This window comes from Argopecten irradians, chromosome 14, assembly GCF_041381155.1.
Source record: "Argopecten irradians isolate NY chromosome 14, Ai_NY, whole genome shotgun sequence".
Taxonomy (NCBI): domain Eukaryota; kingdom Metazoa; phylum Mollusca; class Bivalvia; order Pectinida; family Pectinidae; genus Argopecten; species Argopecten irradians.
In genome coordinates, this window is record NC_091147.1 from 2,060,148 (window position 1) to 2,132,236 (window position 72,089).

Sequence of the window (72,089 nt, forward strand, 5' to 3'; positions counted from 1 at the left end):
TTACTTTGTACCTATCTTTTCCTTTCCTAGAGACTAACTAAACGTAGCATGTGGTCTCGATTTTATTGCCGTACCATCACTTACTTTGTATCTATCTTTTCCTTTCCTGGAGACTAACTAAACGTTACATATGGTTTCAGTTTTATTGCCGTACCATCACTTACTTTGTACCTATCTTTTCCTTTCCTAGAGACTAACTAAACGTAGCATGTGGTCTCGGTTTTATTGCCGTACCATCACTTACTTTGTACCTATCTTTTCCTTTCCTAGAGACTAACTAAACGTAGCATGTGGTCTCGGTTTTATTGTCGTACCATCACCTACTTTGTACCTATCTATTCCTTTCCTAGAGACTAGCTAAACGTTACACATGTCTCTGTTTTATTGTCGTACCATCACTTACATTGTATCTATCTTTTCCTTTCCTGGAGACTAACTAAACGTTACATATGTCTCGGTTTTATTGCCGTACCATCACTTACTTTGTACCTGTCTATTCCTTTCCTAGAAACTAACTACACGTTACATATGGTCTCGGTTTTATTGTCGAACCATCACTTACTTTGTACCTATCTATTCCTTTCCTGGAGACTAGCTAAACGTTACATATGGTCTCGGTTTTATTGTCGTACCATCACTTACTTTGTATCTATCTTTTCCTTTCCTGGAGACTAACTAAACGTTACATATGTCTCGGTTTTATTGTCGTACATACTTACTTTGTATATCTTTCACTTTTACTACAACGTTACATGTCTCGGTTTTATTTCGTCACCTTACCTAGAAACTACTTTAAACGTTACATAGGTCTCGGTTTTATTGCGTACCATCACTTACTTTGTACCTATCTTTTCCTTTCAAAACTTAACGTAATGGTCTCGGTTTTATTGTCGTACCATCACTTACTTTGTATCTATCTTTCCTTTCCTAGAGACTATGTCTCGGTTTTATTGTCGTACCATCACTTACTTTGTACCCGTCTTTTCCTTTCCCGGAGACTAGCTAAACGTTACATATGGTCTCGGTTTTATTGTCGTACCATCACTTACTTTGTATGTATCTTTTTCTTTCCTAGAGACTAACTAAACGTTACATATGTCTCGGTTTTATTGCCGTACCATCACTTACTTTGTACCTATCTTTTCCTTTCCTGGAGACTAACTAAACGTTACATATGTCTCGGTTTTATTGCCGTACCATCACTTACTTTGTACCTATCTTTTCCTTTCCTAGAGACTAACTAAACGTAGCATGTGGTCTCGGTTTTATTGTCGTACCATCACTTACTTTGTACCTATCTATTCCTTTCCTGGAGACTAGCTTAACGTTACATATGGTTTCGGTTTTATTGTCGTACCATCACTTACTTTGTATCTATCTATTCCTTTCCTAGAGACTAGCTAAACGTTACATATGGTCTCGGTTTTATTGTCGTACCATCACTTACTGTGTACCTATCTATTCCTTTCCTAGAGACTAACTAAACGTTTTTTTTGGTACATATGGTTTCGGTTTTATTGTCGTTACATACTGTTTCCTTTTTATTGCCGTACCATCGCTTACTTTGTATAAACCTATTCCTTTTCTAGAGACTTACCAGTGTTAAAGACAACAACTTTAAAGCGTGCTTTATCACGGATCTGGATCCGGAATGGAGTCTGGACCTTAACGAGAAACAGTCACTGATTGACACACATGTAAGTACAATATACATACTTAGAAAACTTTTAATTAGTCTATAATTAGTTATTTGTATGGGATTATTATACTTTATAAAGGCTGTCAGGGGATTGATATGGCCCAGTTTGATTCGTAAACTTGATATACAATATAAGTATTATAATTTTATTCTCAGATCACGATTACCACACGTAAAGGTGAAATTATTCGTGATGTGGAAATTGTGTCTTATTTCGATTTCATATTTTTAAATATTCACGAATATCCATTTTATGTTTAGCCGCATGAATACAACAACAGACACAAAGTTTCATATGTGACTTTTTATATATATTTTGCTTGAATAGTTAACGTCGTACCATTTAAGATATTATATAAATCAAAAAAGAAATCTGCCTTTTAAGTCAGTGCCATGTAAGGTCCCCATGTATGCTGTCTGCCGTGTACATGTACATGCGGTCCGTCTTTTTAGAGACTGTGGCGCAATATTCGGCTCGCCTTTATATGATCTACTTTTATAGGAAAGCTATCGGCGACATTTTTCTTATTCGTGTTATCGTATGTCAAAGTCGAAAACCTAGCAAAAATAATAGTCAATAACCTGTTACAACCAATGTTTCGTTATAATACCTTTCTGAAACGGCTTTTAGAAACTGCGGTACAATATTCGGCAAACCTTTATATGATCTACTGTGATAGGAAAGCTATCTGTGATAATTTTCTTGTTCATTTTATCGTGTGTCAAAACAAAAAACAGCAAGAAATAGTAGTCAATAACCTGTTACAACCAATGTTTCATTATACTACCTTTCTGAAACGGCTTTTGACTTTTGAATTAAGAATGTAAAACGAGACTGATATTTTTGTAGAGTCGCTAAAGATATTAGCTTAACGTTAATACTACATTTACCATCACCTCCTGGATAATTTAATTAAAGACATTAATTGTTTATTATCATATCGCGGATCGCCTTATGTTTTCCAACGTTGTCCTATCACTGCGCCAGACTGCAAAACAGATAAAAACAATCTCCACTGTTAACATACCTTGTGTAGATTACACAGGCTTACCATGATATCCATATTCTGTGTTATTATTTATTTCATAATAAAAACATTTCAGTTTTGTTTTGGAAAAGTAGTGATCTGTACAATACGGATCCCTCACCCAACGTGGGTCTATATTTCCAGTAAGAACTATTTGAAAGTTGTCATCTATCTACAATACTCTGCATTAATTATTCTTGGATATCGACTTAACATCCATTCTCTATGACAATTATAACGAATCACTTCTCGATATTCTTGCATTTTCCAGGAACCTGAAATAGTCAGGAGCCCCCTCCAGTACGAGAACTTGAAGCTACGAACCGGCGACATGATTGCCCTGATGTGTAAGAAGTCTAAGATTTACTGGCTGACAGAGACCCACTCCCAGCCGTTACAGTCCGGCGGCAGGTCTTCAGACCAAAGAGAGCTACCTCCACCCGTTCGCCACCCGATTGCGCCAGCTCATCAACCTCAAGTGCAGCACTTACCACGACCCGTGCATGTCGTGTCCCATACTCCTGCCCATATCCCACATCAGGTCCATGCCCAATCAGTTCCCCAACAGGTGCCTAGTCATATGGGAACTTCGCAGCATGCCCCTGCTCACGTAAGTGCTCCACAACTTGCCCCGGTACATATTGGCACACCACAGCATGTCCCTGCCCGTGTAGAAGTGCCACAGCGTGCTCCAGCACCACAACATGTTCCTCAGGCACAACCTATCCCGGGTCACGCGGCTTTCCACGCTGCTGCTCCTATCCAGGTAGCTGCACCACACCACGCCGAGGAACACATCCCCAAGCCGTTCGGGTTCCGTGATCCTGTCGCTCCAGTTCACCACAAGCCTGAGCCTATGCTTGTTCCACGCCATCTACCCTTTATCAGACCACAGGCCCCCGCTCCAGCCAGAGTTCCAGAGAAACGTCAAAACTCACAGTCCAGCCAGGACCGCCCCATGGCTGTTCCGGAGAGACTGAGCATGGCTCGGCCACAGTTAAAGCCTCACCATTAATGGGTTATAATGGAGACCCGTAAACAACGGAATATATTGTATAGTCCATGTTCTTGTCAAACTAGTTCATATCTCTTATAGGCCTAGAACCGTGTTTGTGCTATCTCACTAAAGTGTCGTGAAATAATATTGGACAAAAACAAAGAACGTGATATCATCTATTTTTGCTATATATTCATACAGAGTGTGTATCCATAACCGTATTTCCACTTTGATTAAGAATTTCCTGAACATAGAAAATTTGTATAGCTCATTGTTTCTAGGGTTCCTGTCTAGATAAAGTCCAGAGATTCTGTTACTTTTTTTCTCAATCAATATAACGTTAGATGTTACTATGAACCATTGATGACTTTCATGTCAATATTACTGTCCACTTCGATAAGGGAGTAATAAAATGTGTGGACGACAAATTGCTTTGTCTTTTTTTTCGCTATCAAAAACAGGAGCAGACGATTTAGTATTTTTCTTCAGTTACAAAAGTTACTTACTTTACACCATTTTCACAATTGAAAAGTTTGAGCTTCTAATTTCACTTCAAGACAAAAATATTGAAAATAATTATTTGCATCCCGAAAAAATGTCTGTTGCACTATGTTCTACATGGAATGAAGTATTGATTGCGCAGGCACCAAAAGCAAAATAAATAATTTCATATTACTTTTTGTATTAATTAGATATATAAACACGATTAATCACCAATTATTGTTAAATTGATGAATATCGTTTATGCTCTGTCGGCTGTGGAGCATCATTAAAGCTCTGAATTAGAATTTGATAAATAATTAATACTAGTAAAAAGCATTGATTAGTATTCTATATTCTATAACGAATCGATGTTGCAATTTTCAAAGCAGTATTATTCGACTCAATACACGGATGAAAGATTAAAAAAATGTGTTTTACAAACCAGACTATTTACAACACATTAAATGAATTTGAGGCATTTTGGTTCGATCATACTACAGATTGTACTGAATATCTTCTCATTATGCAAAATATAAATATATTCAACAAAATTTGCAGTAAGAGTATAGCAGTACTTAAATTCGTGTCGCAAATTTACACAGAAATTCAACTTTGACAGAATAATTGACTTTGAAAAAATAACGTGTTTGAATAACGCGGAAATATCGACATATAGGTTAAATGTACTTCCGAGTCCTAGACGAAACATACATTGTACATTGACCTCCAGCTAACAAGTCCGGGTCCAGTGTTATATAGACGGGATACGTGTCACAGATGGATTGAAATGACGTCATAACAACGCTATAATCTAACGTTATGATTACATACATATAGGGCATCAAATTAGTGTTCATTGTTGAAATGTTATGAAATGAGTAAGAAGTTGTTTTTTGTTTCATGCAATGTACCCTAACATGATTGTTTACGGTAAACACACGTTCCTTTTAAGAAGCATTGAATCATTCGCACAATAATTTGGATTATCTCCCTTCACATTTAGTTCTTTCTATTATCTATTTTTGTGATTAATTTCAGAATAGGAGCGTACATGTATAAGTATGGCATATGAAACGCTGCAATATTGAATTCGTACATTTTATATTTTTGTTCTAAAAATAAATATTTGTTCTTAGAAAAAAAATGTCCAATAACATATTAAATTCATATATTAAAAAAAGTAAAGACGTGTTCACAAATATAATTATATGGTCAAAAAATGAATATATAGTCAAAAAAATTATTTTGTAAAAAGAATAAATATATGATCAAAAAATAAATAAATGGTAAAAAAAATAGAAATCTATATGGTCAAAATATATTTATATATATATATATTCTTAACCTAAACTTAAAATAATATATTATGTATTCATAAAAATGAATGTATGTTCATAAGAAGCAAATATAAAAATGAGTATACTGTAAGTATACCCTTCCTATAACAAATAAACACATTATACCGTGGATGTCCACTGGCAGTGTACGTTTAGATGTGTACTACTATCACCAATATTACATACCGACAGACGGTAATTAAAACCGCCCACTGTTAGTTATAGTCTGTCTATCCATTGATCAATACACACAGTATTGCTAGGCAATTGTCAACAGAACGGGAAAACAAACGACTGTCGTGGGTAAGATTTAAACTCAGCCCTATTAATAATATTCACGACGTACCAGGGTTAATTTACTCTCGATATGTCCGCACCTGGGCTATGTTTTAACAAACCTGAAGGCATATCAGGGAATAAAAAAGATTTCGTATGCAGAGTAACAGACAGCGATACCAACTTCAAAGCAATACAGTGTTCCGGTACGAGATTCTTTTGATATACATCCTAGGACCAAACTACCTATCTCATCTGTTGTTGCTCACTTTGCCTTCGGTTTGGTTATGACATCGACCAGGGGTGGATATAACGACAGTATCGAGGATGATAAGTAAGCTCCGAATGACTATTATCTCAAATGATATGACCGTGTGATTGCGTTGTAGGCCCAGATTGTTTTCCAAATTGCAGTTCTAACATAAAAAGATGTCATTTTGTTTCTTTTTCCACATTTAAAGAGAGAAAGCAACATCTTATGTTTTTAAATTGTTATTTTTCTGTTTGATATATCCAATGACAATCAACATTCTATTATGACAGAGATTTATAGTAAAATTCATTTCAACGAGATATCTTTAATTGTAAAGATCAAGTGTTCGATATCTGAAACATATATTTTCATTGAACGTTGAAAATAATACTGGTTTAAACAATAACTGATATATGTTGTTATGTGTCATGAAAATAAACAATTAAAAGTGATAGGGTAATCTGTACAGTTTAGTTATCTAATCTTTACACAATCCCTTGGAATTTTTAACATTTCTTTTGGAATTTTTTTTATCGAAGAAATCGCTACGATATATTACATATGTAACATCCAACCAGAAGCGACGGTATTCACAGCGACGACCTGGTTATGAGTTGTAATCCAATGGGTATACTGTATATGTAAATAAGCGATTGGTAATGAGGAATTTGTAATTAGCTAGCTACATCTGCTCCTCCATGATTGGGAAATATAGAACATTTGCTTTAGATTTTGTAATATTTTATATATTGATGGATAAGATCAAATAATGTTCTGTTGTCACAAAAGATAACAACGTGGCATCAGTTTTATGACAGGTAAATTTATTTCAGTATATTATGCCTGGAAACAGTGTAAATGTTACATTTGTCATTTTCTACAATAGACTTAAATAAGTCAGGCGTTACCAATTATAAATAAAACTTACGTAAATCGTTACATAACTTCTACAGAAAGACAAAAATATCAAAGAACCACTTATTGTAATTATTGTAAAATTGTAGCATTTTTTTCAGTCGTAGTACGCGGTTCTTCATTTCCAAGGATATTTGGTGTCTGTATGAGGACAACGACAAAACGGCAAGTAAACTGCGTCGGCCGATCTGCTGCATTTGTTTGTTTGTATACCAACGAGGTAAACAAACAACATATACCCCGGTTATAACTCAATGGGACTCATTTACGTACCATGTGATACCCGATAACGTTTGTGCGTGACTATTGTATCTATTGGTGAAGGAATGTCGTCAAATGACGTTATCGCAGGATAACGTCATTTTTCAGCGGGAAGATTACAAAGAGTTACGTTCCATCACCACTTGAGATACTAGTCCTGTACAAATGTTAACGGGTGTCACGTGGTACGTGAATTAGTCCCAATGGTATATATAGCGTACGAGTATCACAGTTTGTTGGAGATGACCAATGAAATCCTTCGTTACATTTTGGTGTATCGTCCTAACTTTGTGCGGCAGTTTGGACAATTGTGGATGACGTCTTTACAGCTGTCCATGAAAAACGGGATTAAGAAGCAACCAAGAACACCACTGAAAAATTAATAAAAAAGAAAACATTATAGCTCAAGCTCTCTGTAACTAATGGTTTTCGTGGAAAATATAAATACTAAGGAATAAGGTTTCTCACATAATCTAAGTGTAAGATTAACGGAGCCCAGTTCCACGAATACTTATAATCTAAGAAATTTTTCCGAAGAATTTTTGTTTTGTTTCAGGAAATATTCTCTATTTCGAATTTTACTTTGATGAACTCTCAACTTGCAAAGGATTGTGCGTATCTCCTCAGTAAGTGAGCAGAGATATAACTTCGTGATGTTGTGGCAATGTCTACAGTGTAGCATGTAGAGTAACATAGATTTGAACTTTCAGTGTACATAAGTCCGTTTCAATACACGTTTTTATCTCCTTTTGATTTCTCTGTCCTCTAAACTTTGAGGAATAAGGAATAAACAGGATTTTGTAAGATGGCATTGGAGAAGCTTAGAAATAATTATAAGTTAACAGTCATTAACTTAAAATTTTCCATAGATAAGCATTACGGAAATTAAGACCATGAAGGAGAATTCCTTTACTTCAGATTTTACCTCAGCTCCTATGTAGGATTTTTAAGTTAAAGAACCCATCAAAGTTGAGGAATAATTGGATGAAATTCTATGAGAGTAGACCAATTATTTCAGACCACCAAGACTAAGAGAAAGTCTTACCCGAGTAAAGCAATAATAAGACAGCAGACCATCGTATTGACACCGGGCACGAATGTCATAACTGTCACGATATCCTGGCTACAGTTTGGGCACTGCATTCTCTGTGGCGTGTCCCGGAAGGACTTGACGATGGGGAGGGACTGTTGGGGTGCGTTCGTTACCACCACCATACCCGGCTGTCCCACCACGTGCTGCTGCTGCATCTGCATACCTGTAACACACATGGCCGACATTTACAAGTATTGTACACGTCCATATCTAAATGGTGATGAATACATGTAAATCTCGATAATACTATGGGTCTAAGAGAAAAACAGTTTTGATTTTTTTTGTTCCAACAAATTATTATTTTACTGTTTATAATGGTGTCTCATCTATATTTCATAATGTTAATACAGGTATATGTGAAAACGTATCACACTATGCGACAATGAGAAAACATCACATTGCACATTCGTGCACATGTGCGATCATGTTACGTCATCAAAGCTAATCAGAATTGTCAAACATTGAAAAGTCTTTGAATTTATTCAAGATGACAGCACAAGTCAGTATTTTCTCTGGGAGCTATCACTTATAGTAAATGTTATATGTGAGAACACTTTAGATAAAAGAAAACTATCTATTATTACAGTGGATTGTCAAAGTATGGTGACAAGAGGCGTAGATTTGTCTAAAACATTACATGTCCATGATTTGTCTAATACATTACACGTAGACAATTGTGTTTGGGTAAGAGAAAACCCGTTACTATATATACACTATACATGTGATGGTTATTGAGAGAAAGACGAGATTTAAAACTATTAAGCTGTGTACCTTATACGACTCTTAACACTTGTGTTCAAACAAAACGTCAACGTGATTGACCTCTTTAAACAAAGTTATTAAAAATATATTTACTGAAGTTAAGTTACTGTCATATTACACGACGTAAAACAAAGTTATTAGATATATATTTACTGAAGATAAGTTACTATCATATCACACGACGTAAAACAAAGTTATTAGATATATATTTACTGAAGTTAAGTTACTGTCATATTACACGACGTAAAACAAAGTTATTAGATATATATTTACTGAAGATAAGTTACTATCATATCACACGACGTAAAACAAAGTTATTAGATATATATTTACTGAAGTTAAGTTACTATCATATCACACGACGTAAAACAAAGTTATTAGATATATATTTACTGAAGTTAAGTTACTATCATATCACACGACGTAAAACAAAGTTATTAGATATATATTTACTGAAGTTAAGTTACCATCATATTACACGAAGTAAAACAAAGTTATGAGATATATATTTACTGAAGTTAAGTTACTATCATATCACACGACGTAAAACAAAGTTATTAGATATATATTTTCTGAAGTTAAGTTACCATCATATTACACGACGTAAAACAAAGTTATTAGATATATATTTACTGAAGTTAAGTTACTATCATATTACATGAAGTAAAACAAAGTTATTAGATATATATTTACTGAAGTTAAGTTACTATCATATCACACGACGTAAAACAAAGTTATTAGATATATATTTACTGAAGTTAAGTAACTATCATATCACACGACGTAAAACAAAGTTATTAGATATATATTTACTGAAGTTAAGTTACTATCATATCACACGACGTAAAACAAAGTTATTAGATATATATTTACTGAAGTTAAGTTACTATCATATTACACGAAGTAAAACAAAGTTATTAGATACATATTTACTGAAGTTAAGATACTATCATATCACACGACGTAAAACAAAGTTATTAGATATATATTTACTGAAGTTAAGTTACTATCATATCACACGAAGTAAAACAAAGTTATTAGATATATATTTACTGAAGTTAAGTTACTATCATATCACACGACGTAAAACAAAGTTATTAGATATATATTTACTGAAGTTAAGTTACTATCATATTACACGACGTAAAACAAAGTTATTAGATATATATTTACTGAAGTTAAGTTACTATCATATCACACGACGTAAAACAAAGTTATTAGATATATATTTACTGAAGTTAAGTTACTATCATATCACACGACGTAAAACAAAGTTATTAGATATATATTTACTGAAGTTAAGTTACTATCATATCACACGACGTAAAACAAAGTTATTAGATATATATTTACTGAAGTTAAGTTACTATCATATCACACGACGTAAAACAAAGTTATTAGATATATATTTACTGAAGTTAAGTTACTATCCTATCACACGACGTAAAACAAAGTTATTAGATATATATATTTACTGAAGTTAAGTTACTATCATATCACACACGACGTAAAACAAAGTTATTAGATATATATTTACTGAAGTTAAGTTACTATCATATCACACGACGTAAAACAAAGTTATTAGATATATATTTACTGAAGTTAAGTTACTGTCATATTACACGACGTAAAACAAAGTTATTAGATATATATTTACTGAAGTTAAGTTACTATCATATCACACGACGTAAAACAAAGTTATTAGGATATATATTTACTGAAGTTAAGTTACTATCATATTACACGATGTAAAACAAAGTTATTAGATATATATATTTACTGAAGTTAAGTTACTATCATATACACGACGTAAAACAAAGTTATTAGATATATATTTACTGAAGTTAAGTTACTATCATATCACACGACGTAAAACAAAGTTATTAGATATATATTTACTGAAGTTAAGTTACTATCATATCACACGACGTAAAACAAAGTTATTAGATATATATTTACTGAAGTTAAGTTACTATCATATCACACGACGTAAAACAAAGTTATTAGATATATATTTACTGAAGTTAAGTTACTATCATATCACACGACTAAAACAAAGTTATTAGATATATATTTACTGAAGTTAAGTTACTATCATATCACACGACGTAAAACAAAGTTATTAGATATATATTTACTAAAGTTAAGTTACTATCATATCACACGACGTAAAACAAAGTTATTAGATATATATTTACTGAAGTTAAGTTACTATCATATTACACGATGTAAAACAAAGTTATTAGATATATATTTACTGAAGTTAAGTTACTATCATATCACACGACGTAAAACAAAGTTATTAGATATATATTTACTGAAGTTAAGTTACTATCATATCACACGACGTAAAACAAAGTTATTAGATATATATTTACTGAAGTTAAGTTACTATCATATTACACGACGTAAAACAAAGTTATTAGATATATATTTACTGAAGTTAAGTTACTATCATATTACACGACGTAAAACAAAGTTATTAGATATATATTTACTGAAGTTAAGTTACTATCATATCACACGACGTAAAACAAAGTTATTAGATATATATTTACTGAAGTTAAGTTACTATCATATTACACGACGTAAAACAAAGTTATTAGATATATATTTACTGAAGTTAAGTTACTATCATATCACACGACGTAAAACAAAGTTATTAGATATATATTTACTGAAGTTAAGTTACTATCATATCACACGACGTAAAACAAAGTTATTAGATATATATTTACTGAAGTTAAGTTACTATCATATCACACGACGTAAAACAAAGTTATTAGATATATATTTACTGAAGTTAAATTACTATCATATCACACGACGTAAAACAAAGTTATTAGATATATATTTACTGAAGTTAAGTTACTATCATATCACACGACGTTAAACAAAGTTATTAGATATATATTTACTAAAGTTAAGTTACTATCATATCACACGACGTAAACAAAGTTATTAGATATATATTTACTGAAGTTAAGTTACTATCATATCACACGACGTTAAAACAATGTTATTAGATATATATTTACGAAGTTAAGTTACTATCATATTACACGACGTAAAACAAAGTTATTAGATATATATTTACTGAAGTTAAGTTACTATCATATCACACGACGTTAAACAAAGTTATTATATATATATTTACTGAAGTTAAGTTACTATCATATCACACGACGTAAAACAAAGTTATTAGATATATATTTACTGAAGTTAAGTTACTATCATATCACACGACGTAAAACAAAGTTATTAGATATATATTTACTAAAGTTAAGTTACTATCATATCACACGACGTAAAACAAAGTTATTAGATATATATTTACTGAAGTTAAGTTACTATCATATCACACGACGTAAAACAAAGTTATTAGATATATATTTACGAAGTTAAGTTACTATCATATCACACGACGTAAAACAAAGTTATTAGATATATATTTACTGAAGTTAAGTTACTATCATATTATACGACGTAAAACAAAGTTATTAGATATATATTTACTGAAGTTAAGTTACTATCATATTACACGACATAAAAACAAAGTTATTAGATATATATTTACTGAAGTTAAGTTATATCATATTACACGACGTAAAAATAGGTTATTAGATATATATTTACTGAAGTTAAGTTACATCATATCACACGACGTAAAAATAGGTTATTAGATATATATTTACTGAAGTTAAGTTACTGTCATATTACACGACGTAAAACAAAGTTATTAGTTTATATATTTACTGAAGTTAAGTTACTATCATATTACACGACGTAAAAAAAAGTTATTAGATATATATTTACTAAAGTTAAGTTACTATCATATCACACGACGTAAAACAAAGTTATTAGATATATATTTACTGAAGTTAAGTTACTATCATATCACACGACGTAAAACAAAGTTATTAGATATATATTTACTGAAGTTAAATTACTATCATATCACACGACGTAAAACAAAGTTATTAGATATATATTTACTGAAGTTAAGTTACTATCATATCACACGACGTTAAACAAAGTTATTAGATATATATTTACTAAAGTTAAGTTACTATCATATCACACGACGTAAAACAAAGTTATTAGATATATATTTACTGAAGTTAAGTTACTATCATATCACACGACGTTAAACAATGTTATTAGATATATATTTACCGAAGTTAAGTTACTATCATATTACACGACGTAAAACAAAGTTATTAGATATATATTTACTGAAGTTAAGTTACTATCATATCACACGACGTTAAACAAAGTTATTATATATATATTTACTGAAGTTAAGTTACTATCATATCACACGACGTTAAACAAAGTTATTAGATATATATTTACTGAAGTTAAGTTACTATCATATCACACGACGTAAAACAAAGTTATTAGATATATATTTACTAAAGTTAAGTTACTATCATATCACACGACGTAAAACAAAGTTATTAGATATATATTTACTGAAGTTAAGTTACTATCATATCACACGACGTTAAACAAAGTTATTAGATATATATTTACCGAAGTTAAGTTACTATCATATCACACGACGTAAAACAAAGTTATTAGATATATATTTACTGAAGTTAAGTTACTATCATATTATACGACGTAAAACAAAGTTATTAGATATATATTTACTGAAGTTAAGTTACTATCATATTACACGACATAAAACAAAGTTATTAGATATATATTTACTGAAGTTAAGTTATTATCATATTACACGACGTAAAAATAGGTTATTAGATATATATTTACTGAAGTTAAGTTACTGTCATATCACACGACGTAAAACAAAGTTATTAGATATACATTTACTGAAGTTAAGTTACTATCATATCACACGACGTAAAACTATTATATGATGTCTGCAGTGCTGGACTATTCATCACGTCTGTCTATTACTTGTTGCTTGGATCAATGGGATTAATGGGAATCACAATCCCGTTATACACTGATTGTGTCGTACACCTGTGGCATGTTATTGTTAAGATTTTTTGTACACGTGTTGTTAATTACGTCACAACATGTTATGTTTGGTGAAATTGATTCCCTATTGAAGGTGTGTGAGGTATGGTGATAGGTATATATGTGTGTCCTAATTATACTGACCACTGTATAACTAGTTTACGTACCATTACTGACCACTGGTTTATACGACCACTGTGTATATGTTATACACTTTACAACTTACAGTAAGCGGATTGTTTACGGCGTAATTTACTATCAATATTATAAACATTTTAGTCAGGCCGATTTTATTTCGAAGTTGACATCGTCGCTCCTGGCAACCGTCAATGCCTTGTATAAATAGATGCAATCGATATTTGATTTCAGGTGGACTAATTGATCTAACGAGCGCCAGCATATATACCAACTATACCCTAGAATCAAAGTTCCCGGACACTGGACATACACCGTCTCTTAAGATTTCACAAAAGTCCACAAAATTCCTAGTTCCTCATTTAACTATAGACTTATTTGTGAATCAAATGGCAATCTTCCAATGATTGTCAGTAACCGATTTGCAAATATACCATTCATGTATCATTATAAATCCACTATTTAATTCTGAATATATGTATGGATATTGTAAAGTACAGGAGAGGGAGTGGGGCCAAATTCTTTGGGGGCTGAGTGTATGCATGTAGCAATGCAGAGTAAAATGGTGAAAACACTTTATTTTTGAAGAACATTCTTAGGATGGGGCGGTGTTTTTACTTGAACCTAAATCAAGATCTGGATCCGTCACAAGAACAAAATTGGCCGAGTATTGACGAAGTTATGGCTTGATGAATCGAGAAATTTACGAAAAATATGCTAGATAGACATTTCCCTGTCCGGTCGAAATGTAGTCTCGGCTCTAATGGGCACCTCAAGAACCCAGCCAAAATCACAAAATCTACGCTTGTGGTGGTAAACAGCACCCATAACTGTGTTCATCCACAATCTCCTTTGGAGTTGTCATGACCCATACTTTGTAGAAACTCCATTTAAATATCGTGTAGCTCACTTACTTAACCGTCACCGCCATGTTCATTTGTTCTTCGGAATGCTTCTCGAGTTTACAAACGAGCACAACATTTCATAATTTGCATAATGTAGTCAAGATATGTAAAGTCGAAAAGCGTTCCGAGAGAAAAATGAACATGGCGGTGACGGTTAAAGTAAGTGAGCTACACGATGTTTAAATGGAGTTTCTACAAAGTACGGGTCATAACACCTCCAAAGGAGATTATGGATGAACACAGTTATGGGTACTGTTTACCACCACAAGCGTAGATTTTGTGATTTTGGCTTGGTTTTTGAGGTACCCAGTAGTGCCGAGACGACATTTCGACCGGACAGAGAAATGTCTACCTAGCATATTTTTCGTAAATTTTCCGATTCATCAAGCCATAACTTCGTCAATACTTGGCCAGTTTTGTTCATCAAACACTCAATGGAAATTAATTCTCTTTAAGGTAAGATATCCGTCAATGTTGTATAGAACCCATTTATTAAAATAATCACGGTTTTCAAAAAATAGGTCCGTTTTTCCCGACCGCCGAGTTCATACCCTTGATACTATAATATATATATATGTATACTAATTAATAGTTCGTGCCAGGTCCCTGTGCGTTTAGTAGGTAGGGAAGTGGTACAATATACTTAATTAGGAGTGGCGATTATCCTAAAGTGTACTAAAATCACTGACTGGGGTTAATTGGATATATTTTTGAATAGCTTTACACTCTCCAAGAAAACAAGTTATGTGTATTTGGAGCTCCGGTTGCGTAAGATTTACAGGACACAGATGTGGACGAACACAAGGTTTAAACACTCTTAGGCGTCGTAAAACCTTAAAATTGTATTACCAATAGCGAATAACAAGTTATAGATGAATGATATCCCCATGACGTTTGTTACCGATAGATCTTTTCACATGTGAAATATTTGTACGATTTTGACAAGTGCGTTAAACTTATGATTTAATCGCGAGTTATTCTGGTTGTGAAACCTTCGTCGTTTTGGAGGAAATAAAGAGAACAATATTTGGTAGTACTTTAACATGGTGTGGTGTTTGTAAGACATTAACTGTGTGAACCGATTAACGTCCAGTCTATTGGGATATTTATAATACACTCGTTTCCATAGCAACCGCCATTACTAGAATAGGATATGAAAGAAACACAATGTAAGCTCTTTACGTACATCTGTTTTAACATTATCAATTTAAAGAAATATAATTACGTTTTGTAACACGAGTTGTATTTTTGAACTGTTTTATAACGCATCAACATTTACTTTAAAAAAAAAAAAAAAAAACTTTTTATTGAAAATACAGTTATCAACTAATTTAATTACACGTTTTGGGTAATACTAAATTATTTGTTCAATATGGAAAATAGATTGATTGATATAAAGCAAGGTTTCTAATTAGCAACTCGTTAATATTAAAAAGCTAGAAAATAGCGCATTTAAACAAATAAAGTGTAGAAAATGCTGTATTTGAGTTGTCCTGTTACTACCACTAAATATTTATTACATTGTAGATTACGTTCTGTTACACATTACACTGTATATTACCATGCACTTTTCTGACGAACCATAATGTTCTAATCGATAAATAATAAATAAACGTTTTTAATTCTAAATTGGCGGAATGCGTATGGAATGAATGAATTAACTAATTAATTTAAATGATGTTAATTAATTACCTGGGTTGTATCCAACCTGTTGTTGCATACCGGGGTAGGGTTGTTGCTGCATGTTTAAATTCCTCGTCACAACCAACGTTCGACTACAACGGTTTTCCAAACTACTGAGTTGGTTTTGAATTATACTCTTAGTTTTATTTTGGTTATGTGTCCGGACTTGACCGCTGTCATTCACGTAAGCTCAATCAAGTTGTGGTCAATACGAGCGATTTGAGACCGTCAGTATTTAATGTGGTCATTGTTCAATAGTCATTTAACCGTGTCCACTGGCCGTTCCGGCCGCCACGTGTTTAGCAGGTTGTTTAGCAACTGTCAACAGTTACTAAGTTTTGACCAGTGCCGGACATAATGATGACCGTTATACGGAAGGCTATACGTGTCGTGTAGTGTTTCGTTATAACGAGGTAAGTTACATGTACCTCAACGTTGCAATATAACGAGACTATATATATATCTCGTTATAACGAGATAGCTATCTTGTCATATCGAGATAGTTATCTTGTTATAACGAGATATATGTAGTTATCGTGTTTTAATTATTATAACGAGATAATTATCTTGATACAGGTTTGTAGCGAACTCGAGATAGCTTATTTATGGTAACGAGATAACGATTAGATCTTGTTATATCGAGATAACTATTAGATCTTGTTATGACGAGATAACGATTAGATCTTGTTATGACGAGATAACGATTAGATCTTGTTATATCGAAATAACGATTTAATCTTGTTATATCGAGATAACTATTATATCTTGTTATTACGAGATAACAATTAGATCTTATTATAATGATATAACGATTAGATCTTGTTATATCGAGATAACTATTATATCTTTTATGACGAGATAACGATTAGATATTGTTAGTACAAGATAATTTTATATTAGATCATGTTATAATGAGATAACACATAGATATTGTTAGTACAAGATAACTATATATTAGATCTCGTTATGACGAGATAGCGATTAGGTCTTGTTATATCGAGATAACTATTGGATCTTGTTATGACGAGATAACTATTAGATCTTGTTATGACGAGATAACTATTAGATCTTGTTATCACGAGATAACTATTAGATCTTGTTACCACGAGATAAATATTAGATCTTGTTATGACGAGATAACTATTAGATCTTGTTATCACGAGATAACTATTAGATCTTATTATGACGAGATAACGATTAGATATTGTTATGACGAGATATTAGATCTTGTTATGACGAGATAACTATTAGATCTTGTTATGACGAGATAGCGATTAGATCCTGTTATGACGAGATAACGCTTAGATATTGTTTGTACAAGATCACTATATATTAGATCTTGTTATGACGAGATCGCGATTAGATATTGTTAGTACAAGATAACTATATATTAGATCTTGTTATGACGAGATCACGCTTAGATATTGTTTGTACAAGATCACTATATATTAGATCTTGTTATGACGAGATAGCGATTAGATCTTGTTATAACGAGATAACTATTAGATCCTGTTATGACGAGATAACTATTAGATCTTGTTATAACGAGATAACTATTAGATCCTGTTATGACGAGATAACTATTAGATCTTGTTATAACGAGATAACTATTAGATCCTGTTATGACGAGATAGCGATTAGATTTTGTTATAGTACAAGATAACTATATATTAGATCCTGTTATGACGTGATAGCGATTAGATCTTGTTATAACGAGATAACTATTAGATCCTGTTATGACGAGATAACTATTAGATCTTGTTATAGTACAAGATAACTATATATTAGATCTTGTTATAATGAGAAAACTTTTGGAACTTGTTATAACAAGATATATAACTATCAGTTATATACAGTATAATTATCAGTTATATACAGTATAACTATCAGTTATATACAGTATAATTATCAGTTATATACAGTATAATTATCAGTTATATACAGTATAATTATCAGTTATATACATTGTAACGGTGTCTTCACGTTCAGACAACATATTGTATCCTAATATTGTAAAATTGACAACAGTAGGGGCTGGTTACATGTAAGTTATAGTTTGTTGTAAAATGATTTTGATATGTACCATAAAGTCACAGTAGATACATACAATTTACTAATACTTTTATTACAAATCAGTACTCTAGTTTGATTATGTAATACTATAATATACTTTCATAATATAAATCTTTTAGAAATAACATTACATTCATGTACATTAAGATCTTTTATACACAAAACATACATGTATTCTAAATCAGAATTTCTTTCTGAATAACTAAGCTAAACCAACAAATAAATTTTGTTTTCAAATATTTTTTTTTATTTTTTTTTTTATTTTCTCGTTCTCTTATATATTAAATAAGTTCTTCTATATGCTCGTATATGTAGGTTTTTTATGTAAATGATACTGAGAAATTGTATGCTAACACTGGTAAAACTATGATTAGAAATATGACTATTAAGTCTGTTACCACGATATGACAGAAATAAATGCCAAGCAGTCAATAAATTTCAAGGGGAACATATATATATGAATATACATTACATATATATAATGTCTAGATTACATTATTTTGGGATAGTTTTATAACAAGTAAAAAACTTACATGTCATAATATACCATTGAAGCTTTACATTTCTTTGTTCTTGAAGTAATACTACAACTAATAATGATTTATTTTACTAGTGCCACTCATTTGTTCATGTAAACACACGGTACACTATATTTTAATGAAAATGTCCAGCCTAAAAGACATACACATGGAGCCGCGCGGGCTCCGTACTTACGAACACACTGTTATAATATAAACATTGGATACAATATAATACATGATATCATTTTAAAAAAATGAACGTCTCTTTTTAAAACACTGGACACAGAACAAGCTAAAATCGGTTGAATTTCACTGTTTGACAACATCTTTTTTTTTTTAATTTTTTATTTTCGAACATTTTACACAGTATATATAAATGGACACTAACACACAAACACTTGCATATGCACTCATTCACAATACTTAAGAACATCAAATTGTACGTTTTGAGACATCCATAAAAACATATATTAACCATTAATAGCAAACCATAACGCACATATATGCATGCACTCACTCCCTCTCTCTCTAACACACATACACACACACACACTCACATACATACAGACAGACAGACAGAGACAGACATACTAAAGAAGAAAGATAAGAAGGAAGAAGAGGGAGGAGGTACCGTTACACATACACTATATTATAGTTTAAATATATTATATTAAATAAAAAAAAAATAATGAAAAATTATTCTGAAGAATCGTTGTGCTGATCAGCTATATAAACCCTAACAAAAGATAAAAAGAAAATTAAAGTAAGTTAGTTGTAGTAAAAGACTAAGAGAAAGACTAGGGTAAAGGTATATACTTAAAGGTCCAATAAAGGTTTCCATTTCCTCCAGCCTATTTCAAATTGCCTTTTAACATGGTCACTTTGACTAAAAAACATATATTTTTGAACTAAAAAAATATCCTTAATTATATTAATAAGAGCATTGATATTTAAGGAGTTGCTAAGACATCTGGTTTTATAAATGTAATGTTTCATTATTATCAAAATTTCATTGTCAACAGAGCTACAATTTTGTAAAACTATTCCAAAAAGAAATGAATCTTTATTATATGCAAAGGGAATAAACAATAAATCTAATATGTGTTTGACAACATCTAATAAAACCTATCATCAGAATTAAGTTCAAAACGTCATTATTTATACTTATATCTCTATCAAAACGTCTTCGGCGTTCTTCATTATATACGTAAAAGGTTCAATCACACAATATAGTGATTAATTTTCTATTTTGTTAAAAATACAATATTTACATAACGGATACCACATAAACATGGAATTCCACAAGGAGTGGTAACATTACATGTTTATATACGTTTCTGGGTATACATGTACTTATCTTCCCACGGCTGACCTTTGGCCAGTATAATGCTTAGTTTTGACCAATATATATATACATTGCGTACAAGTGTTCTTCGATATACCATTTCAGAAATCCTACATAGAATGATAGATAGCTAGCTAAATCAAAATTTCAAATATCAACTAAACACTGAAACATATCATGGCAAGATCATTTCAACATAGAACTTGTCCGTGCAAATCGAATTTAATGAAAACAAACAAACAAAATCTTCAAATGCACGACTTGAGATTAAATAGAAATTTCACAAAACAGTATAAAATTTTCCGATTTGTACACATCGCATGTTTTTATCCATCATAGAAGTAATATAACTGAGGAATATGAAAATTTCGAATTGTCTTTATCATAATTGACGTGTAGATATGACGAATTTAATTAATAATATATTGAACAATCACATATCATATACAGAGGATTGCTGAGGTCATCGATAAACTCATTAAATATTCATCGTCGTCATGGTAGCTATTGTGTAGTAATCTATGGACTGTCAATGTCACTATCAATCACATTTCACAGTATACGTTCCTATGGTAACCAGGGTAAGATTTCTATAGTATACGATACATATTTTGAAATCCTATCATCATAAAGTTAAACTTTGGAATTTTTCATCATCATTGTCAATTTGCGGTCTTTTTATATTGGATCATTGGTGTTTTACGGGAGAAGACGGACCATAAGTGAAAATTCTTAAACTTGTGTCTGATCCCATTATATACGTTAATCCGCTCAGGCTCTGTGTAAGTCTCGACCGTTAGCCGTGAGAAGTATACAATGTACATATTCAGTTATGATCGATGGAGTATTGATAGCAGTATTGACTTATCTCGGAAAACATAAGATGGTTAATGGGTATAAAACACAGACTGTGTCAAACGCATCCTCTATACTCAAGGGGTTATTATCACTGACGTTATATCCACCCCTTTTGATTATATCATAGTAAAACTGGAGGCAGTTCAGGAGAAAAAAATCTGACCAATTAGAGGTCTGCAGATACTTCCTCTGAATATTAAAGAGAGAGCGACGTCCAACTTCACAGCAACAGTCAACCACAGTGTACCGTTATACAACATCAAAGGATCAAATTACTCATGTTTTGAATTGTTTGTTTGTTTGTTTGTTTGATTATTTTAACGTCCTTTTAACAGCCTCCAGTTTTACCAAATGCGATAGTCTAGGGGTTTATATAACACCAGTATGAAAGGGAAATCAAGGACAATGAAATCTGGGTAAGACGATGTTGTGTAAACAGTATCAAGCGATTCTGGGTTTTTGAAACTAGAGTATAGTCCTAACTAAATTTCCAGGATGATGCGATGATGCAACTTTGTGAACTAAAAAAAGGAGAAACCGGAGACACAACAAAGAAATGGAAAAAAAACTCCCGCAAATTGGCAATAAGGAACAGCCCTGGTCGGTGCCCCAAAATCACGTTAACTCCAGATTCAAGCTATACAAACCTAAATTCCTCAATACGAGTACGTTCGGATTGAATATAGTCTTAAGACGGAATTAATCCCCAAGAGGTCACGCATAAATCGATCAACTAACTACTATACAGTGTAGTTATATATAGGTAGTATTTAAGTTATATATACATATAGGTAGATTAAAACCACTAGTACAAACGATACACCTGGGACGTCTGCACGTTAAATTAATATAGAATATAATACATAGTAAGTAAACAAACAATATATGCAGGTCAATATATATGTGTGTGTAAATGCATATTTTTATAACAAGTATTCAGCTCGTATTTATAATAATATATAAATGATTATATATAATAAAACATTATGCTAATTAACTCGCATATGTATTGTTGCTAGAGGTGGAAGTACAGTGTAGTATGAAAGGTGTACATGTGCTTTTTTATTTTAATCAATTTTCTAGTATGAAACCTTAATTTGATATTAAACTATCAACAGGTATATTTAGAAATTTACTGTAGATAAGTTTATAATATACTTATACAAAAAATTGTCTAAATCTAAGTTAATAGTACATAATTTAATAATAATATTATAATGTATACCATTGTAACGGATTCAGGAAAGGATCAATATATGCCTATTTTCCACTCCTTTTGTTGATCAATAAAATATTTTGAATTTAATATATACATCTGTGATTTTATATCGCCCATGGTCATTCAATTTACGGCACTAGTTTTGTAATCTAGGTATAGGATAAACCACGAGTTGGTGTAGAATAGGCTAGAGAAAACACACCTATCGAGGGCCGAAGGTTGTTGCCCGAGGTAGGGTGTTTTCTCTGGCCTATTCTACACCAACTCGTAGTTAATCCAACTTAAAAAATTCTCATCCCCTGCTGAACCCCATCAAACATTGCAACAATTCAACTATCCAACTGTTGGATAATTGAATAGAACTTAATTGATTACACAGGTAAATCATGTTTATTCTATGGTCTATGGTGGCCCGTTAGTGCCATTTACTAATGGAGGGCTGAAGTTGGTTGCGAGTTCCTAGTTCCTAGTTCCGTTTAATAAACGGAACTAGGAACCAGACCCGAGTTCCGTTTAACTTAAACGGAACTAGGAACCAGACCCGAGTTCCGTTTAACTTAAACGGAACTAGGAACCAGACCCGAGTTCCGTTTAAGCTTATACGGAACTAGGAACCAGACCCGAGTTCCGTTTAACAAACATACTGGCCAACGAGCGGAGTTCCGTTTATTAGGATTTCTACCTCTTATAAGATAATAAATTACATATGTTATAAAGGAATCTAGCTCTGAGCTTCAGGAACGATACAACTTATATAATTTATCTCTATAACACAGATTTTCTTAAACGGATCTGATACCTAGACCTCAGTTCCGTTTAACTTAAACGGAACTAGGAACCAGACCCGAGTTCCGTTTAACTTAAACGGAACTAGGAACCAGACCCGAGTTCCGTTTAACAAAAATACTGGTCAACGAGCCGAGTTCCGTTTATTAGGATTTCTACCTCTAATTGCATGTTCAATTACATATTATATATAGGAATTGAACTCTGAGCTTTCAGCAACGATACAACACAGAATTAATCTCTATAACACAGATTTCCTTAAACGGATCTGATACCTAGACCTCAGTTCCGTTTAACTTAAACGGAACTAGGAACCAGACCCGAGTTCCGTTTAAGCTTATACGGAACTAGGAACCAGACCCGAGTTCCGTTTAAGAAAAGTACTGGTCAACGAGCCGAGTTCCGTTTATTAGGATTTCTACCTCTAATTGTATGTTCAATTACATATGATATATAGGAATCGATCTCTGAGCTTTCAGCAACGATACAACACAGAATTAATCTCTATAACACAGATTTCCTTAAACGGATCTGATACCTAGACCTCAGTTCCGTTTAACTTAAACGGAACTAGGAACCAGACCCGAGTTCCGTTTAACTTAAACGGAACTAGGAACCAGACCCGAGTTCCGTTTAAGAAAAGTACTGGTCAACGAGCCGAGTTCCGTTTATTAGGATTTCTACCTCTAATTGTATGTTCAATTACATATGATATATAGGAATCGAACTCTGAGCTTTCAGCAACGATACAACACAGAATTAATCTCTATAACACAGATTTCCTTAAACGGATCTGATACCTAGACCTCAGTTCCGTTTAACTTAAACGGAACTAGGAACCAGACTCGAGTTCCGTTTAACACAAATATATTGGTCAATGAGCCGAGTTCCGTTTAATAGGATTTTTACCTCTTATAAGATATTAAATTACATATGTTATAAAGGAATCTAGCTCTGAGCTTTCAGGAATGATACAACAGAGAATTAATCTCTATAACACAGATTTCCTTAAACATATCTGACACCTAGACCCCAGTTCCGTTTTGCTTAAATGGAACTAGGAACCAGACCTTAGTTCCACTTAACACAAATACTGGTCAACCAGCCGGGTTCCATTTATTAGAATTTCTACCTCTTATAAGATGTTTAATTACCATTGTAATACAGGAATCGAACTTAAAGCTTCCATGAATAATACAACACAGAATCAATATATTTAACACAGAATTTCATCAGCGGGTTTGACACCTAGACCCCGGTTCCGTTTAACTTAAACGGAACTAGGAACCAGACCCGGGTTCTTTTTAAGCTCAAACAGAACTAGGAACCATATTCGACTTCCGTTTATTTGATCGAATCTAGGAACCAGACCCGAGGTCAGTTTAGAGCTGACGCTCGAAAGCTGTTCTGTTCTGTTTAATAGTATACGGATCTAGGAACAAGATCCTAGTTCTGTTTAAGCCGATGTTGGCCTATACATTGCCTTTAAAGACTAATGAATATCCTGATGCTTAATAGGGCCCCGTATCGCAATACGGGTGCCTTATAGTAATCAGGTTGTCGATCTATTTGTCCGTCCGTCTGTACGTCCGTCCGTCCGCCTGTCCTTTTTTAGTTGTTTTTTTTTGTTACCAAGAAGTCTTAAATTGCAGATGTAGGTTACCTTAGTGCCCCTGTTCTGCATATTACATTTTAGGGCCATTCGACATGATGGCCGATAGAGAAACAACTTTGATTTTGGAAGTTGAAGATGTTTATCTCTATTTCTCAGAAAGCACCAAAGGGATCTGTCTGAAATTTCAGAGGTTGGTTTCCCCTAGGTTCCTAGTTCCGTATAATGCATTTTTGAACCGATCTATCAATAAGATAGCCCCAAATGGGCCATACAACTCAATGAAACAAAATCAACAAGATGGCCAAGAGGCAGCCATCTTGGATTTTAATATTTATAGTTTAAAAAGCAGAGAAAATACTCCTCTTTCGTCAGACATACATCATTCTTTCGTAGGCGCCAAGGATCCTCTAAGATCTCTTGTACTATACTGTCATCAAACATTTCGAAATCAGAGCTTCAATTGTACATTTCATTGTCAAGATATTACTTTTTCTAATCGCAAAGCACCTTGAGCGGTTCCTTTTTTGACGTGTCAGTGTTCTAGCATTTTACAGTAATCGTCTTCGGAACCTTTAGGAACATATAGGACAATTTGACGGGTGTTTATCTAACAAGGAAAAGTGGTCAATGACATTCTTATCTTAACTTGAGTTATGAAGAAGAATTTTTCCTCATCTCGCACGCTTAGGTTAGCCCTGTTGCACCTCAGTTTTGGTCAAAGGTTCAAGCCCCTGGTTATGCAATACATGATAGACTGCCGTCCTCTTTGCCAGCTAAGCTTGAGTGTTGAACTCGGGAAACTTGGTCAGGGAACCAGGTAGTGTTCGGCTCCAAGGAGCACCACAAGATGGAGAGGCTGTTGCGTCTCTCCATCCAGAATGTCATATATAAACTTGAATACTTCAGCCCTGAACAGGACATTGAGATCATTGGCTTCTTTGAAGGTGCCATTGCTCGTCAATGTCTTGTTGGCTAGGAGTTTTCTCTGTTTTGAAAACATAGAAAAAAATTCAGAGGTTGGAGGCCATTACCTCACAGAGGTCAGCACCACCAAAGAAGAAGGCTAGAAATTCTGCTCCCACTGTTATATGCGACCGAAGTCAAAGTAATTTCAAGAGTAACATTGGTAAGGGTAGGAAGAGTACAAACCCTCATTGGGACAAGACGAAAAGTTCCTGATTCGTTTCTCCGTCCTTGATCGTTTCATACGAAAGGTTTGTTTCTTGAGAATTCAGCCAGTCTGAGATTCAAGTCCTCCTCTCGTAAATTAGGGTTTGGGTTAGGCAACAATTCTCCATCTGTGGAGGTCTCGATATTCCTCGTTTTCATCTTCCTGTAGGAGATCGTCAGTCCACCTTCTTTCTAGAGTCAATGGAAGAATATCACACAGGACTCTTGAGCCTTTTCTGTAGTGAAGGAGCGGTTTGGCATTCCATACTTGCGGCATCCACACTTTGTGTCAAAGTATGTATTTTTCCCTCCTTCGGGGGATCCGGAGAAGGCAGTTTCCATCCGGGAGGAAGTAAGGACCATGCTTTTAAAGGGCGTGGTCGAGGGGTGCCTATTATGGACTACACACTCGGCTTCTATTCCAGAATATTTCTGATCCGCAAGAGGTTGGGAGCTTGGTGTCCCATCAACTGCTGTTGGTTGTAGTGTGATTTCTGCACTCTAGGGAAGATATGTTCACAACTATGTCGACGAATTGCTAATGGTACATCTAGTTCGGGAATCTGTGGATCGGAACACCCGATCCACAGGGTCTCTGCAGACTTTTTAGAGGATTCTGCATTCCAATGCGGTTTGAATGGCTACGGACAACTCTACAGTGGTCGCTTATCTGGAGAGACAGGGACATCAGCTTACCTCCTTTGTGCCCTCGCTGTCCGTATTTCCGTATTATTCCTATCTATAAGGAAATGCAGTTAACAATTTTAGTCAAGCATTTTCCAGGAAGGGCAAATGCTCTGGCGGATAATCTCCAGGCAGCGCCAGCTGGTTATGACAGAACGGCATCTATATCCCTCGACCTTTTTGCCTCTTTTCTCAATAGTCAGTTGTCAACCTTTGTGTCTCCGTGCCAAACCAAATGGCTTGGGCCGTGGACGCAGGGTTCTACAAAAGTTTCCGGGGTATTATTGCTCCCTCTTTCCGATAGCGCCACTGTTGCCGCGATAACCCTGGTTTTCGGAGCTCTTGTCGTTTCTGGTGGCTCGTCCTCTGGTTCTCCCACCAAAAGCAAATGTCTTTCGCTAGAATCGGCCCCAGACGTTACCTTCACGCTTGGACATGATTTCAGGAGTCCTAGCTCAGACAGGCTTTTCTTCGGATATGTCAGCTCGCATCGCCCGATCAATTAGGTCTTTCTCCTCTGCCGTCTACCAGTCACGCTGGAAGATCTTCTTTGATTGGTGTATCGTCAGGAGGATTGATCCGGTCATGGCCTCTGCCCAGCTGATTGCGAGTTTCATTCTCCTTGTTGTTTAGGGAGCGCAATAATGTACTATTGCAGGCTATCGCACAGCTATTGCCAGTGTATTTACTTTCCGTGGTAGACCAGAGGTATGATCTTCATTTCTTTGTCTGTCTTGATTCGGGGGTTCAATCTGGACAGGCCTAACGTCAGCTCCACAGTGGAACCTAGAACTCGTGTTAAAGTCACAAATGGGGGCTTCGGCTTCTAATGTGCCTTTAGGATCGGTCTCCATAAAGTTTTTAACTTTAAAGACTGTCTTCCTGCTTGCTGTTGCCTCAGGCCACAGGAGAAGTGATATTCATGCAATGTCTTTTCGCTCTTCGCGTATTTCTAGCGACTTCTTTGGCTCTCCGCAATAGGTCCTTGTACCAGGACATGATGTCTTTCTGCCGTTTGGCGTGGTCAGTCTACTTTCACCTCCGGTCTCTGTCCTTCCACTCTGATGGACTGTTTTCCTTGGGCCCAGTTGTGATGATTCAGTCTGTGACTGTTCTTCCTCAGTAGACATTATATACATATATGGTCTTTTAACATTATGCGAGCAGGTTTCACAATGGTGCACCTCTTTCCACGGGGAGGTATATTCGTTTTTTTCCTTTGTTCATTCAACCCTGTTTTATATTCTCTGCCTGGGGCCTGTCCCCTACATTTGCCATTTGACTGGGCTGCCTGGCTTCGGACTCTCCATTACGGTAAGACAAATTTGCGTACTAAAGTTATGGTAGCGTATTACTGAAAAGAAATTGAGGTTTTTCAATGTAAAACCAATTTACATGATGTAAAACTAACAATAACTTTATGGGGTTCCACCCTTCTGTCCTCATTCCCTTTCCTCCTCAGTCATTTGTCCTCGTGGCTACATAGAGGTTTTTAGAAAGGGACACCATTCTATATACTCTCGTCGAGTACGAAATAAAGTACGGTAGGGAGACGGGATTCTCAAATATAATGTTTTCAGGGCTATAAAAATTGGTGTATGTAGTGTATTTGAATTCTAAAGTTATGGTAAGTATTATATCATGAAAAGTGGCTTAACATTGAAAAAACTCTAATTTCCTTATAAAAGACTTCTTCTCTAAAACTTAGCACGATATATAACAAAAAATATTGCAAAGGTAGTATCTGTATGGGATGAGGATACAAAATTATACAAAGGGTGTGGCTTATCCCCTTGGGCCTGAGGGGCGGGGCCAAAAGGGGTCAATGTGTTTTATTTCCATATAAACGACTTTTCTCTGAAATTAAGTATGGGATAGTGCTCATATTGCGATGGTAGCATCCTTAGTGGGAATTCAAAATTGTAATAATACTGGGACTGACTCTCTACCGTACGGCGGCGTATTAGGGCCACTGCAAAATTTGATTTATCTTGTACGTACAAGTTATAATCTTGTACGTACAAGTTAATATCTTGTACGTACAACTTAGTATCTTGTACGTACAAGTTAATATCTTGTACGTACAAGTTACTATCTTGTACGTACAACTTAGTATCTTGTACGTACAAGTTACTATCTTGTACGTACAACCTAGTATCTTGTACGTACAACTTTGTATCTTGTACGTACAAGTTAGTATCTTGTACGTACAAGATACTTCAAGATAGTATCTTGTACGTACAACTTAGTATCTTGTACGTACAAGATAGTATCTTGTACGTACAAGTTAATATCTTGTACGTTCACGTTAGTATCTTGTACGTACAAGTTATTATCTTGTACGTACAAGATAGTATAATGTTGAAACTCTCGGTATTAAAGAATGTGACTGGTTTACTGTCACAATCGAATCGCATGAAGCTATACGTATATTACGTACCCTTTGTTTAAGCCAAATGGGGAAAAAAAAGAATACCTTGCGACATTTTGTGGAGTTGTGATGCTTTGATAAGTTTCCGAACATATACAGGGTGTCCCAAAAAACATGTCCCGACTTTGACGGATAATAAATTTTGCAATACTAAACTTTTTTTGAAAATTCAAAATGATTGGAAAGCAGGAGTATCCAAATTTAACTTAATTGGGTACAAATTTACAGATTACATCGCCATTATGTGTGATGACGTCATAATAGAAATGATGGTATCATCGATTATGTCATATTTTGATGACTTTCTAGCACCATGAAGATTCATGCTGAAGTTATTAAAATCTACAATGCGGTCGGAAAATCCCATACTTACATTAATGAAATTTTATGAAAATGTCACCCAGGTATGCTGTCCATCTGCAGGAAGCAGATTTACAGAATTGTGAGGTGGTGAGGAATTTCTGGGTCAGAATTCATCTTGTTATCGAAAAGAAGGGCGGATACCTCGTGCCCATTCTTTAACTGAAAGTTATTGATTTTCTGAACAAAACGCAAAATTAGCGAAATATGACTTTCTCTCGATTTTCAATATAAGTCTTCACAAAAAGATATTTGTCCGGATTGTTATATATCGTTGTACAGAGCAGATTACTACCTTTCTAATGGTAAATAGATCAAATTCCTCTGTCTACCAAAACCATTTTTATAAAGCGTCAAACTCGGGACATGTTTTTTGGGACACCCTGTACATGTAAATATTTATAACGGAGTAATAAATATGATCATCATTTGGACAATAATTGATGTGTGTATATATGTCTAATAAACACACAAAAAAAAACATATGAAATAATTTGTTTTGCTTTTGTTGTCTGTGCAATCAGTGCAATCAGTAACTCGTTCGAATTAGGGCATAATGCTTAGGATTTTTTTCGGAGGCAGTTAATTATTTTCAATACTAATATTCTGATGTAAAATAAATGCTCCAACATTTCCAATAATGGCACCAGTGTGAAGTATTTAACTTTAATTACTGAAGAAAATTACAAATTTGTTTTCTCCTCTTTTTAATAGATAAAACTTATCATTCATCGGAGATGTATCATATACATTTTATCACTAAATATAACTTATCTATAAAACAAGCGACTATATAATAGGTAATTGAACATGCAGTTAGAGATAGGAATCCTAATAAACGGAACTCCGCTCGTTGGCCAGTATGTTTGTTAAACGGAACTCGAGTCTGGTTCCTAGTTCCGTTTAAGTTAAACGGAACTCGGGTCTGGTTCCTAGTTCCGTTTAAGTTAAACGGAACTGAGGTCTAGGTATCAGATCCGTTTAAGGAAATCTGTGTTATAGATATTAATTCTGTTCTGTATTATTCATGGAAGCTCTAAGTTCGATTCCTGTATATAATAGGTAATTGAACATGCAGTTAGAGATAGGAATCCTAATAAACGGAACTCCGCTCGTTAGCCAGTATGTTTGTTGAACGGAACTCGGGTCTGGTTCCTAGTTCCGTTTAAGTTAAACGGAACTGGAGTCTAGGTGTCAGATCCGTTTAAGGGAATTTGTGTTAATGGGATTAATTCTGTGCTGTATTATTCATGGAAGCTCTAAGTTCGATTCCTGTATATAATAGGTAATTGAACATGCAGTTAGAGATAGGAATCCTAATAAACGGAACTCCGCTCGTTGGCCAGTATGTTTGTTAAACGGAACTCGGGTCTGGTTCCTAGTTCCGTATAAGCTTAAACGGAACTCGGGTCTGGTTCCTAGTTCCGTTTAAGTTAAACGGAACTGAGGTCTAGGTATCAGATCCGTTTAAGGAAATCTGTGTTATAGATATTAATTCTGTTCTGTATTATTCATGGAAGCTCTAAGTTCGATTCCTGTATATAATAGGTAATTGAACATGCAGTTAGAGATAGGAATCCTAATAAACGGAACTCCGCTCGTTAGCCAGTATGTTTGTTGAACGGAACTCGGGTCTGGTTCCTAGTTCCGTTTAAGTTAAACGGAACTCGGGTCTGGTTCCTAGTTCCGTTTAAGTTAAACGGAACTGGAGTCTAGGTGTCAGATCCGTTTAAGGGAATTTGTGTTAATGGGATTAATTCTGTGCTGTATTATTCATGGAAGCTCTAAGTTCGATTCCTGTATATAATAGGTAATTGAACATGCAGTTAGAGATAGGAATCCTAATAAACGGAACTCCGCTCGTTGGCCAGTATGTTTGTTAAACGGAACTCGGGTCTGGTTCCTAGTTCCGTATAAGCTTAAACGGAACTCGGGTCTGGTTCCTAGTTCCGTTAAAGTTAAACGGAACTGAGGTCTAGGTATCAGATCCGTTTAAGGAAATCTGTGTTATAGATATTAATTCTGTTCTGTATTATTCATGGAAGCTCTAAGTTCGATTCCTGTATATAATAGGTAATTGAACATGCAATTAGAGGTAGAAATCCTAATAAACGGAACTCCGCTCGTTGGCCAGTATGTTTGTTAAACGGAACTCGGGTCTGGTTCCTAGTTCCGTATAAGCTTAAACGGAACTCGGGTCTGGTTCCTAGTTCCGTTTAAGTTAAACGGAACTGAGGTCTAGGTATCAGATCCGTTTAAGGAAATCTGTGTTATAGATATTAATTCTGTTCTGTATTATGAATGTAAGCTTTAAGTTCGATTCCCGTATATGATATGTAATTGAACATGCAATTAGAGGTAGAAATCCTAATAAACGGAACTCGGCTCGTTGACCAGTATTTTTGTTAAACGGAACTCGGGTCTGGTTCCTAGTTCCGTATAAGCTTAAACGGAACTCGGGTCTGGTTCCTAGTTCCGTTTAAGTTAAACGGAACTGGAGTCTAGGTGTCAGATCCGTTTAAGGGAATTTGTGTTAATGGGATTAATTCTGTGCTGTATTATTCATGGAAGCTCTAAGTTCGATTCCTGTATATAATAGGTAATTGAACATGCAGTTAGAGATAGGAATCCTAATAAACGGAACTCCGCTCGTTGGCCAGTATGTTTGTTAAACGGAACTCGGGTCTGGTTCCTAGTTCCGTATAAGCTTAAACGGAACTCGGGTCTGGTTCCTAGTTCCGTTTAAGTTAAACGGAACTCGGGTCTGGTTCCTAGTTCCGTTTATTAAACGGAACTAGGAACTAGGAACTCGCAACCAACTTCAGCCCTCCTTTACTAATATCGTAATATCGCCCTGTTAACTTAGGTCGACAACGCGAGATCGCGACAACTCGACGGCGACAACGCGACAACTCGACGGCGACGCTCGACAACTCGACGGCGACGCTCGACAACTCGACGGCGACAGAGCGATATTATCGCCGATATTATCGAGCGTCGCCGTCGAGTTGTCGCGTTGTCGAGCGTCGCGTAAATTCTGGACATGCGTATTGACACACAAACGTTCAGCTTATCTAGTTTCAAACTTCAAATTGAATGAATACATAGTGTAGAGAAATATATTTACAACATTCAACAAATGGATGTCATTGAAATTATTGTGATGGTCGCTTTTGATGCATTTTTTGGTCATTAATGCTACTTATGCCAATGTAAGTGTGTTTTGTGTTTTTATGGACAATCGTTATCTTACTCCACAATACACGACCTTTCGTACATAATTCATGCAATTTAGTCATTATCATATTCTAATTAAACGAATTGGAATATAACGTTACATGTAACTACTTTTGACATGCATATAGAACTTTCTTTGTATATTTTTTATTTAGGATTCACTGTCTCTCTTTCTTCTGAATTGTTAAATTTCCTTGGATTCAGTATCCAGATTTATAATATGTCTTTTTCAAGTAGTTAATCGAAAAGCTTAACACCTGTACCACATTATAATTTATTTACCCTAAAACCTCAAGTATAAGCTTTTTCAATTCATGGCCCATATGAATTCCATAGCTACGACCATTATGACCTAATGTAAATTATGAACTTTTTCAAAAGTCCTCATCTCTTCAAACATTGGATTAGAATCATAAAAATAATTATAAGTATGTTTCAATTCAGTATCCAATAATCATTTAATTTTTGTTGTTGGTATCTGTAATGTATGAAGATCTTAGAGCTTTTCACATACACAGTGTGTGTTGATTTGATATTAACACATCATCCTTCAACTATGGTCTGATGAACACATACAGGTAAGGTTTATATATAGGTACACGTGCATTCCATATGCCATATCACAGCTACACAGTCATCGAATCAGAATGGATTCAACATGCAGTTATAGTGATAATCAATTATAAGTTACACACAACGATCCCAAAACGTTTCTGTGATTTTTTTTCTTGTCGACATCAAATGAAGATTTTAACATAGGAATACCATATTTTCAGCGATATTTACGATAAGGAAACTATAAATTCCAAAGGAGCAAATGTGTTCATGGAATCCAATTCATGATTGGGACCAAAACACAACTTTAAAGAAGAGTTCCAAAAGATAGCTCTAAACTTGAATATAATTCGACACCTTTACAGCCCATGGAGAGGTGAGTTGTCATGCAGACACAAAGGAAATTGTGTAAAGATTCTAAAACCTGGATTATTCTAAATAGAAATCAAGATTACCTTCATATTGAATTAATTCATTCTCCTAACAAAAATGTTTTGGATTTGTACTAAGTGTTCATTGTGCTTGAAGAATCATTTTCTTATCAATTAATTGATTTTATTGAAAAGGCTATTTTTTAACACAATATCTATACGTAAATGTACAAGTATTGTATATTTTATTTACATGGGTACCGCAGTAAAATTAACCCTTGTTTCATATTCTTTTATTGATCTCAATGCTTAAAATTCATACATATTCGTCACTAAATAACCCGGAACTGTTCGATATTTGACTATCCAACGGTAATACTGTAGGATAGTAAACTATTCAACTGACCATCATTGGATAGTGAAACTATATATCTGTTATACACACTGGATGACGTCACAGGATTTAAAAAAAAAACCATAACGCACCTGAACAACCTTCTGTAGAAATATAGTGATGAGGATACGGTGATTAGTATTGTATATACCAGAGCATGTAAATATTACAGTATAACAAATGCTCACGACATAGTCAGTGTGGTACATGTAATTATATAGGGAGAATACGTCACGATATAGTCGGTGTGGTACATGTAATTATATAGGGAGAGTACGTCACGATATAGTCGGTGTGGTACATGTAATTATATAGGGAGAGTACGTCACGATATAGTCTGTGTGGTACATGTAATTATATAGGGAGAGTACGTCACAATATAGTCTGTGTGGTACATGTAATTATATAGGGAGAGTACGTCACGATATAGTCGGTGTGGTACAGGTAATTATATAGGGAGAGTACGTGACGATATAGTCGGTGTGGTACAGGTAATTATATAGGGAGAGTACGTCACAATATAGTCTGTGTGGTACATGTAATTATATAGGGAGAGTACGTCACAATATAGTCTGTGTGGTACATGTAATTATATAGGGAGAGTACGTCACGATATAGTCTGTGTGGTACATGTAATTATATAGGGAGAGTACGTCACGATATAGTCTGTGTGGTACATGTAATTATATAGGGAGAGTACGTCACAATATAGTCTGTTTGGTACATGTAATTATATAGGGAGAGTACGTCACGATATAGTCTGTGTGGTACATGTAATTATATAGGGAGAGTACGTCACGATATAGTCGGTGTGGTATAGGTAATTATATAGGGAGAGTACGTCACGATATAGTCGGTGTGGTACAGGTAATTATATAGGGAGAGTACGTCACGATATAGTCTGTGTAGTACATATGTACATGTAATTATATAGGGAGAGTACGTCACAATATAGTCGGTGTGGTACAGGTAATTATATAGGGAGAGTACGTCACGATATAGTCGGTGTGGTACAGGTAATTATATAGGGAGAGTACGTCACGATATAGTCGGTGTGGTACAGGTAATTATATAGGGAGAGTACGTCACGATATAGTCGGTGTGGTACAGGTTATTATATAGGGAGAGTACGTCACGATATAGTCGGTGTGGTACAGGTTATTATATAGGGAGAGTACGTCACGATATAGTCGGTGTGGTACATGTAATTATATAGGGAGATTAAATCACAATATAGTCAGTGTGGTACATGTAATTATATAGGGAGAGTACGTCACGATATAGTCGGTGTGGTACATGTAATTATATAGGGAGAGTACGTCACGATATAGTCGGTGTGGTACATGTAATTATATAGGGAGAGTACGTCACGATATAGTCTGTGTGGTACATGTAATTATATAGGGAGAGTACGTCACGATATAGTCGGTGTGGTATAGGTAATTATATAGGGAGATTAAATCACAATATAGTCAGTGTGGTACATGTAATTATATAGGGAGAGTACGTCACGATATAGTCGGTGTGGTACATGTAATTATATAGGGAGAGTACGTCACGATATAGTCGGTGTGGTACATGTAATTATATAGGGAGAGTACGTCACGATATAGTCTGTGTGGTACATGTAATTATATAGGGAGAGTACGTCACGATATAGTCGGTGTGGTATAGGTAATTATATAGGGAGAGTACGTCACGATATAGTCGGTGTGGTATAGGTAATTATATAGGGAGAGTACGTCACGATATAGTCGGTGTGGTACATGTATTTATATAGGGAGAGTACGTCACGATATAGTCGGTGTGGTATAGGTAATTATATAGGGAGAGTACGTCACGATATAGTCGGTGTGTTACATGTATTTATATAGGGAGAGTACGTCACGATATAGTTTGCGTGGTACATGTGTTTATATAGGGAGAGTACGTCACGATATAGTCGGTGTGGTACATATAATTATATAGGGAGAGTACGTCACAATATGGTCGGTGTGGTACATATAATTATATAGGGAGAGTACGTCACGATATAGTCGGTGTGGTACAGGTTATTATATAGGGAGAGTACGTCCCGGCTGTAGTCACAAAAGGACTCATACTTTACAATCATACATATCAAGATCTAACTCTAATAGTTATTGTGCCCTATTTCCTTTGCCAGTTATTTTATAAGTCTTTGACAAAAAATGCTTAAAATTCTTGAAGGAAAATTGTTTATAAAAAACCCCTACTAAATGCCTTTCAAGCAGTAAACTTTCATCATGCTAGGTATAAATACAACTTGCCAAACGCTAGCCAAATTGAGTAGAAACCAAACATTGAATTATTAGATATGTTGATTTAAAATCTGTAAAGACCTTATCGATACTGTTATAGAAATACGTGGCTCTGCATGATGACATCCTAGATACTCCAGGTGTTAAGTATCACTAACGGTATATTCACTAACGTCAGTGATAATAACCCCTGGGGTAACGAGGATGCCATGATGGGTATTATTTCCAACATCTTGACACAATGATCAATTATAATCTCTGTTTTCATTTTAAAACTACAGGTAGGCATTTGCCTTTAAAATTGTTTCTCGAATTTTTCAAATGACGTCTTATTGAAATGCTATCAGTGCAAACAAGGCTTCCAGGTCACAAAGAAGCCACACGGGATTCTTGTAGTTGACCACATCCATTGTGATTTTGAACTATAACTGGCGATACTGTTGTTTTTTGCCATATATTAGACACAATACAAATCTGAAACTATTCACGACAGTTAAATGTCAGCGAAAGATAAATCACTGAATAAGAATCCACATAAAGCTGTGGAATACGATCGTACACCATTGACAGGAAAGAAATTTCACAAACAGACAAAGCCATCATGTCTTTTTTATATTCCATTACATACACTATTTAAATACAAATACCTGTTCTACTGGTCAGGATAAATCAAAGAATATAGAAACATGACCTTTAGTTAGTATGTCCCAAAACCGAAATTTTTAGCGCTAGGTTTACACTATGTTCCCGGCCACCACGGTATTAAAGTTGAGCTAGGTCTTGCAAAGCTTTGCCACAGTCTTTTACGGAATACGCGGCGGGCCGTGTATATAGGGGAAATGGCTGTTACCGGAGGTTAAAGGTACACTACGGTTTTTGTACGGTCTACCAAGGATACCACCACGTTCTCTCTAGGCCGTTACGATCTGATAAGGTCTGCTACGTTTTGCAAGTTTTGATCAAGCTCTTATAAATACGTTTTTCACGGTCCGCCAAGGCTTACTAGGAATTAAAGCGGGCTTCGTTGAAGCAGGTGTATGCCCAGAGTATAAAAGTTGAAATGAAATAATCAAAAATGAAACAATATCTATTGCCGAAAATTTCATTTAAAACACATTTTAATGACAAATGTGTTAGAAAAAGAAAATCTTAACTATATTTGGTACATGTATAATTATATGATCATTATAAATTTAATGTATTGTACAGCAGCTTAATAACAGGGGGCAGCAGATATGCAACTGGTCAACAGTTACTATCCGAGTACTCCCCAACATAACTGTTAATGCCTTTCTACTGCTCCAGACTTCTTCAATGAGATTATTGAAATAATTACCCAAGACATCGAGATATAAGAAACAAGGTACTATTCTTCCATCTTGCCTAGACCTGAGCGACCATTGTTTGAGACAATTTACCCTGACATGTTTTCAGTTATCATATTTAAAATTATTTTCTGTTGGGCCTACTTTGTCTGATCCTTAGTTTTGATACACAAAATTATCGAGCAAGTGCATGTAAGGGCCATTTTGTTTCTGCTGATCGATATGGATAGTTCACAATGGTGTTGTTCATTGTTGAAATCTCAACATTGACATCAAGATGGAGAATTGCAATAAAATCGTCACTAAGAATGTTAAACTTTTGATATGGCAAAGTGTTTTTACGCAAATCATTTGTATATACAGGTTCTCACTTAATCGGCTTTGTTTGTAATAATAGCTTTGGTATAATTTGATTGTTAAAATGTGTTTGATAATGACTATTTCTATAATTCATTAATACAAATATTCCATGAAGTATCAAATATGTACCAGGCCAAGCGATGATACTCCATCATATATTGCTGGCAACCGTAATAGGACGCAACACGCCGTAACGCGTCGGGCTTTTAACCGCTACAAGCTTTGATATGCCTTGACATAACGCATCGAAGCGCCTACCATCCACCTTGGCCTGCCGTGAAAATCGTGACAAACCTGGAACATGTTTGCTGCCCCTTCCACCACGGACCTTCTGCAAGTTCTGATACGGCTCCGTACGCATTGTTACGTTTTGTTGCGTCAATTCCCGTTTTATTACGTCATGTTACGTTTAGCATCTGAAACTGTGACTGCCGTGGCAATTTTTGACAGTTTAAAATTATCTGGCCCGGCATCCACGGTAATCACGGCCGCTCACGGTATGTCTATCACACCATCCTCCGTTGTCTCACGTTGTGTCGCGGTCACCACGTTTTGACCACGGTGGCCTGAAACGGGACTGTCGTGGCCGTCGGGAACACAATGTAAACCTAGCATTAGATTTATTTCTAACCTTTCTCATTTGACCCTTATAAAAGACTTCTGTTGATCTAACAAAATAATTTGCCCGAGCTTATTAATTTTTAATAATTCAGATAATATGGTATACCATCTTCTAATAGTATTTTGTTGGTTTTACTGTAGCACGTGTACTTTGCGTCTAAATATCCATGAATGGAAGTCATACTCGGCTGTTAGTGGATGTTGCTATTAATGATGATGCCTCCAGTATCTCGGGTATAGCCGTGGAGTCAGCCAGTGTAATAATCAGTTCTGAATTTAAAGTAATATTTTCCTTTTTCAGGTTTTCTTCTTTGGTTGCAACTTCCTATCAAATGGAAAAAAAAAATTATTTAGCGTAACGCTTTAGAGTAAATACAAACAACTTGTAAATATAATAAGAGGATAATGGTTTGCGCCATGCAAGTTGCATGTACATGCCAAAAATGTTGCCATTTTCACATTGTATTATTAAGTAATCAGCAAGTTCTTTACCATAAGCGACGTTTCGTGTATATGGAATCGCATACATTTGTATATTCAATTATTGATATTATTATTTGAGCAAGGATAAGTTTTAATTGATGAAAAATCATTTTTATACACAGAACACTCCGACATTCATCGAGTTTAACTTTTTAACACAAAGGACAACTCGCCCTTCTTCAAGTCTGTAAACTTTTAACACAGAGGACAACTCGACCTTCATTAAATTTGTAAACTTTTAACACAGAGGACAACTCGCCCTTCATCAAGTCTGTAAACTTTTAACACAAAGGACAACTCGACTTTCATCAAGTCTGTAAACTTTAACACAGAGGACAACTAGACCTTCATTAAGTTTGTAAACTTTTAACACAGAGGACAACTCGACCTCCTTCAAGTCTATAAACTTTTATCCCGGAGGACAACTCGACCTTCATCAAGTCTGTAAATTTTTAACACAGAGGACAACTCTACCTTCATTAAGTCTGTAAACTTTCAACACAGAGGACAACTCGACCTTCATCAAGATTGACATTTAACACGGAGAACACCAACAACAATCCAGCTTTCATCAAAACTAACAACATTAAAGATATATCTTTGATCAAGATACATTGATGTCACCAACTTTTTTAAATTTTCATAAGGATATGGTAATTAGTTTACGAACTAAAAGTTATATGTGCTGTTTCTGGGGCGAATATTTTGACATGTTATTTTTCGTTCATCAATCTATTGAAAACCATAAGGTTTGATAAATTAAGCTGTGGAAATTATTCAAATGACTTCATATGCATAATTAACTTTAGTTACAACACAGAAAGAATGTACAGTACATTTGTTGTTTTTATAACTTATGTATGTTAAGATGGAAACAGACATGCAGAAATCAATGTACAGTACAATTACTAATAACACTGTGCAAATGTGAAATGAAATTGTAGACCACAATTGGGCGTCATTGTCTGACCGTATACAATCAACTTAACTTCACTATAGATATAAATGTAATGTTTTTGGCAGCTCGTCTTCGTACATATAAATTAGAACCTATGCATTGAAAGTACTGTTATTTTCAAAATGTTGGCAACTTTTGGTAATGAATAATATATTAAAAACTTGTCTTGATCCGAGAGTATGAGAAATCCAGCACACATAACTTTAAGAGAGAATCTGCTACGCGGATTTATACAGTTTGCAAACAACTTTTAAAATGTTTAAAGTCTAATACGTATTTAATTAAGTCGTTTTCTATTATAATTAGTATATATGGTGACTTGATGTTAAACTGTCTGTTATATAGGTGTCGGAAGTTTAAATTAGCAAACAGTTTTCTGACATTTTGCTAAACTAACTAATCAGCGTCGTCAGCAACGTACTTCATTAAAAAAAACGTTCGATACAGTTCTATATAAAACGACATATCACTATCTGCGCAACACATTCGTTTTAAGGAAAGATAAAGTTTAAAAAAAATCCATGTAATCGACGTTAGTGAATTAATCACATGTGCTGTTACAAGATAATTCATAGCTATAAATTACATTTTGACATTACTGCTGCTTTGGTATGAGATAAGCATCATAGACGCGTTCTAGATGTTGTATGCCTTACCACTAAACCGGCTGACAAGAGAACCCGTGATGATGACTATAAGGATACCGGTTGATCCCAACCATCTGTAGGACAAAGAATTGGCCCTGCAGGTAGGGCGTAAGAATTGTACCTGCTGCCCCTATTGCATGATCGTAAAAGGCAACTAAATTTAGGATCTTATCTTTTCTCTTCTTCCTAACTGACTTTATCCTTCCTAATGCCTCCCTTGTCACCACCTCACTTTTGGCCTTGAGTTGAGCGTTTGCCCCTGTGAGGAAGGCTCTAGGTTCTGTCCCCTGGCCGAGACACACCAAAGTCTATAAAAGTGGTAGTTTCTGCTCCTGCTTAGCGCTCAGCATACAGGGAGTGGGACGACTGGTTCGCCCGTTGTCAGTATAATGTGACCGGGTGGGGTGTGTTGCTTGGTGTCTTCGGCGGCATGCTTCAGTGATATAGCACTATATAAAGGGCAAAAGTTCCACTATACAAGAAGACACTACATGAATATACCGCAGTCTCCCAAAACACGCACCTCGCACAACATACACGCAACACACAGCATACATGGGAGGCCGTCCTTACATGACCATAGCTGTTAATAGGACGTTAATTAAACAAACAAACAAACAAAAAAGGACAAAGAATACAGGACGTCGAGTCCTTCTCTGTAACAAGAACATAGTGCGGATTCTTCACTAATATTAGAGCCTTGTTTAACCAACAGTGAATGAGAATATCACTACAAGATTAGTCAGGATATTAAGTGTCGGCATATTATAACAAAATATCTCAGATAGAATAGGACATGATAGATTCTATTTAGTCTTCACAACATTAGATACTAGTTGGGGATGTTGTCTCGCTTGGGTTGAGTGATGTATTGGAATGATTTGATATATTTTTATATATACAGTTGAGTGTAAGCTAACATTTATATTCTACATCTTGTGTACTTACGGCCGCGACATGTCGGGGGGCGTCATAGTCGTCGGAATGTCATGGTGGTCTGACGAATACAATTCGGTGGTAATGTTGGTGTACGTTGTATAGTAAGTGTTATTGGCGGCGTTTGTGCCATTACTGACGAAACATCTGTCTGTGGCCGCCGGTGGTAGCTTGGTACTCACCCTCACACCCGACGAGACATACTTCCCAAACGGTATCCATCCGATCATGAGGACACAGAGTGACCCGCCAGTCAACGCTCCCTGTGGTTGGCGAGGGAACATATTACATCATGGAATCACAAATACAACTCTAGACATCGACATAGGTAATATTAGGTGTAAATCTACCCAATACTGTTCTCCGTATTAATAAGGGCGCGAAGGGCACAAAGTGCGAAGCACTTCTAAGGTAACACATATGAAAATATAAGAAAAAAAACACTATTTTTAAGATTCAATCCTACACACTGACAACTTCAGTTTGCGGCCGCCATTTTTTTACCCTATGTATCCGCGTGAATGCGATGCTTTGAAGTAAGCTCATTACAAAATCAAGCGGTCCAAACGCTCTTATGATCCAACGAACGTAATCTTTATCAGACAGAATCTTAGTGCTATTGCTCTTTATTTGCAAGCGCTCAAGTAATTTGGACCAGCTTCCAATATGATCAGCTGACTATAAACGGAATATCTGTTACGGAAATAAAAATTCTTTCTTCTCAAAGGGGGATTTGGGACAAGAATATTGTGTGAATATATGAATAACAAATAAACAGAAATTTCTGCTCCGTTATTTCCATAAATTGCACTTTTTAACATTGCATTATTTATGGTTACTGAAACATCTAGCTGCGCCCTTTAAGGCCTTGCCTTCAATCATATTAACCAGTATTGTATAGGTCACTGTGTTACAGTCCCTTTGTATGTCACATACAGTGTAGGGTTACGCAAGTAGTGTTAATGCGCGTTAGATTTGGCCTATATTGTTTCTGTATTTTTTAATTCTTCTATTAAACAATGTAATGAATATCTTCAATATTTCAGAATATAATATATTTGAGAAATATTGCATCAATGGAATGAACTATATTTTGTGTACTTTCTGAACTTAACCACACTTCCCGCCAATCTGTAGCCAGTTGTTCCGGGATTCCATCAATTGAGCGGCTGTTACATCAATCGTATAACGTTGTAAAAACCAAAGTTTTATTTAATCAGAACATAAAATTTAAAAGAAATAGTCGATTGAAATGTAAATATAAGGAATGATTTTTCATTTGTTGTTGTTTACTGGTGTGTAAATTGCATTTGTTTGACAGATATTTTAACATGACGGGCTTACGCGCTTCATTTAAAATATCTGACCAACAAATGTGGTTTACACACCAGTAAACAAGAAAAAAAATAAAAATCATTCCTTAAATGACGTGTTTTGGACCAGAACATCATATCCAAAACTAGATTGTGCGAATAGTATTCTTTAATTTACATTTAGTTAGCTTGAATGTACGATTTAACTATTTTTGTGTTCACCTGTCCAAAATTAGTAACTGGGATGGTATGATAAAAGGACTGTTTTACAGCGTGTTTATTAGTTATATTGTTTCATTACAGGATATCAATTAATCATTTACCGAACAGCTGTCGGAGAAGACACAGCAACGTAAATCACCAGGGGCAATATAGTCTTAGTTCGTATGTATGATGTAAAACTACGTTATATATAATCGTAATAGTATTTTTCATGTGATTATCAATTATCTTACCAGTTTATTGGCACGTGGGCAGCACCAGCCGAGTAAGAAAATCCCAGTCAATGCTCCATTCAAACACGATCCTGTCGTCATAAGTATCTGCAATATAATTAAACGTAAATAGCAGTCCATAAAAAAGGTAGTCATCTAAAATCATTTATAAACATGAAGTCATTATTTAAATGACAGAACTGCAAAATATATTAAGAGCGCGTTTCAAAACAAAGGCCGCGAGGTTGGTGCCATGCTTATACATCGGTAAAGACTGACAATATCCTGTTAACATGATGTTTTAATGCTATGTGTGCCAGATATTTTGAACTGAAATATAATAGCGCAAACATTTTTTCTGTATGACGTTAAAACATAAATTATCGTACATATGCAAATTCCTCGTTTTGTAACTGTTTTAAAAAACATTTTTGCGCTGAAACTTCATTGCGCTCAATTAAAGACCGTTACAGTAATTAAAAACGTTAAGTTGTTTTTGCAACAATTACCACTTTTCTCTTACACAAATACCCCACCTTTTAATATAAACAATAACACTAACCTGTGATATAGGACCTGTTAAACCGGACACCACGAACGCTATAAAAATACCTATAACTCCAAACGCCAGTACTGAAAACACAAAATCCACGATCCAAGTATGAGTTAACACCCCATGAGTACATGACATGATTTGAAGTCCAATTATCAGAACCATTTAAAATCAAACTATATATATGAAAATCGACATACAACACTACAAGCCACTGATAGTATGTAGAATGTTAATACACGCATACTCTAATTAAACGTACTTATTTTAGCGCAGTCAAATTTTAGTGGAAATGTGACAAAGTGTAAATTAGGATATATAAAGGATATAAATTAAAGTTTATTCGATGGTTCTATACCGTAAATACCTATTTAGAACTCTACATAAATTATCTCTCCAAATTCAGCGCGAACACCGCTAAAATACAACAACCACTAAAATAAAAAAAATGATAAAAAAACAAGGGCCGCGGTGGCCGAGTGGTTAAGACATCCCGACATATTACCACAAGCCCTCCACCTCTGGTATGCAGGTTCGAATCCCAAATGGGGCAGTTGCTAGGTACTGACTGCTGGTCGGTGGGTTTTTTCGCCGGGTACCTCCACCAACGAACCTGGCACGTTACATGACACCTGGCTGTATTTTAGGACGTTAAAACTAATAAAACCGTAATACACTGTACCTGAAATTCTGGTGATGACTGTACCGCCCAAAAACATCGGCTTCGTGTGTGGGGCTTGATAATATCTTCCCAGAATATGACAGACGAGCTGTCCAGTATGGAGGACATCGTAACTTTATAAACAGATTACTCGTATGCTGATTTGTTTGAATGAGTGTATCTTCTTGATTCCTTGATTATATCAGAGTAAAATTATTTTTTATCACTCACAAAATTTGAAAACACTTCAGGAATTAATCCATATTGTCCGGTTTTGTATCAGACTAATACAACATAATGTGAACGTGAACTTGTTCATCTTAAGGATGAGGTTAGATGCTAAAATCTATTTATTTTTTTTCCTGAATGTTTTTTTTACCAAACTATGTAGTTACCTGAGCGATGCACTAAATAGAGCGGCCAGGAATAGACCTGGGAGGCAGGGGACAGCATCGAATATATCAGTCACCATTACGGCAATTAGCTACAAAAACAATGCCAATACATTGTATGAAATCATAATTTCTCAAAACATATCACTCAAGGTTCCTGTATCTGAAGTTGTTGTTCCTGATGTGCATACTGACGTAAATAATACCATCATTGAAAAATCAAACTTATAATGATGTGTCTGGTCTGTTGTGCTTTCCTTGTTGTTATTACAACTGTTGATTAATTATATTTAAAATCAATTAGTCTTCCGCCGTTCATATCCATGTTTTCCCTAGCTTACATTGCGCCTTAGTGAGATGTAAATACTGTATATAAATATTTTTTATGATACTTATCTTAAGTGTTCTACGTTGAGATAGCATGTTGGAAGTATGAAATTTGTTGTGTTATGACTTAGTTAATAAGAATGCCTTTTATGAATGTGTGGGCCTTATTCTCTATTTTATTACTATAGGTTTTTTCATGTAAAATCTAACATGTCAAATTATACTTCACTAAAATTATTACTAAGAGCAGGTGATATCCATACTAACCCTGGACCATAACTACGAGCATCTGTGTATGATTGATTTTTGATCGGTATTAAATTTGTAATGTTAGGTCTCTCGGGCAATAAAACTGACATTATTTCTTCTGAGTTTATCTGAATATGATATTCTGTGTTTTACTGAAACTCATCTGAATCCTGATATTGCTAATAATGATATTGAAATCAGTACACATCCAAATATATACAGACAAGACAGACAGACACACTATGGTGGTGGTATATGCATATATACAAAAAATAACATAATTGTTACTCGTAGAAATGAGTTGGAAACTGAAAATATTGAAGTTATGATTCTTGAACTAAATATTACAAACAAACAAAAAATCTTCTATGCTGTCTTTATAGGCCTCCTATCTCTCTTGTTGACTACTAAAATAAACTAGATAATATATTTGACAACTTATTTAATACCAACTACAAATGTAATAATAACTGGAGATGTTAATTCTGATCTGTTGACACTTACTAAAACCTCTCATTTATCAAGATTGCTAACAAAATATCAACTACATGATGTATTTCAAGCACCAACTCGCATTACTAATACCTCTGCAACTGAAATTGATATATTTCTTACATATAATTCTGATCTTATTACATATAGTCAAGTATTATCTCCCTTATGTAGTGATCATTACCCAATTATAATACATGTTTCTTTCAAAACATTCAAACAAAGATCCTATAAAGGAGTTTATATATGATTTTAGTAAAGCAGAATGGGGATACCATTAACAATGAACTACTAAAAAATATATATTGGGACACCTTATTTATTAATTGCACCAATATAAAAGACACTTACGCTCATCTTATTAACACAATTAATGGAAAACAAACAGGCACATTCCCCATAAATCTGTTACAATTCGTCCAAATGATAAACCCTGGATCACCTCAGATATAAAACTCAAGTTAAGACAAAAAAATAGAATACATAAAAGAGCCAAAACCCTTAATAGGGAACAAGACTGATCAAATGTTCGATCAATCCCTAATGAAACTGTAAGTCTTATTAGGGAAGCTAAAGAAAACTGTATCCAAAAAAATTACAAAATGAACTGTCTGATAAGTCAACTACCCCAAAGAAATGGTGGAATATTGCTAAGTCAATAATTAAAATGAATAAATCTAACACAACCTTTAATCCTCTAAAAGTGAATGGAAAAATACTAACACATCCTCTTGATAAAGCTGAAGCATTTTAACAATTTCTTTACTAACATCTCTTCAGATATCACTGACATTAATCTTCCAAAATTACCTCCATTATGCCCCTATGAACTATCTGAAATAACTATTACTGAACAAGATATCAAAGACCAATTTAACATTTACAAGAATTAATAAGCCTGCTCGGTCCAGACGGCATATTGCCAAGAGTAGTTAAAAACTTGTCGCCATCACTAATCTATCCTTTAAAATTACTATTTAATAATACTTTATCATTGGGTGAAGTTCCAGACATCCTTAAGACAGCTAATGTTAATGCCCTATATAAAGGTAAAGGTGACATAAATGACCTAAATAATTACAGACCAATTGCAATTTACATCTATATTTATAAAAATGTTTAGAAAAAATATTTTTCAATATACTTTTATAATTATATCACTAGTCTTAGATATAACATGTTGAGAATAAAAAAAAATCTGGATTTCAACCCAAAGATTTTACCTCTATCAACTTATTGATATTTTAAATATTATTAGTTTCTAATCTTGATGAGGGAAATGATGTGCGCTTTGTTTTCTGTGATATAAGTAAGGCATTTGACAGAGTTTGGCATTCAGGTCTTTTATATAAATTACAAAAATATGGCATAAAAGGTAAATTACTTGACTGGTTCAAAGCTTACTTATCTGACAGAGAAAACAGAAGTAATCATTAATGACTATAAAATCAAACTTGAAATCATAAATGCATGAGTACCTCAAGGGTCTGTTTCTTGGTCCTTTTCTTTTTTTATTATTCATAAATGACATCACAGATAATATTACATCCAATATAAAACTATGTGCAGATGATACTATCTCTTTATATGTAATTGTTGATGATGATGATGAATGATCTTCGAAACTCCAGCAGACACTCATAATGATGATCTCACTTCTATTTCCTCTTGGGCTGACATCAATGGCAAATTCTTTTTAATCCTAATAAAACTCCCAGTATTACCTTCTCACCGGAAAACAAGCAGAACCTGCATCCCACTCTTATTTTTAATAACCAACCTATATCTCAGCATGACTTTTCACAAACACTTAGGACTAACATTTAACAGAAAAAGAACATGGTGAGAACACATATCAAATATCTGTGAAAAAAGCCATCATCCAGACCCAATATATCAAGAATTCTTAAACAAAAACTAGATAGAAACTCTCTAAAAACACTATATATATCTTATATTAGGCCAATTTTAGAATATGCTGATATTGTTTTGGGATAACTGTACAAAAAATGAGTCTGATCTTTTAGAATCAATTTCAAATAGAAACTATGAAAATTATTACTGGTTTAAGAAGAGGCACTTCTCATCATGTTCTTTACTCTGAAACACAACTTGAAACATTGCAGAATAGACGACATCAACACAAATAACATTACTATAAAAAATCCTAAACAACCTTACTCCTACTTATCTATATGCCAATATACATTCCTACATAGATACTAATAATAATTATGCATTTAGAAATGAAAGGTTCTTTAATTTACCACAATCAAAGACTAACAACTATAATAATAGCTTTTCCCCAGCATCTATAAAACTTCGGAATTCCCTATCAGAGAATCTTCTTCTATTTTCCTCCTTTAAATTAGAATTAAAAACAACTTTTCCATCTATAATACTCAAACATATTTATGAATTGTAAACCAAGAAATTTAAATATTCTTTTATGCCAATTGCGCAATAATGCCAGTGACTTAAAATATGACAGATTCTCTGATCATTTGACAGATGAATGGGTTCATGCTTATGTGGTGTTCCAACTGAAAATTCCGAACATTCATTTTTTGATTGTACTCATTTTTTCTGATTTTAGACATCACATAATCTCTATTTCTAATCTTTTTTGGTTTTTGTTAATATTGAAATTCTGTTGTCTGGGTATATTGATTTTTCTAATGATGCTAATGAAATGATATTACAAGTACTTCATACAAGTAAATAATATTAAAAAAACTAAGAGATTTCAATTGTACAAATAGTTTTTTATGATAATATTAAAAACACATTCATGTATTGATATATTTAACGCCAGTTTGAGAGGGTGTGCATGTGTGTGTGGATGTGATATGTATAACTTAATTTATTTATTTTCTATAAAAAGATATTTTCCTATTTATTACCTAATTCATTTAAATATATATTTTTACTTATTTGTATATCTGTTGTAAATAGTTATTTTCTTTTCTATGGCCCGCTTGGGTATGCTCCTAATACTATACGCTTTTCTTTTCATTTCTATTATATCTAAATATACTGAGACAACACTATCTATAATTATTTATTAAATAATTAAATTAGTTTAGTAAAAACCGATTTCTGGAGAGGACCTATATAGGCTTTGCCTGTTGTCTAATCCATTTATCAATACAATAATATAATATCTTTCTCTGTAATTCCTGTATAACTTGTATTGTTTAATAAAATATTTTTGAAATGCGAAATTGAAAATCGCTGAATAAATACAGAATATGGCTTCTAAGCATATCAACGTTAACAATTAATGTTGGCATTTGTGGTGTTTCACTTGGAGCAAATGAAAATGATGGAAAAAAATTTGTAATTTTAATTGTACGCAATATTTTTTATTTTGTGGAATTTTCTGTTTTCGCTTTCCATTTTAATATTACCTGTTTTTAAATCTCATTTTTAGCCTTGACCAATTTCTGCCATTCATATTAAGCTAAATTTTAAGCACTTTCAAGATAGCGTATACATGATAATAAGGGCGCAGCCCTTCGTGCCCTTCGTGCGAAGCACTTCTAAGGTAACAGGCATACAAAAATATAAGAAAAAACACAATCTTCACAAATTCAATCCTACATACTGACAGCTTCAGTTTGCGGCCGCCATTTTTTTCATACATACGGGGAGGTTGTGGATTGCTCCGGAACTCCTCTCCCCAGTAAATATATATTTAACCAATGCAAATGCATAACAGAATAATTAAACATTTTATTATTTTTTTTTTAAATATAAATAATAACACTTTGAAAATTCAAAGCTATAGAATGCAGTCAATATATCCACCAAGGCGAAAATGAGCACAAGGAATCATGACGTCACATAACGTCAACAAATGGCGCGAAATCATAGGATTCGCATACGCGGCACTCCAGGCCTTGAATGGACACAGAGAAATCCGAATCTTTGAGTTCATTTTTTTGTGTTCATGCTAGACAATTATTACATTATATACTTCTATAGTTTAAAGTGCGTCCTTTTATTTCTAAATTGTGTCTTCTAAATGAAATAGAAAATAAAATAAACAAGTAAAGCTTCGCTCTTCCTATGCCGTGCATGATTCATATCAAAACATCTGGCTGCCCCCTTTAAGGCCTTGCCTTCAGTTCATATATATAAGAGAAAAAAACAATCTTCAAAATTCAATCCTACACACTGACAGCTTTAGTTTGCGGCCACCATTTTAAAAAGGGCAACAGTTCCACTATACAAGAAGACACAACATGAATATACCGCAGTCTCCCAAAACACACACCTCGATACAACATACACGCAACACACCCATACATGGGAGGCCGTCCTTACTTGACCATAGATAGACGTTAATTATGACGTTAATCAAAAACAAACAAACAATTGCGGCACCACTGTTACCCAATGTAAAACATCCCATCAGCGTGAATGCGATGCTTTGAAGTCAGCTCAATATATAATCAAGCGGTTCAAACGCTTTTATATGATCTGACGAACGTAATCTTCGTGCGGTAGAAGCTCAGTGCAATTGCTCTTTTTTTGCAAGCGTTAAAGTGATTCCAATATAATCAGCTGACCCAAAACGGAATATCTGTTACGGAAATAAAAATGTGTGTTCTTTCCTCTTATGTGGATTTCCTTCTCAAATCGGGGATTTGGGACAAGGATTAGAGTGAGATATATGAATAATAAAAAAATTAACAGAAAATTCGGCTCCGTTAGTTTCCATAAATTGAACTTTTTAACATTGCATAAATTAATGGTTACTGAAACATCTTTCTTTGCGCCCTTTAAGGCCTTGTTCTTCAGTCATATTATTCCAATATATTAAGTATAGTACTCTCAGTGCATTTAAGCATTATTGAAATGTGTTGAGACCCCATTTGGCTTCGTGAATTATTCGTGTTATTAGCTAGAATGATATAAATCATAATGTCTTGTTTTGATAATAGTAGTCATCATCAGCTCAATACTAAAATAAAAATACCACAATCTGATATCTATACTGGTGCAACTGCAAATATTACCTGGTTTTGATTTGTAACTTGGTCCGCTACAAACGGATCACATCCTTTAGGCATTGAAGTAGACAAACATGACGGCTCCCTCCACAACGGCAAGGAATGTAACGAACACGAACAAACAATTCGTCATGAAATACATTCTGGAAAAAAACCATATATATAATTATCTTTTCCATTAAAATTTGGTAAAAAAAATATACATTGTAATATTTATTGAATTGAAGTAAACTGCTAATCGACTTACTATCTTTAGAATCTATATTTTAGCCATATTGTTTGACATTTTGAGTTAAATTACAAACTATATGATCGGGAATTTAATTTCAATTGAATATTTCTTATCTTGCATTGTCAAATTTAAATAATTAAACGATGTTTTAGGTTTTAAAAAGCCAATAGTTCACCCTCTTTATTTACAGTTTAATGTTGTACTGCTGGTACCTTCGTGCTGTTTTGACTGTTGGAGTTGCCTTAATCCGCTGAAATACTTTGTTTGCGTAAAAAAGGGAAATCCAATCACCTCGAATGCAGTTCCGAACATCAAACTCCAGAACGAATGACGCAGAGTAGTGTCAGGGTCAAAGCATATTGTAAAAAAGATCATTTTAATTTATTCATAATATTATCTCGCTAACAAGTCTTGTCTAACATGATCTACATTTATCGCTTAAAATCAATGCCATTGAAACATACGTATACTTTAGTAAGACACCACCATAAAAAATATTATAATATTTCAAGGATTCACGACCTATACATACCGTAATCTCCCAAGCTACAACACCAAGCTACAACACCAAGCTACAACACCAAACAACAACACCTTGCTACAACACCAAGCTACACAACACCAAACAACAACGACAAACTACAAACACCAAGCTACAACACCAAGCTACAACACCAAACTACAACACCAAGCTACAAACACCAAACTACAACACCAATCTACAACACCACATTACAACACCAAACTACAACACCAAACTACAAAACCAAGCTACAACACCAAGCTACAACACCAAAACAACAACACCAAGCTACAACACCAAGCTACAACACCAAACTACAACACCAAACTACAACACCAAGCTACAACACCAAGCTACAACAACAATCTACAACACCAAGCTAACAACACCAAATTACAAACCCATCTACAACATTAAGTTACAACACCAAACTACAACACCAAACTACAAGACCAAGCTACAACACCAAACTACAACACCAAGCTACAACAACAAACTACAACACCACGCTACAACAACAAGCTACAACATCAAGCTACAACACCACGCTACAACACCAAGCTACAACACCAAACTACAACACCAAGCTACAACACCAAACTACAACACCAATCTACAACACCACACTACAACACCAAGCTAGAACACCAAACTACAACACCACGCTACAACACCAAGCTACAACACCAAGTTACAACACCAAACTACAACACCAAATTACAAACCAATCTACATTACTAAGCTACAACACCAAACTACAACACAAAGCTACAACAACAAGCTACGACAACAAGCTACAACACCAAGCTACAACACCAAAACTACAACACCAAAGCTACAACACCAAATCTACAACACCAAACTGCAAACACCAAGCATACAACACCAAACTACAAACACCAAACTACAAACACCAAACTACAACACCAAGCTACAACAACAAGCTACTACACCACGCTACAACACCATGCTACAACACCCAACTACAAAACCAGCTACAACACCACGCTACAACACCAAGCTACAACACCCAACTACAACACCAAGCTACAACACCAAACTACAACACCAAGCTACAAAACCAAGCTACAACACCAAATTACAAACCCATCTACAACACTAAGCTCACAACACCAAACTACAACACCAAGCTACAACAACAAGCTACAACACCAAACTACAACACCAAGCTACAACACCAAATTACAAATCCATCTACAAACACTAAGCTACAACACCAAATTGCAACACCAAGCAAACAACACTAAATTACAAACTCATCTATCAACACTAAGCTACAACACCAAGCTACAACACCAATATTACAAACCCATCTACAACACTAAGCTACTACAACATGAAGCTACTAACCAAGCTACAACACCACTATCTACAACACCAAATTACAAACCCATCTACAACACTAAGCTACAACACCAAACTACAACACCAAGCTACAATAACAAGCTACAACAACAAGCTACAACACCAAGCTACAACCACCAAGCTACAACACCAAATTACAAACCCCATTTACAACACTAAGATACAACACCAAGCTACAACACCAAACTACAACACCAAGCTACAACACCAAACTACAACACCACATTACAACACCAAGCTACAACACCAAACTACAATACCAAAGCTACAATACCAAACTACAATACCCCAAACTACAAGACCAAACCACAACACCAACACAACACCGCCTACAACACTAAGCTACAACACCAAACTACAACTACTAACCTACAACACCTAACTACAACACCAAACTACAACACAAAAGTACAACACCAAGCTTCAACACCAAAATTACAAACCCATCTACAACACTACAACACAAACTACAACACCTACAACACCAAACTTCAACACCAAGCTACAAACACCAAGCTACAACACCCAGCTACAACACCAAACTACAACACCAAACTACTACACCAACACAAACACCAAACACAACCCCACGCTACAACCACCAGGCTACAACCACCAAGCTACAACACCCACGCCAACAAAGCTACAACACCAAACTACAAACACCAAGCTACAACACCAAACTTACAACACCAAGCTACAACACCACGCTACCAATATCAAAACTACAACGCTAAACCAAAATCATTCAAGCCTACAAACACCAAGCTACAACACCAAACTACAGTACCACGCTACAACACCAAGCTACAACACCAAACTACAACACCACGCAGCAAACGCTGGCAGGGGCGCTCATCCATTTAAATGGTCTTTAATCTGCTGATAGTGATAGGTAATGTGGTAAACATGGCGTTATCATACAAGCTCTAATAATTATCGTCAGTATAATAACATATGCTTTCAGAAACATACCGCAGAATGTACATGTAATTGAAACATGTGTGTATTTATTAACGGGGTAAGGCGTTAAACGTGCATCAATGTAATCTAAATATAGCAACCAAATGTTTGTGTTATTTATGTATTATGATAGTCAATATGAACACAATATGCATTTCATATGAATATTCATGTTTGTATAATTTATGTATAGTCAATATGCCTTCCCAATGAATATACATATTACCCAAACCCATTCTTTTTGTCTGCGACCCTTAATGCATTTATAGTGACAATAAAAACAAAGCGTCAAACGTTTCAATATTGAATAAATGAATAGCATTTAATATAAATTCTACTCATTCCGTAGTTTGCAGGGAAAAAAAGAAGGAAAAAAAAGAAACAAATTATAAGAAGCAATAATTGTAGCTATTCCACACTATATTCAGTGTATCATTAACAATTTGGTCAAGTCTTAAATTGCTTGATACTTGTCCTTTTAATATTGTACGAAGTAATAGCGGATATTATTTCTCATTTATGCAAATACTATAACCACAACTATTTTATGCATTTTCAGCAAAATTTGTAGCAGGGGCAAAATTTCACTCAGCATTTATTACTTTATGGTTAATCAATGTTTAATACGGTGTGAAAAATTCAAAAAGTATAATTAACCGACATAGAAATTTACATACATATATCTGTACTTACTTTCTAGTATTAGCGTCGGTCATTCTGAAACTGACTGTCTATTTTTACAATACTATTGTACCTATGGGAAAAATGGTTTAAGTATGCATTTGTCTAAAGTTTATTTGATAAAAATACAAAATGAATAATTAGACCGACATAGAAATACATACATATATATTGTATACTGTACTTACTTAAAAATATTAGCTCGGTCATTCTCGTAAACTGAAATCCATGTTTTTACAATTCCTCCGGACTCTATTGTACCCTGGGAAAAATGGGTTTGAAGTATGCATTTGTCTAGTTTATGTTGTGTTGTTAACTTCATGTTGAGTTTGAATTCTTTCCTTTGAACTGATATTGCCTATATTCACCTATATATACGTGTTGCCAATTTTAGCAGATCATTTTCAATTCAAATTCAGTCATTTGAGGTAATACTCTAAAAGAGTATTGCTCCGCTGAAATACTCGTTATTTTAAAAGTTTTATCAAAATTTTCGTTTTTTTTATTTTTCCTTGAGTTATTTTATATTCGTGGTTCCGTAAAAACCACAAAACAACAAAACATTTCTGCTGCACAACGATAATTCTATATTTTACAGTATTTGGTGAGTAATTATATTGTAGTGACACTACCTTGATGATGATAGTAAGCATCCCACCAATCATTAGACCTGCCTGGACTACATCTGTCCACACCACAGCTTTAAAACCGCCCTGGAATCAATCAATTAATGCTTTTCTTTCGTTATCGAAAAAATATATAAAACTCAGCAAAAGTCATGATATTGTTGAATCTGTCATGATATGAAAATACTAAGTTGTTCTAACATTTTTTTCCATGATTGTATTTTTGTGACAACCAAAACCACTGCCATTCGATATACAAACAAATACTTTGTCTCGACAAATTAAGTACAGTTTGGGTTTGTCGGTTCGGGTAATTTTTTCAGAATTCGCGAAATAATCAACTATTTTGAAATAAGAACATGTTTTGGAATCTCATTCGGCATATCAAGTGCCGCATCGTTGTCATCGGGATTTAGCTCTATAACCAGTATTCTGTGTCACAACGACCTCACACTTCTTATGCGCGATATCCGAATGACTTATTTATTTATTTATGTGGTAGCATATTGTATACTTACCAATGTCGTATAGTATACTTACCAATGTCGTATAGTATACTTACCAATGTCGTATAGTATACTTACAAATGTCGTATAGTATACTTACCAATGTCGTATAGTATACTTACCAATGTCGTATAGTATACTTACCAATGTCGTATAGTATACTTACCAATGTCGTATAGTATACTTACCAATGTCGTATAGTATACTTACCAATGTCGTATAGTATACTTACCAATGTCGTATAGTATACTTACCAATGTCGTATAGTATACTTACCAATGTCGTATAGTATACTTACCAATGTCGTATAGTATACTTACCAATGTCGTATAGTATACTTACCAATGTCGTATAGTATACTTACCAATGTCGTATAGTATACTTACCAATGTCGTATAGTATACTTACCAATGTCGTATAGTATACTTACCAATGTCGTATAGATGATGACGATTACCATAAGAACTACTATGGAGACCCACATCGGGATATTGGTAACTGTAAACAGACATCACAGTTTATCTAGTTATGTCTATCTACGGTCATGTTTATGCAACTTGAGGAGATGAAAAAACAGACCACCCAGGGTAAAGGGGGGGGGGGGTGTGATGATGGTTTTACTATACCACAATCACTGTATGGAATCCGCGCCGGTATCCGTATGTTTTACTTTACCACAACCACTGTATGGAATCCGCGCCGGTATCCGTATGTTTTTACTATACCACAATCACTGTATGGAATCCGCGCCGGTATCCGTATGTTTTACTATACCACAATCACTGTATGGAATCCGCGCCGGTATCCGTATGTTTTACTATACCACAATCACTGTATGGAATCCGCGCCGGTATCCGTATGTTTTACTATACCACAATCACTGTATGGAATCCGCGCCGGTATCCGTATGTTTTACTATACCACAACCACTGTATGGAATCCGCGCCGGTATCCGTATGTTTTACTATACCACAACCACTGTATGGAATCCGCGCCGGTATCCGTATGTTTTACTATACCAAAATCACTGTATGGAATCCGCACCGGTATCCGTATGTTTTACTATACCACAATCACTGTATGGAATCCGCGCCGGTATCCGTATGTTTTATTATTATACCTTTGCTTCTTTTTCACTATATAAAGAGTAGAGATATATAAATGCTATTCTTTTAAAACCACTATTTACCGGGTAAATAGTCATTCGAACTATTTACCTGAAAATGAGCTATTTACCTGCATTCAAATTTTCGCAGACTTTTGCTTAATCATGAATTTGATTGGATAACGCATTGGGAGTACTTAATTCGGAACCTCTCTGACTGTATCTCATTCCCAACGAAAAAATCATAAATTAAAGCGTTTATGTGATCTAGATTTGACGCTGCAGACGACAACTTGTTTACAACACGGCCTCCAGATTCGACAAACTATACGAGGAATCTTTCGAAAAATTGTTGACCGATAGGGACAGTGGAAATACACACAGCAAGTTGTTAAAACAGCAGTTAATATTTTAAAGGACTTCGTACGAGAAAAATCACTGGGCACTATCGATGATATGGAATGTGGAACAAGTGAAAATATCAACGGGTTATATGTTATAGCATTTTTCTCAACGGTATAATAAAACACTTATTGAATGGGTTTATTCGAGACACATCACTTTTATTGTCCCCCTTGACACAACTATTTCCCTCGGCTTCGCCTCGGGAAATAGTTTATGTCTCGGGGGACAATAAAAGTGCTATTTCCCTCATACCCATATCCGTATGTTTTACTATACCACAATCACTGTATGGAATCCGCGCCGGTATCCGTATGTTTGGATCGGCTTCCGGTTTCATTTCGAAGCGAGAAGGAGAATGGGGTATGATCAATTAAGTGTGAATTTTTATGAATTGTAATATTTTTTAATATTATTAAAAGGACAAGTTGGTGCAATAATGATTGTAGAGCAAAGTAAAATGACCAGTTGTCGTATAAACATGTTCATTTTCCAAATATTGAAGCACAAACACAAATTTATGTGCCATATAGTCGAATGAGTGGTACTATTGATGTTTTTTATGTATCCTGAGTGGCATCGTGACCCTTCGAATGATGTTTATAAAACTATAGACTATCAACAACATTTTTCGACCATTGTGTTGTGTTAACGATGTGCTAGATAAGTAATATTACTATTTATATTGCTGTTGTTTTTTACATGATGCTCCGGTTTTGGAAATGTGTATATATCCGGTGTGGATAAAAAGTTGCTCAACGTATGAACCGGTTTGGATACCGTTTTAAAAATGTTTAACTTTATTATAGATTCGAAACAGACTTTTTCTTCTACTTCAGGTGCACTGAAGTGATTTGTCGTTGTCACAAATTGTAGAACATCTCCAACAGAGACACATAAACTATTTACTTATTCGAAAACTTTGGAACACAATGTGTTAAGTGAAAGACTACCAATCGAAGTCATTATTTCAATGTAATCCCTTGACTGTTTAGAGAATAAGATCAGAAAGTAATGTATACTGGCGGAGAACTAGAAAATTCAATGATTTACATGTGAAACCAGGCTCCAGGTTCATAAAAACAATATTAGACCTAAGTTTAGAGCAAGCCAAACAAATACAGTATGTATGACGTATTTTTGTAACGTCATTTTTTTGTTTTGCTACATGTCTAAGCACATGGACTCGTTCCTGGTGATGACATATATAAAATGGATCATGGCTATTTTAAATATTGTGTAATCGGTAATGTATGAAAATAGACGTTACCTATCCTACATTTATAAATCTCTCACCACTAGGAAAGAGTCCAAAGAGACTGTTTTAGACTTAAAACTGTATTGTGATCTTTGGACCGGGCGTCTGTTTTACCAAGCTTGATAAGATTCAATGGTAGCCTTAGCTAATCAGACGTGGTATTCCCTTGTATCAAGTCTTTGTATCAAGTTACGCAAAATGCCATCGCTTTTTAGAAATAATTGTAGGGGCTGTATACAGTACAAGTAGGGATTTCCATAACTTCTTACGCTGATCTCTGTAGTCACCTATTTATAATTTTCATATTTGTTCTTTATCGTATAGCTGGTCATTTACTGGTATCAAAATTTTCGCGGAAAAATTAAAGTTTTGCGAAATTTGTTTTGGATCTGGTCTTCAGGGTACTCAATCTCTTTCTTTAGTGCTCGTATCTAATTTTCGTTATCAAATCAATGTCCCGTGAAACCACGAAAATATAAGCCTACTCACGAAAATAAAGGCCTACTCACGAAAATAACCGGCTTTACGGTGCATCTGTATCGATCTACAAATATAATGCCAATAGTGTAAACTTTGACGATATGCTGACAAATGATATTACCCCCGGGTTTAACAAAAAGCGGTGAATTGCAGTGCTAGGACAGACTTACTGCGTTCAGGTTCTGTTCACGACTAACTGAAAGAATGTTTTTGTTAACCAGCATCCATCGCAAGCATTGCCAATTTGTTAAAGTCAAATGTAATAAATGCATGCAAAACGACAACCAGGAAAAAATAATGAGTTGCGTCGAGAAAGTGTATGACAGTGTATGAAATGTTGTCAAAATGGGCCAAACAAATGTAAAGAAAAAATCAAATAGGTTCTAAACATGTTTCTTTACCAAATAACCATGCCTTTTTGTTTACTCAGCGTGCAGGTACCACAAACGTTCAGGGAATACTATGCTACCTTAAATAAGTGCAAACGATACATGTAGCCCGGGAAGGATGCTACTGATGCCAATAACTATCGTCCTATTTCATTGACGAGCTGCGTTTGTAAAACTCTTGAATGTATGATAAATACTAGAATAGTTCTGGAACCAACCAATATTTTAAGTCCTCTGCAAAGCGGCTTTAGAAACCGAAGGGAACGATAGACCACTTAGTTAAGCTAGAAAAATTTATACGAGAAGCCGTATACAAGAACATCTTGAGGCCGTATTATTTGACCTTGAACAGGCATACGACACAATTTGGCAATATGGAATCATGAACGATCTCCATAACATCGGTATACGTGGTGATTTGCCAAAGTTTTTTTCAAACTTTATATCTGACAGGCATTTCAAAGTGCGAACGGGTTCAACTTATTCAGAAACAGAAAAATAGGAAATGGGTGTCCCTCAGGGTGGCATCCTGTCTGTCACACTTTTTTTGGCTTAAAAATTAACATCATACATGTAACCAAATGTCTCGGCCAATCTACCGAAGGTTCTCTATTTGTGGATGATTTCTTGATCTGTTACAAAACAAAGAACATGCACACTATAGAACGACAACTACAACAATGTCAAGGCAAATTAAAAAATTGGGCTGATGAAAATGGCTTTAGATTTTCTAGATAAAAAGTTGTCTGCATGTATTTCTGCTAAAAACGAAAACCACACAACGATCCAGACCCCATATTGAATGGTATTAAAATTCCAGTTGTTGAACAAACTAAATTTCTTGGGCTAATATTTGATTTCAAACTTTCTTTTTTTCCGCATATCAAACATCTGAAGGATAAGTGCTTGAAGGCGCTGAACATTCTACGAGTTCTTTCCCATTCTGATTGGGGTGCAGACCGTTAAATGCTTCTGCGTATCTATCGGGCACTTGTTAGATCAAAACTTGACTACGGCTCTATTGTCTATGGATCGGCTCGCAGCTCCTATCTACAGATGATTGACCCTATACAGAATCAGGGACTGCGTCTCGCACTTGGAGCTTTTCGAACAACACCTGTGAAAAGTCTCCATGTGGAAGCTAATGAGCAATCTCTAGACGATCAAAGAAAGAAAATATCCTTACAGTATGCTGCCCAACTGGAAGTCGTGGTTTTACTGTACCTGTGCTGGAGGTATTGTCGTGGTTATACTGTACTTGTTCTGGAGGTATTGTCGTGGATATACTGTACTTTTGCTGGAGGAATTGTCGTGGTTATACTGTACTTGTGCTGGAGGCATTGTCGTGGTTATACTGTAATTGTGCTGAAGGCATTGTCGTGGTTATACTGTACTTGTGCTGAAGACGTTATCGTGGTTATACTGTACTTGTGCTGGAGGCGTTGTCGTGGTTATACTGTACTTGTGCTGCAGGCGTTGTCGTGGTTATACTGAACTTGTGTTGCAGGCGTTGTCGTGGTTATACTGTACTTGTGCTGGAGGCGTTATCATTGATATACTGTACTTGTGCTGGAGACATTGTCATGGTTATACTGTACTTGTGCTGAAGGCATTGTCGTGGATATACTGTACTTGTGCTGGAGGTATTGTCATGGTTATACTGTACTTGTGCTGGAGACGTTATCGTGGTTATACTGTACTTGTGCTGGAGGCGTTGTCGTGGTTATACTGTACTTGTGCTGAAGGCATTGTCGTGGTTATACTGTACTTGTGCTGGAGGCATTGTCTTGGTTATACTGTGCTTGTGCTGAAGGCATTGTCGTGGTTATACTGTACTTGTGCTGGAGGCGTTGTCGTGGTTTTACTGTACTTGTGCTGAAGGCATTCTCGTGGTTATACTGTACTTGTGCTGGAGGCGTTGTCGTGGTTTTACTGTACTTGTGCTGGAGGCGTTGTCGTGGTTATACTGTACTTGTGCTGGAGGCATTGTCGTGGATATACTGTACTTGTGCTGGAGGCATTGTCGTGGTTATACTGTACTTGTGCTGGAGGCGTTGTCGTGGTTATACTGTACTTGTGCTGGAGGCATTGTCGTGGTTATACTGTACTTGTGCTGGAGGCGTTGTCGTGGTTATACTGTACTTGTGCTGCAGGCGTTGTCGTGGTTATACTGAACATGTGCTGCAGGCGTTGTCGTGGTTATACTGTACTTGTGCTGGAGGCGTTATCATGGATATACTGTACTTGTGCTGGAGGCATTGTCGTGGTTATACTGTAATTGTGCTGAAGGCATTGTCGTGGTTATACTGTACTTGTGCTGAAGGCATTGTCGTGGTTATACTGTACTTGTGCTGGAGGCATTGTCGTGGTTATACTGTACTTGTGCTGGAGGCATTGTCGTGGTTATACTGTACTTGTGCTGGAGGCGTTGTCGTGGTTATACTGTACTTGTGCTGGAGGCGTTGTCGTGGTTATACTGTACTTGTGCTGGAGGTATTGTCGTGGTTATACTGTACTTGTGCTGGAGGCATTGTCGTGGTTATACTGTACTTGTGCTGGAGGCATTGTCGTGGTTATACTGTACTTGTGCTGGAGGCGTTGTCGTGGTTATACTGTACTTGTGCTGGAGGCATTGTCGTGGTTATACTGTACTTGTGCTGGAGGTATTGTCGTGGTTATACTGTACTTGTGCTGGAGGCATTGTCGTGGTTATACTGTACTTGTGCTGGAGGTATTGTCGTGGTTATACTGTACTTGTGCTGGAGGCATTGTCGTGGTTATACTGTACTTGTGCTGGAGGCATTGTCGTGGTTATACTGTACTTGTGCTGGAGGCGTTGTCGTGGTTATACTGTACTTGTGCTGGAGGCGTTGTCGTGGTTATACTGTACTTGTGCTGGAGGCATTGTCGTGGATATACTGTACTTGTGCTGGAGGCATTGTCGTGGTTATACTGTACTTGTGCTGAAGGCATTGTCGTGGTTATACTGTACTTGTGCTGGAGGCATTGTCGTGGTTATACTGTACTTGTGCTGGAGGCATTGTCGTGGTTATACTGTACTTGTGCTGGAGGCATTGTCGTGGTTATACTGTGCTTGTGCTGGAGGTATTGTCTTGTTTATACTGTAACTGTGCTGGAGGCATTGTCGTGCATAAACTGTACTTGTGCTGGAGGCGTTGTCGTGGTTATACTGTACTTGTGCTGGAGGCATTGTCGTGGTTATACTGTACTTGTGCTGGAGGCATTGTCGTGGTTATACTGTACTTGTGCTGGAGGCGTTGTCATGGATATACTGTAATTGTGTTGGAGGCATTGTCTTGGTTATACTGTACTCGTAATGGAGGCATTGTCGTGGTTTTACTGTACTTGTGCTGGAGGCATTGTCGTGGTTATACTGTACTTGTGCTGAAGGCGTTGTCGTGGTTATACTGTACTTGTGCTGGAGGCGTTGTCGTGGTTATACTGTACTTGTGCTGGAGGCATTGTCTTGTTTATACTGTACTTGTGCTGGAGGCATTGTCGTGGTTATACTGTACTTGTGCTGGAGGCGTTGTCGTGGTTATACTGTACTTGTGCTGGAGGCATTGTCGTGGTTATACTGTACTTGTGCTGGAGGCATTGTCGTGGTTATACTGTACTTGTGCTGGAGGTATTGTCGTGGTTATACTGTACTTGTGCTGGAGGCATTGTCGTGGATAAAATGTACTTTTGCTGGAGGTATTGTCGTGGTTATACTGTACTTGTGCTGGAGGCATTGTCGTGGTTATACTGTACTTGTGCTGAAGGCGTTGTCGTGGATATACTGTACTTGTGCTGGAGGCGTTGTCGTGGTTATACTGTACTTGTGCTGGAGGTATTGTCGTGGATAAACTGTACTTGTGCTGGAGGCGTTGTCGTGGTTATACTGTACTTGTGCTGGAGGTATTGTCGTGGTTATACTGTACTTGTGCTGGAGGAATTGTCGTGGATAAAATGTACTTTTGCTGGAGGCATTGTCGTGGTTATACTGTACTTGTGCTGGAGGCATTGTCGTGGTTATACTGTACTTGTGCTTGAGGCATTGTCGTGGTTATACTGTACATGTGCTGGAGGCATTGTCTTGGTTATACTGTACTTGTGCTGAAGGCATTGTCGTGGTTATACTGTACTTGTGCTGGAGGCGTTGTCGTGGTTTTACTGTACTTGTGCTGGAGGCGTTGTCGTGGTTATACTGTAATTGTGCTGGAGGTGTTGTGGATATACTGTACTTGTGCTGGAGGCATTGACGTGGTTATACTGTACTTGTGCTGGAAGTATTGTCGTGGTTATACTGTACTTGTGCTGGAGGCGCTGTCGTGGTTATACTGTAATTGTGCTTAAGGCATTGTCGTGGTTATACTGTACTTGTGCTGAAGGCGTTGTCGTGGTTACACTGTACTTGTGCTGAGGCGTTGTCGTGGTTATACTGTACTTGTGCTGGAGGTATTGTCGTGGTTATACTGTACTTGTGCTGGAGGCATTGTCGTGGTTATACTGTACTTGTGCTGGAGGCATTGTCGTGGTTATACTGTACTTGTGCTGGAGGCATTGTCGTGGTTATACTGTACTTGTGCTGGAGGCGTTGTCATGGTATACTACTTGTGCTGGAGGCGTTGTCTGGTTCTACTACTTGTGCTGGAGGCGTTGTCGTGGTTATACTCTACTTGTGCTGGAGGCATTGTCGTGGATATACTGTACTTGTGCTGGAGGCGTTGTCGTGGTTATATTGTACTTGTGCTGGAGGTATTGTCGTGGTTATACTGTACTTGTGCTTGAGGCAATGTCGTGGTTATACTGTACTTGTGCTGGAGGCATTGTCGTGGTTATACTGTACTTGTGCTGGAGGCGTTGTCGTGGTTATACTGTACTTGTGCTGGAGGCATTGTCTTGGTTATACTGTACTTGTGCTGGAGGCATTGTCGTGGTTATACTGTACGTGTGCTGGAGGCGTTGTCATGGTTATACTGTACTTGTGCTGGAGGTATTGTCTTGGTTATACTGTAATTGTGCTGGAGGCATTGTCGTGGTTATACTGTACTTGTGCTGGAGGCATTGTCGTGATTATACTGTACTTGTGCTGGAGGCGTTGTCATGGTTATACTCTACTTGTGCTGGAGGCGTTGTCGTGGTTATACTCTACTTGTGCTGGAGGCATTGTCTTGGTATATACTGTACTTGTGCTGGAGGCATTGTCGTGGTTATACTGTACTTGTGCTGAAGGCGTTGTCGTGGATATACTGTACTTGTGGTGGAGGCGTTGTCGTGGTTATACTGTACTTGTGCTGGAGGTATTGTATTGTCTTGGTTATACTGTATTTGTGCTGGAGGTATTATCGTGGATATACTGTACTTGTGCTGGATGCGTTGTCGTGGTTATACTGTACTTTTGCTGGATGCATTGTCGTGGTTATACTGTACTTGTGCTGGAGGCATGATCGTTGTTATACTGTACTTGTGCTGAAGGCGTTGTCGTGGATAAACTGTACTTGTGCTGGAGGAGTTGTCGTGGTTATACTGTACTTGTGCTGAAGGCGCTTTCGTGGTTATACTGTATTTTTGCTGGATGAATTGTCGTGGTTATACTGTACTTGTGCTGGAGGCATTGTCATGGTTATACTGTACTTGTGCTGGAGGCGTTGTCGTGGTTATACTGTACTTGTGCTGGAGGCGTTGTCGTGGTTATACTGTACTTGTGCTGGAGGCGTTATCGTGGATATACTGTACTTGTGCTGGAGGCATTGTCGTGGTTAAACTTTAGTTGTGCTGGAGGTATTGTCTTGGATATACTGTACTTGTGCTTGAGGCATTGTCGTGGTTATACTGTACTTGTGCTGGAGGCGTTGTCATGGATATACTGTAGTTGTGCTGGAGGTATTGTCGTGGATATACTGTAGTTGTGCTGGAGGTATTGTCTTGGTTATACTGCAGTTGTGCTGAAGGCATTGTCGTGGATATACTGTAGTTTTGCTGGAGGTACTTTCGTCGTTATACTGTAGTTGTGCTGGAGGCATTGTCGTGGATATACTGTAGTTGTGCTGGAGGTATTGTCTTGGTTATACTGTAGTTGTGCTGGAGGCATTGACGTGGTTATACTGTACTTGTGCTGGAAGTATTGTCGTGGTTATACTGTACTTGTGCTGGAGGCATTGTCGTGGCAATACATTGTCGCGATTTCTAATTGTCAGAAAATCGCAAAAAAAGATTTGCAGTATGTCGTTAAGTACAATTGACAGAAAAATATATCCAAACCTGTTTTGGTTGTCTACCAATAGCTTAAAATTGCAAAGGTGTTTAAATCAGACGAGTCGGACAATGTGTAGACTTACCAGCCTTAAGTGTCAATGCGGGCACGAAAAGTACACTTCCCATATAGTTGAGCTGTTTAAAACACGAACATGTGTTATTATAATTACAGATATAGTGCAACACAAATATTCCATTACAGTTAAGATTTCTACCAACTTAAACCACATTATTAATTTTACCAATTTGGTTTAAAACCGTACCGTACTTGTATAGTTTTCTTGACTAGAGTTTAAAACGACATAGTTATAGCTATACAAAAACATCTTAATAACCTGTGAACTGTACTCGATATTCTGCCTCTTGCAAACATACAAAATATTGTTTACAACTCTTTTGTTTGTTTTTTTTTTTTTTTTTTTTTTTTTTTTATTGCAAAGATTTATGAAGTCATGTTATATGACCATTACCATTGAACATATCCCTAAAACTGTTGCGAAAATCCGTATGCCGTGTGACTGGTAACGTAGCTCAATGTACTAAAAGATAAAAGCATTCAAATATTTTAAAGTTATTATAGTAAAAACAATTTCAATCTGTCAATTCATAATCATTTATGACATAAAATATGTATTCTTCATTGAAAAATTATCTGAACTCAGATAAAGACAATTAATACTGTATATAAAAATTCGTCGTTAAGGATTAGATCAAAGGGTTTTTGATGGAAGTTAGTGTTCCCTTTTTTCATCAATGTCTTATTTCGATAAAGTTATTTTCAATACCATCGATACTTTAGGGGTTACTATAAATGTCATCATACTCACACCTGGATATATATGTCATATCAAAACTGAAGGCTGTGTGTACGACAACAAATAAACAAGTAATTTGGTCCTTAGATGTACAGCCGGGTGCCAAAATTCTTCGAATTTTTTTATTTTTTTTCTATATATTCTATTTATTTTTACATTTTTTCTTAGATTTTTTTCTGTTCTCATCTAGGCGCGGATTTTAATCAAATTTGGCATACTTAAAGAAAATTATCTACACTTTCAGCTCATAATATTTACATAATTTTCCTTTATGCACTTTTTGAGAAAACCGTATTTCATTACCACGCAAAACTTTTTCGTTGCCATTTTGGTAAGAATAAAGAAGGAAATGACGTCATAAGTTTAAGTGGTGCACAAAAAATATATTTTGAAATCAAACTATCGGAAAATTATACAAATATGATGAGCTGAAAGTGTAGATAGTTTTCTACAAGTATTCCAAAATTAATTAAAATCCGCCAATAGATGAGATCAGGAAAAATCAAAGAAAAAATGTAAAAATACATAGAATATATAGGGAAAAATAAAAATCACGAAGACTTTTGGCACGTTACTGTACATATAACTAATCTAATAATGTTACATCACATGGCTTTGAACATAAGCGTCGCTCTCTGTTAGAATGTTTCCATCTACTAAAATATTCTGTACAAAATCTAAACGAAAAAAGAAACTGCGGACCAGACATAATGTTTTACCGTATATTGTTAAGGTAGGCATCCAAGCTTCAATCAAAGATTCCGTATAACATTTAAATATTTTCAGTTAAATTTTAAAAGCCATCTTGCCAATTACCATTTCAACTTACCTCATTGACACTGTTTATCTGTAATTTTTTCAACACGGGGACAAATATATAAAGATTGATAAGGTCTCCGATGCAATATCCTAAATTTGACAAACCTCACTGGAGTCCATAGATGTACACTTCCGCCGGAACTCCCAACATCATGATGCCAGACTCATAGGAAACCATCAATGATAACGCCACGGAAGTACTGACATAGTTGGGTTTCCTACTTAAATACTCGGAAGTGGATTTTCGTTTTCCTCCTTTAAAAGAATGATACAGACCCACGTCAAGTGTAGCTCCTAGTGTCAACACCAAAATAACGTAATCCTCGGCCTTTAGAAACGCCATTGTATAAACGGTGTATGTTGTAACTGTCCAATACAATCAGGAACACAATGGCAACATTTTTAGTTGATACTTCAAAACACAACAGGCCCTTATGGAAAATGACAACAGCTCCAGTTGATACTTCAACTCATCAGTCCCTTATGGGCAATTACAACATTTTTAGTTGATACTTCAACACTATGTCCCTTGATATATGGATTACTTAGATCTATGCTGTGCTTGAATAACATAAATACCATAAGCGTTTTGTACTACTAAACAACAGTACCATAACGTATATACGGCCATTTGGAAATGATTTCACAGGTATGTGTACATACGATACCATCCCCTATAGCATTAATACTGTTTTTATAGATCGGTGTTAAAGCTAATAGAAAAAAAAGAAGATACATGAAAAGATAAAAAGATAAATAAATAATTAAAAGTACAGTATTAAGTATGCATTTCCTATTTTAGTGACTGTATTAAGTACACCAAACTTAGTGCATTTATATTTTTTTTCGATTTAAATAAGAGCCCAGCTGTAACCTGTTTCTGTTAATCTCCCTGTGGAGGTCACGTAAATCAGTTTTGATGTGACAAAAATAAATATTTTATCCCAATATTGTTTTATTCCACCATGCTTTACGATCTTATCGTATGCAAATAAGGATCAGATGTAGTTCCTGCACATTTAAATCTATTTTTTTTACAAGTTTCAATGTCAAACATTAACACGAATTCAATGTCAAACATTAACACGAATCAAACCGAACTACGTATGGCTTGATTAACCCATACCAGATATGTGAAATAAATATGGTTTCTTTGTATTAAGCAATGCTGTCTCGTTTAGATCTATAATTTTATGGTGACTTCCATCTTAGGTTGAATAGTCTGTTTGGCACCTATGAGATTAAAATACCAATGTGATTACTATACGATAAAACTCCACCTAAAAATTTTATTCCCTATTCTAAATGTTCGTTGTGTAGACAAATCAAATGGAAATAAACAAGGTCCTAATTTCGTTATACATGTAAACAACATGTTTGTCAGAAATACAGAGGCCATTAAAATAGGAACACACTTTTTTATCATATATTAATATCAAATATTCCGATAGGATAATGTTTTGCTGTTAAGCAAATGAAGTGAATGTGTAGTATAATACATATAAATGATAATAATTTTTAGAGTTTGAAATTTGGACTAATATATAATTATCCACATATATCTTTCAAGTACGGGGTATGTTACACTGTGTAGGTTAAGCACATGTTTTCATATTTACAATAGTATATGTACGTGCATGTAAAGTCTAGTGGAAACCAACTTCTGTTAGGGTCATTGTATAACTACTAATTACCTAGCCATGTTATTAATTATGATGCATGTTAAGTTCTAATGAGTAACCATGTTTTCCCTATGTAATACAGCAACTACGTTGGGTCATCTGGTCCAGGTATTGGCTTTCATACCCAAATATTGACATATGTTATCCTGATGTACTGCTATATTAACTCGCCAATAATCTCTGTACAGAGTCGATTCCTAAGACTCCAATAAACGTATCGTACCATCCACTGAATCTGCGTTGGAGTTCTACATCTATACACACCACAACAACCTACGAAACACACGAGATTAAAATCATCATATTGGTGCCGTAGAAATTTTATAATTTATTATATCAAATTATATCTAATTTGATATAATGTATAACATGGCGACGAATGTAGTATAATACATATAAATGATAATAATTTTAGAGTTTGAAATTTGGACTAATATATAATTATCCACATATATCTTTCAATACGGTATCATGCATGTGCATAAGTGCTGGAGAAGTGAAAATCAATGAGTAATGTTTTAATAATTTGTCATCTGGTCCAGGTGTATGTATGAAAATTCGTCTAAAAGAAACGAGTTTAGGTGTAGTCCAAACATGACAATTCGTCCTAAAACCAATTAATAATGTGTATTCGTTTTGAAACTTAATATTGCTGTAACGAAGCTAAATGTTCTTTAAAATCACCAGGTTCAGGTCAGTACCGATTTACATTAACATCAATGCACAATCACATTGTGTACAAGAAAAGAAAAAAAAAAACTCCATTTTTTAAATAGTACTTTTTTATTTTTCTAATCTGATCTTGAAAAGGCTATCTGCTTATACTATAATATTGTCGATATGCATGTTAAGTAGAGTTGTCTGAATACTCATTGATTCGTAAACTAAGATATACATGTAAACAGCGCCGTGGCCGACAGTATTCGAGAATATCCAGATCGATGACGTCATATGAGAGAGCATTGTTTAGTATAAAACGTTACTTAAAGCTGACAATGCAAGTTAAAAAGTATTTAATTGGGATTAAAAAAAGTAATAAGTTAAAAAAAAGTAAGATGTCTCAAAAACAATTTTCGAAAAAAAATATTTCATTATATATATTTTTTTAATTCCAAATGCATGTTTTTTAACTTGCATTGTCAGCTTTAAACAACAATACAATTGTTACATTTACCTTAGTCTGTTTTTTCAGTCTCCCATTGGACTTAATACATGTTAATAACTGTTTAGCAAAGCAAGTTATCGAGTAATATATAAAAAAACTCTGTATTGTCAGGTGAATGCAATCAATGTCGGAAATGCTAAATATCTGCTGATCTATGGATCTAAGCGTTGGTGTCCTCTAACGCTAAGCCACAACCTGCGTCAATACAATTTCTGTCTGCTAATGCGATTGTGTAACGTTCTTAACTACTGTTGTTTTCTCTTGACTAATTTCACTTCTGACACCATTTGTCGCGATTCCAATAACCACAAGTTCACTTAAAGTAATATTTACAATTTATTTATAACATTCAAAATATGTACAGGATGACGAAACACAGTTGATACGAAATAAAACCTAAAATCCTAACGTAACTACGTTGACGATCCCAACTATCCCATTAAGAAACGAATCTAAGCAGAATAAATCTAATTCCCATCGAAACGAAGAAAAAGCGTAAGTCCCGCTCCCAGCGAAACACTACTATCACAAAGTACTCAATTAGCCCCACTCCCAGGGTAAGCACTCTTGTAAAATCCTGTCGAAAAAGCCCAAGTCCCAGGGCCGCAGCCCTTTTTATACCCATTCATTAATGAGCTCATGCATACACATAACCTATATCTACAAAATACAAATATAGAATCTACCAGCATCTAAATTAAGGAATCTAATTAAAGATTTAAGGAAGTACCCTTAGACTAAATATAAGCTCAGCCGAGCATCTAAATTAGGGAATCTAAGTAAAGACTTCAGGAATTTCCCATTACTAAATATACACTCGAAACATCCAAAATGAAGCTAAATATACTTTCCAAGCAAAGCTAAATAAAGACTCCAAGTGACCCCTAAAATAATTCTGTGAATTGCCCTAAACTAAATATATACAATGCCAATTCTTTGAGATGTAGGTCAAATGGACCCTAAAAAGTTCAGGCTCCTGTACACAGCCTCCTTATACACTAGTACCATTCCTAATTAGTTACGGCTACTTGACCATGTGTCTAAGTTTCCCCCACACCGAAACTGGACAGAACCGACCAATTTAACACCCTGTAATGAACATTTGACTCCGGTAATAAAATAACAATCTAGACACTATGAAACTAATTTCTTTCTCTTACCACCAAATGAATGAACGTAACAATTGTAATGATTGGAATATCATTCTGTTGGTTAAAATGAGTTAGTGCACGTGCCCTATTTACTTTAGCAATGTCATTTTGAGGATATATTTTACAATGAATGCAATTGAATATCATTCTGTTGGTTAAATGAAG

At 35.3% G+C, this 72,089-nt stretch overlaps 2 protein-coding genes and 1 pseudogene across 2 annotated transcripts; all 3 read right to left on the bottom strand.

Moving 5' to 3' along the window:
• Positions 1 to 6,876: 6,876 nt before the first annotated feature.
• LOC138307587 (LITAF domain-containing protein-like) lies at positions 6,877 to 16,948 on the bottom strand. The gene is made up of 3 exons (XM_069248389.1): positions 16,823 to 16,948; positions 8,295 to 8,505; positions 6,877 to 7,620 (listed from the first exon to the last, which is right to left on the bottom strand). The coding sequence occupies exons 1-3, from the start codon at positions 16,872 to 16,874 to the stop codon at positions 7,512 to 7,514; spliced, it is 372 nt and encodes a 123-aa protein (XP_069104490.1). The 5' UTR covers positions 16,875 to 16,948; the 3' UTR covers positions 6,877 to 7,511.
• A 19,878-nt stretch (positions 16,949 to 36,826) lies between these two features.
• LOC138308088 (sodium-coupled monocarboxylate transporter 2-like) lies at positions 36,827 to 45,474 on the bottom strand. The gene is made up of 6 exons (XM_069249037.1): positions 45,398 to 45,474; positions 45,024 to 45,136; positions 44,351 to 44,421; positions 43,810 to 43,896; positions 42,054 to 42,304; positions 36,827 to 39,342 (listed from the first exon to the last, which is right to left on the bottom strand). Exons 1-6 carry the CDS (start codon positions 45,472 to 45,474, stop codon positions 39,315 to 39,317), a joined length of 627 nt encoding a protein of 208 aa, XP_069105138.1. The 3' UTR covers positions 36,827 to 39,314.
• A 6,058-nt stretch (positions 45,475 to 51,532) lies between these two features.
• LOC138308089 (sodium-dependent multivitamin transporter-like) lies at positions 51,533 to 68,436 on the bottom strand (annotated as a pseudogene).
• Between the last annotated feature and the right edge of the window lie 3,653 nt (positions 68,437 to 72,089).

Coding starts and splice junctions, on each gene's coding strand:
- LOC138307587 (XM_069248389.1), bottom strand. CDS start 16,874: ATGCAGCAACAACCCTACCCCGGTATGCAACAACAGGTTGGATACAAC. Junction 8,506..16,822: donor ACAGGTTGGATACAACCCAG/GTAATTAATTAA, acceptor TGTGTGTTACAG/GTATGCAGATGCAGCAGCAG. Junction 7,621..8,294: donor CTTATTATTGCTTTACTCGG/GTAAGACTTTCT, acceptor TTAATTTTTCAG/TGGTGTTCTTGGTTGCTTCT.
- LOC138308088 (XM_069249037.1), bottom strand. CDS start 45,474: ATGGTGACTGATATATTCGATGCTGTCCCCTGCCTCCCAGGTCTATTC. Junction 45,137..45,397: donor CTATTTAGTGCATCGCTCAG/GTAACTACATAG, acceptor CTGTTTATAAAG/TTACGATGTCCTCCATACTG. Junction 43,897..44,350: donor TAACAGGTCCTATATCACAG/GTTAGTGTTATT, acceptor ATTATATTGCAG/ATACTTATGACGACAGGATC.